Below are 71,030 nucleotides of genomic sequence, written 5' to 3'. Positions count from 1 at the left end.
TGTGAAAAAAAAAAAAAGTTAAAAGTGAATTCTGCCTGTCATAGTGCTGATCAGAATTTAATGTCTGTTGACCATATATTTTTTTAAAAAGAAAACTTTTGTGTCCAACTGGTATTCATATAAAACTAAAATTTCATTTTCTCCCTTTTAAAATAACATGGATTCATAAGTATATGGAATATTGAATAAGGCATGAGATCTTGTTGGTTTGCCCAGGTTGTGTGATGCCCAGGTATATCTCAGAGTAATTTGGGCAGTGAATAAAGAAGTATTTGCAACGTTTACTTTGTGGGCTGGGGAGAAAGGTGGAAATATTCAACTTCCCCATTTGGAGAATTCCTGAAATGCTCACTAGCAGTGGGGACAACCAAATCCATAGGCTCAGCCCTCAATCTTAGGGTTCACCCCTATGAAACTTATTCCTGCAAAGGATAGGCTAAGCCTACTTAAAATTAGGTCTAAGAGCCACCCTCAGAGACCCTCTTTTGTTTCTCAAATGTGGCCTCTGTCTCTAAGTCAACTTGGCAGGTTCCGCTGCCCTCCCTCCTATGGGAAACATGACTCCCGGGGGTGTAAGTCTCCCTGGCTATGTGGGACAGAACCACTGGGATTATCTGGGACCCAGCATCATGGGATTAAGAAAGCCCACTGGGATTGGGAAAGCCTTCTTGACCAAAAGGGGGAAGAGAAAAATGAGATGAAATAAAGTTTCAGTGGCTGAGAGATTTCAAACAGAGTTGAGGGGTTATCCTGGAGGTTATTCTTATGCATTATTAAGATATCCCTTTTTAATTTATGGTGTATTGGAGTGCCTGGAGGGAAGTACCTAAAACTGTTGAGCTATATTCCAGTAACCTTGATTCTTGAAGATGATGTTATAACAATATAGTTCTAACAATGTGACTGTGTGATTGTGAAAACCTTGTGTCTCATGCTCCATTTATCAAGGATATGGACAGAGGAGTAAAAATATATTGATAAAAATAAATAAATAATAGGGGAGATGGAGTGTGGTAGTTAGGTTCAGGTGTCAACTTGGCTAGGTGAAGGTGCCTAGTTCTATTGCTGTGAACATGAGCCAATGGCATGTGAACCTCGTCTGTTGTTGATTACATCTGCAGTAGGCTAGGAGGCATGCCTGCTGCAATGAATGATGTTTGATTTAATTGGCTGGTGCCTAAATAAGAGAGCTCAACATAGCACAGCCCAAGCAGCTCAATATACCTCATCTCAGCACTCGCAGCTCAGCCCAGGCCTTTTGAGATGCAGAAAGAAATCACCCTGGGGAAAGTTGTTGGAACCCAGAGGCCTGGAGAGAAGGCCAGCAGGGATCACCCTGTGCCTTCCCATGTAAGAAAAAACCTCAGTTGAAAGTTAGTTGCCTTTCCTCTGAAGAACTATATGTTAACTAAATAAATCCCCTACTATTGAAAGCCAACCCGTCTCTGGTGTGTTGCATTCCAGCAGCTAGCAAACTAGAACAAGGGTAAAATAAATTGGATGGATAGAAATACTAGTGATCAGTGAGAGGAAGGGGTAAAGGGTATGGGATGTATGAGTTTTTTCTTCTTTCTTTTTCTGGAGTGATGGAGCTGTTCTAAAAATGATCATGGTGATGAATCACAACTATGGGTTGTATTGTGAACTATTGACTTTACACTAGGTATGGACTGTATGTGCAGGAAGATTTGTCAATAAAAACATTTTTAAAAAAAGAAACCATCAGCAGCTGCAATATAGTAAAACACTAGAAGGACAGTTACTCAAAGCAAATAAATAAAGGAACACACTTTGAAAAAAATAACATGGATTATTAGTCTGCTTTTAATGTGAAATTTTTTTAAAGTTTTTCTTAATCATCCAAGTCTCTGTCTAGAAAACAAAGATTTCACATCCTAACTATCCTGTCAATGCTTCTATTGGTCTTACCATCTTTTGTTTCAAAGACAAGCCTTCTCCCTGTTAAAGGAAACTCTCTTACAAATAGTTTGTTCTTTTTACTTTGTAAAAGTAAGTTGCTAAAATGGTTTAACCTATTGCATAGGAGGTGTTTGGGAAGTATTACAGTGGTTTGAAGAAATTTTCTATCCTGTTGCTGGTAAAATATGTATAGGTAAAATATTATTCATATATTTAGAGATTGTATAAAATTCCTAAAAATTTAACAATGTTCTTACTGTTCATGTTATATCCTGAAACTAATCTGTAGGATGTTAGACAATGGTATGGTGTTGTTTGTCATGATTTAGTTATTCTTCAAAAGCTACAGATCATAGAAACAACCAAATTTAATTGTCGGTTGCTCTGCTTTGCTCTAATGCTTCCCTAAAAGTGCAGGCAGTTAGCTATAAGTCAGAGCTCCATCTGTAACAAGGGAAGACCTTAAAGAAAGGCAGGACAAATATACAAATGATATTTATCTGTTAATTAACATAACCCTGGTGAATGTGTACAAGTGAGACAGAACAAAACCTATGCAATGTTTTGTTAATGTAAAACAACTGTCTGTTGTTTTATATATGAAAGGAGCTTCATTTAAAAATGATTACAAAAAGTAGAGCTTAGATTACAAGCTTTAACTATTATCTTTAAATTCTGAAATGCGTTGCTTTTTGTATAACCTTGTAGCTCCCTGGAACTTCAAGTATCTTTGTGACACCTGAAACTCAGATTTAATTCTCCAGCTCTGAAAGTCAGCATAAGTCCATACAGCAACTATTTAAAAAAAATAAAAAGAAAAAAACTGAAAAAGAGCAAATTCTAATTAAAGATATGATAAAACTGATGTGGTTAAAACTAAGGTAAATCAATATACAAGGTAGAAAAAAAAGAATATGGTCTCTATTTTAAAGCTTCAACTTTTGTGTGAGACAAAAAGAAAAATGTTTATTTTGTCCAAAATTTAAATTTTCTGTAGCACACCAATTTTACTTATTTATCCAATTAATTTAAACAACTTAATTCAGCTTTATTTGATATAGAACCTATAATAAAAATAAAATTTTAATATTCCAATGCAAGCTAATGTTATACTAAGATGCATTTTAGAGTATTTTGACCAAAAAATGAGAAAGTATTTGCAAAGACCCTTTCCTATAGGAAAGATAGAACTATTAAACTTCCTTACCTGGGGAATTCCTGATGTTTTCTTAAACAAGAGGAGCTCCCAATTTAGTAAGCCAAGACCTGAATCTTGAGGTTTGGCCTTATGAAACTTATTTCAGAAACAGCAAACTGAGCCTACTTATTATTAGTGCTTAAGAAACATCTCCAGAAAATCTCATTGTTGTTCACATGTAGTCTTACTCTGAGCCAAACTCTGACCTTCCCCCATACATTGGTACCTAATTTCCAGGGGGTAAACCTGGCTCTGGCATTGCAGGACATAACTGGCCCTGGCATCATGGATTAAGTGACCAAAAAGGGGACAAGAAATAGAGTTTCAGTGGCTAAGAGGTTTCAAGTAGAGTCGAGAGGTCATTCTCGAGGTTACTCTTATGCAAGTTTCAGCCAAATATTGCAAACTGCCATAATATGACAAATCCCAACCAAAAATATTTCTGGAAACCTAAAGATATTCTGGACTCTATAAAACTTTATTTATTGAGTTTGTTTCCCAGAGATTTAAAGTCTCCAAATTGTTCCAACGCCAGAAACACTCTGAAACCCAGAAATATCAGACCTTCCAAGAACGAAAGCGTTTCATCGTACCGTCCCTCTGCCCTTTAGTGACAATGCCCCTTTTCAGCCTTGAATCAGCTGGAAGAGTCATCACCCAGATTTCCCTCAAAATTGAGAAATAATTATCAAATGAGTGGGAGAACTGTAACTGAGAAATCAGGATTTAAGAGATGAATTTTGATTACTGAATCATTACATACATATTCATTTTTGCTTTCTGGTATTTTGGAGCACTCAGAGGGAAATTCCTGAAATCTCTAAATTGTAATCCAGCTGCCTTGATCTCTGATCATGATTGTATAGCCTTTATCTTCTACCCCCAGTGATTGTAAAAACCTTGTGACTAACCTTCATTTGTACCCAGTTATCCAGTTTTTCAACTTTAGAGTCTTGTAATCACTAAAGACAGCCCCTGTGTTTATTAATGAGGGGTCTTGTTCCGAGTTATCTTTTTCTTTATTAATTAAAAAAATTAACTAACACGACATTTAGCAATCATTCCATTCTACATATACAATCAGTAATTCTTAATATCATCACATAGATGCATATTGATCATTTCTTAGTACATTTGCATTGATTTAGAAAAAGAAATAGAAAGACAACAGAAAAAGAAATAAAACGATAATAGAGAGAAAAAATTTAAAAAAAGAAAAAAAACAAAACTATAGCTCAGATGCAGCTTCATTCAGTGTTTTAACATAATTACATTACAATTAGGTAGTATTGTGCTGTCCATTTCTGAGTTTTTGTATCCAGTCTTGTTGCACAGTCTGTATCCCTTCAGCTCCAATTACCCATTATATTACCCTATTTCTATCTCCTGATGGTCTCTGTTCAGAGTTATCTTGATAACTGAAACTGGATCTAACCACAGTGGGCCTGCCTGGCATATGCAGCAGCTTGGACTTTAACCTGCAATCACCTATACCTCATTCTGCCATTTTCTTATACAGATTCTGTGACTCAGCATGTAATCAATCTATGGTGCTCACTAATCAGATCACCTCTAATTACGTCATCTGGGGCCACGGTGCTCCTTGTCCTAAATCCTGCCCATCTTTTCTTTAGTAAAACTATCACAATTACTGCAGTTCAGGGAGACAGATTTTGGGCCACAAATCCATCTGCTCTCTTACTATGTGCCTAGTAATAAACTTTTTTCTCTCTTTGACACCTCAATGACTCGGCAGTTGGTTACTGAGTCTATTGGGATGCACTGGGGGTTAGCCATACCCTAATCACCCACGATCACGGTGAACAGCATTCAAGCCCCAGGAAATGCTTCTCCACACTCTTGCCCTATTGCCTTGAAACAAAATGTCAAGGAACAAGGAAAAAAATGACCAAGACCAATGTCAAGAAAGTTTGTGGTTGTGTTGTTGCCAGCTATGGAGACCGCTATGGCTGGAGACGACGGCATGAAGCGAGCAGCAGAAACCTGGAGGTGGGAGTAATTAATGTATCAAACCCGTTCTCTCAGATAGCATGAATGCAATGGATTCTGGATCAATACCATATTATTTTTTCCACTGAGGGTCCACTTTCTTGCTCTTGTTGATGCACCAATTTATGGCTAGCAGAATGAAAAAGTATGTATTGGAAGAATTACACATGTTAACCGACTAATATTTTGCTACACAAAACAATTCATATTACTATTAAATTTGTTCTAGACATAAAATAGGTAAAGTATAATGTCAATTCTTTACCTTGGGAATTAGACAGAAGCTAAATACTAAAACTGTGAAGAGTTTTATTGAATAAGACTTAATTAAATGCATAAACAATTTTAAAAGGTCAAGTTCACTTAAATAAATTTGAATTAAAGTTTTGTCATCCACTAATTATAATTTGCATTCTACCTCTGAATTTAGTATTTCTAAGTATATTTAAAGAAAAATTAAAATTTTCAAAATTAATGAAGAATCATTTTAAAACTTAATGTTTATTTTAATTTATGTTTTTGGTTAATGTTGGGGATTGAATCATATTCCCCACGTTCAAGTTCTAATCCCTGAGGCTGAGGGTGTGAACCAATTGTGAATAGGGTCTCTGAAGATTTTATTTGTCAAGGTGTGGACTCCTTTGTGAATGGGGTCTCCAAAGGTCTGATTTAGATGAAGCCAAATTGAAACATGGCAGCCCTTAATCCATATGACTGGAATGACTTAAAGCAAAGGAAATGTGGATGCAAACAGTTAGTAGAAGCCCAAAGTTAGTAGAATCCAGAAGTGGCAACCAGACGAGGGGACAGATACCACTATGTGACAGAGGCAGGAGTCCAGCATCAAGGTACTGGCTGGGCTTGCTTTCTCCCAGAGCCTGTGGTGTCCCAGCAACCCTCCGTCACATGATGGTCTCTCTCTCTAGTTCCTGCTAAAATCCGACTTCTACTTCCATGTCCAATTTCCTTTGCTTATAAGTCATGCTGGATTAAGACATGACCTCATTCAATTTAGCCGCATCTAAATACGCTCTTTGAAGATCCTAATCACAAGTGATCCTATTCTGGTTTAACTACTACTACTACTAAAACATCTTCAAAATTCCATTTACAAATGGATTCATACCCACAGCATAGGATCACAGGCTCTGCCCCCCGCCTTTTGTTGGGGGATACGATTCATTCCCCAAGGCTGGACAAGGCTGGAATGGAAAGACCACTTAGTGGGTTGCTGCAGTAACGCAGATGACAGCTGATGGTGGTGTCAGGGGGAGAGATGGGAGAGCATCCAACTCAGGATACATTTGAAGCTGGAGCCCATGGGGTTTGTTCACCAACTTAGGGATGTGAGAAAGAGAGGAGGCAGCGACTGCAAGGGACTTGTCTGAGCAATTGGGAAGAAGGAGTTGGCTTGACCAAGATGGCAAGAGCAGGGTGCACTGTGTCTGTGGTTTAAGAGAGTCTTAGAAAATGATTATGTGTTGAGACACACACACACATATTTGCCCACAAGGAAATATTACCAATTAAAATGAATGATCTCAGTGAGGCACCACACAGCACAGTGTGTGCTCAGTCCCTCGCACTATCGAACTCTCTCCATGGACAGGTGAATGTGATGTCCAGAAGCTGAACAACCCAGGGGCCTTGGTACTCCACGTGGCTGGCTGGCCTCTCTCATTGTCTCATTCATCCACGTGGCAATCCAGGAGGAGAAACTCTACCCATGAAAAATCTGAAACAAGAAAATCAAAAGCATGGAACTCAAATGCAGGACCAGTTTGAAAGCCTGGCCTCTTACTCATGAACCTCCCCTCGGGAAACACACAATCCAGACCATGGGGCACCAGTGAGGACACGGACGTCTCCGGGTGACTCTGGTCAAGAAGCAGAGGGGCATCATGCATCTCAGCAGATGCAGAGTTGGGGAATGACACCGGAGCCCCAAGATGCTATCCAAGGCCCTCGGAACCCCAATGCCACCCTAGGGTTGAGCAAGGAGGGAATTTGCTTCCCTCCTTTTCCTAGATTTTCCCTAGATTCCTATATTTGAATTGACCCTAAATCATCAAGATGGAATGTTCTGCTAAGAGCAAGTAGGGGAGAGCTTAAGATAGAAATTGACTTCAAACATAATAAACATAAATCATATAACCATAAAAATAATGTTCCATATCTTGCCCCTCTTCCCACTCCATGATTGAGATGCTGATACTTTGAAACCTCTAGCTATATTTTGGGCATTATGCTAAGTAATTTACACTAATTATATCAGTTAATAATTACACCTGGATGGGGTGTAGAAAATTAGTATTTCATTATTTTAGATGAGAAGCTCAGAAAAGTTCACCAACTAATTTTAGGTTGTGTGAATATATCTGAATAAAATTGCATTAAATTTTTTTTTAAAAGTTAAGCAACCTGCTGAAATTACACAACTAGTAAATGTGGGAATCAGTGTGTCATGGTTTCTAAGGTTCATTTTGCTTCTATATTTTGAGCCACTAAAAAGCAAATAGTAAAGTCAGATAGACATCAACCTACTAGCCTTAACATTGGCTAATATGGTTTAGAGAACGTGTGCTTCGGGAATGAGCGTGACCTTTAATTCTCATGCTTTTTTTCTCCAAACATCTAGACGTCATCTCTCTAAGCCTTAGGCCTTGTATAGGTTAGGGTTCCCAGGAAATGGACCCTGAGATGGAGATTTGCAGGCAGCTGGTGACTGAGGGGTGGGAGATCTCTCAAGAACCACACCTGTTGGTGAGTGAGGGCTCAGGAGTGGGCAGAAGGAGGAATTAAAATGCAATCCAGATACATCGGAAGCCATGAATTAAAGTCAGGAAGCCAGGGTTTTGCATCCCAGCATCAATCAATCACTGGACTCAGGCTGCCCTTACAGAGTGGGTGTAACCTTGGGCAAGGCTAATATTTGTTCCTCCATTCCCCAGTTTTGACTCTCCTCACCCTCAGCTAGCACCTCTTGGTCTATGATTCATGATGATGGGTCATCCAGGCTCTCATCTCTGATGGGTTTTAGCCCATAGTCACCATGCTTTTGTCCATCTATGGCTACTGCGTCTGTCTATTTACTGTCAAAATTGGACAATGGAATACCAAGAGACACACCAGGCTCCCTTGCCACCACATGTCATGGTAGATTCTTCTGATGGCCAGGACCAACTACTCCTGCCACAATGGTGACACCATTCCTTGCTTGTTGGTCATATGGTGCAAGGATCCTGAAGTGTCAGGGAGGCAGGTTCAAGTTTAATGAATGTCCTCTGATGGAAGGGGACCCCAACTGTGAAGTAGGATCTCTTCCTGCCGAGTCTAGAGTTGCAAGGATGGGGAACATTATTGCAATGACCGTGAGTGATGAAAAGTAGGGTAAATGAAACTTCTACCCCTTGATTCCCATACTCATATGTTAAAACTACTGGGGATACAGAACCAGGTTTTAGTCATGGATTTGGAGGGTACCTTCTTGTAGAGCCTACGAGGACACTCACAGGATATCATCTCCAAACAGAGGCTTTGCCTGTACCTTCAAATGGCTGTGGCATAGCACTGTCAGCTCAGACACTTCAGGGTCGTCAACATGTGATGGCACCATTGAATCTCACGGTCAATTGCCCACTGCCACATTCCTGTCACTGTGAAGTAGATCCCTTGGTCCTTTGTGATATTATGTAGGGTCCTTACTGGTGGATCAAAATTCTGTAAGCTTTCAAATCTGGATGCTGTGTTGAGTTCTGTACCACAGGGTGATGCTTGCATAGCAATATATTCTCCCTTTTCTTCCTTTATGTTCCACCCTTCCTTGACCCAGCATGCTCAGGAGCATGTGCCCCATAGTCCCCAACTCCTGTAGCTGGGTCCTGCAGCTCCCTTGGGACAGTCCCCTTCTTCCCTCAGCAGACCTTTCTGGGTTATGCTGTGACTTACGGGTCTGGTGGTGAGTTTAGAGTAGGTCCTGAGGCTGGGGGTGCGGAGCACATGTTTTCTTACAAGGCAGAGGCCTTCAAGCAGTGTAGGGTTTGCGTGTGTGCATGAAGCAGGGAAGAGTGATCCATTTGTATAGGCCCAGAGGGTTTGTGAGTATCAGATGTATCTGCCCAGATGTCACACCAAGACTCAGTCTCAATCCTTCCTCATCCGCCACTCCCTTGACGTACAGTCAAAGGGGCAGAGAAGTGAGCCCTATCCCTGGAGACCTGTTACCTTTATACTCAATTCCTGGGAGAGATTGTCAGCCCATGAGCTGCAGGAATGTGAGCCTCTTTGTACCTTGCTGGGGTGCTTTGTGGCAATGCACCCCAGAAAGGCATGCTCTTAAACTTACTCCATTCCTGGGGGTGTGAGCTCTTATAAATAGGGCCTTTCCTTTAGTTACGGGTGGCCCAGTTGGATCAGGATGGTCTTAATCCTATTACTGAAGGCCTTATAGAGAAGGTCAGAGAGAAAGGGAAAGCCGGAGGGAGCAGGCAGAAGCTGGCGGCCAGTGGAACCCGGAAGAGAAGGGAGAAGCCAGGAGAGGCCGCCCTGAGCACTGCCACGTAACAGAAAAGCCAGGGACCAAGGAGCACCAGCAGCCAGCCCTGAGCTCACAGTCTTCCCGGAGAAAGCATCACCTTGATGATGCCTTGATTTGGGACTTCTGGCCTCAAAACCATGAGGCAATAAATTCCTGTTATTTAAGCCAATCCATTGCATGGTATTTGCTTTAGCAGCCAGCAAACTAAAACAGCTGCCAGGGAGGCTCTCTAACTTTCACCTTTGTCTAAAAAATATTTTTTCCCCAACACTCTCATTGAAAAATCTCCACACATGCACCGTCCACCACACCACACAATCAATGGCCCACAACACCCCCACACAGCTGTGCCCCCGCCACCACAACCATCCCCAGAGCACCTGCATCCCTCCAGAAAGAGAAACTAAACAAAGAGAGCTCGCCCATCCCACCCTCCCACCAACCACGGCACCCAATCCACCCGCCCTTCACCCCCCCACCTATGCACGTCCATCCCCCAGTCTTCCTGATTAGATTCCACCCCACCCACGCTCAGTTTGCTGCTGGTGCTAAGCCTCATTTTCTTTTCTTTTTTGATGTTTTTCTTGGGGGGTGTCCCACACCTGCAGTCCAGCTGTATTGTGCATCTGGTGGCTTGCAGTGTTGTTGCTCGGTTGTGTGTCCTTCACCATAATCATTTTTTGGGTGTTTGCATTGCTCCAGGGAAGGAAATGGAAGGAGGAGGGGGAGCTCGTGCCTTCCATGCCCCTTTCCTCCCCCTTTCATTGACCCATAGTGTTTTGGTCTACCTGGTTTTTGCCCTTTAAAAAAATATCTTTAAAAAGTGATTGGTGATGAAACCCCTCGTCCTTAATCGTGTTTCTCTAATGTATTGATGGTACCCAGCAGCAGTTCTCTGAATTCTCAGTCCTTCTGTCACTTCTGCAAACTTTCCTGCCTTCCCTTCCTTGTTATATTTATCCTCTATCCATCACCAGCACCAAGTTCTCATTGCCAGCCAGACTGGGTGACTTGATGACAAACCCCACTTTCGAGTCTGCTTTCCAGAACCCACCCTGGTACCCACCATAATGGGTTGGATGCTGAGGCAGAGACTTGTGCTCAGGGGCTTATTTGGGGTGCTAGAACTGAGAGAAGAGAGCAGGACTGGACCGAGAGAGAAACTAGGTCTCAGCCAATCCCATGGGGATCCATGACACCGGGACAGCCTTCAGCGAGGTCCTGGATTGATCTGGGGACCAGATCTTTGTATCCTCACAGCTAGTCACTGGCTATGGGCTGCCTTTAGGAGGGGAGGGAGACCTTAGGCCAGGAAGCTCCTTTGGCTGACGACCATTCAGGGGCCAAATCTAAACGTGAGCAACACTCTGGCAGCCGGCCTGAGTCCTGGCAGGGGATCTGGGTAACTCACCCCAGTACCCACCACAGACGTGCCTTAGGGAAGAGTTAAGCCAGCGAGGCAGCACTTACCCAGCCAGTCTCAGAAAGGACTCTGCTCACACATTGTCTTCCTTAAGCATCAATCACCCAAGCTCTACCCTCTGTCTATCTCCTGACAACCTGTGCTCTCAAACTTACTTTCTGTTTTGATGAAACATTTAGATATCATTTGGTTGTAAAAACTACTCTTCAGGAATCAACACCATAGAGATTTTGTGTTAACAACTGAAATTTAAAGCAGATTTTTTTTTGTCCTTTCAGTTTTCCATATACCACTCGAAAGTTATGGAGAGGTATTCCTGTAATAATGGAATGTTTTATTATTTGTCGATACTTTTTGCATTGAAAAATAGATGTGTGTGATTATCATGTGAAATTTTCTTGTTCAAATTCAAAAGGCAAATAGGACCGAATGTTTCGAAAGGTTTTTCTTTTGTTCTTCTGTTTTGCTGACTGACATGTTTTGAGATGCTATTGTTTGTGTGTGTCTTATTTATTGATGGGATTGGAGAGGACATTACTTAGCAATTCTTTCAGCGCCCTGGCCTGGAATATTTCCATTTTTGACCGGTTTGAGTGCCTTTTTCTGAACACTGGGTGTTAATAAAACCTCTTCTGCCTCTGCCTTTCTCTTGTCTGGTGGAAGTAGAAAAGCAGACATGGAGCTGGTGCCAAATGGTCCGACAGAGGCAATGCAAGGCCAACCACGATTCCCACAGCCTGCTTTGCCGTGAACAGAGGTGACGGCAGCACGTGGCTGGGAGTACAATTAACCGCTGAGTTGTGTGCGAATGTGGTTGATGGGGGAGTCTAGAGTCACATGTCACTAGAAGTCAAACCTTGGGATTGTCTAACAATAAATTTCGTGGTAGATTAATCACTATGATTAATACAAATACAAAACCATCTTCCATGCACAAGAACAAATGGATGAAACTTTTACAGACAGTTAACAGTAGAGTGATTCATGGGACAAAATGCACCTATTACAACCAGTGCACTATAATTAACAGTAATATCTTCATATTCCTTCATCAACAGTGCAAATGTACCGCGCCAAGGCTAGGGATCAGTGAAAGGGTGGATAAAGGGAATGGGATGTTTTGGGTTTCCGCTTTTTTTTTTTTTTGCCTTTTTCTTGGAGTAATGAAAATGTTCTAACATTGATTGTGGTGATGAATATGCAACTATGTGATGATATTGTGCGCTATTGATTATATACTTTGAATGGACTATATGGTGTGTGAATATATCTCAGTCAATTTGTATAAAAATGGAGCTGGTGAAAACTTTAGCCCTTTATTCTGTCTCACCTCTTTTCCCTATGAGCCTTTGATTCTCTCTTTTAAGACATGCAATCGATCATCCATTGCTGGTGCTGTAGAGACCCCCTTCTAAATGCAAATATGTGCTTTTGTTCTCAATTGCACACCATCATTTATTTTAGAAAGTTTCAGTCAAAGCTAATGGGATCTACATGCTTATCTTCTTAATAATCAGCCTTGGAATTCATCCATACATCTATCCATCCACCTGTCCATTCATTCACACATTCATTCATTCATTCAATCTTTTGAACACCTACCTATGCCACATACTATCCCACATACTGAGGATACACTATAAACAGAGAAGAAAATACATCCCTGCTGGATAGAGGACAAATAGCGTTCCGGTTAATTTTAGCTGGAACTATGAAAGTACAAATACAATTTCATTTTGTTCAAAAAGAAAATATGGCTGGAGGGTGATGATTCAAGGGTTTTATAACTGGGATGATTTATACCCTTTGGGCATGTGTGTGCGCACATGTTTTCAAACATTAGAGTAAGCATTCATCGAATTCCTGTGTCACCCAATACCACAGAATAAAATGAAATGTGGGTTTTTGGAAGATGGTAGTGGCAGTGGTAGGTGGTGGAAACCAGTGTAGACATGTTACAAAGTAACATTTTATGTACAATGCGCTCTCGTTCAGATGATTATGCTGCAGTGCCATCTGCTGGTTGATAAGAGGGAAAGCTTTTCAATGTATACTTCACTGGGGCCAGTGAACCAATAGAGGGCACCCAAACTCTTTTAAAAGAGTTTGCACATTTTGAGCCTCTCTCACTCAGTGGCAACCACTGCTTCTTTTTCCCCACTGAGGAAAGCACATGGTCCTTGCAGTGTTTCTCATCATTTGGTGGATGGTGGAATCGTGAGATGCAGGGTCCAGAGCAGGGGGCCTGCATGTCTCAGACTCACTTGTAAGCAAAGGTGATCCCCTTCTCTCCAGGTCCTACCCTCACTCCCCAAAGAGGGAATGCAGTGCTTTTGACACATGACCCCAAATCTTGGATGCGCTTCCCATTGAGAGGTGGGGTGTCCGTGGCCTCTCCTGGAGTCTGGACCCCAGGCTGAGAGGATGCATGGCTGTGACTGTCATAGGCAAGATTCCAAGATGACCCCACAGGCTCACGTCCTTGTGCGGCCCCCTTTCCTTTGGGGGTGGGTGGACCCGTGACTGTGGGGAGCTGGCTTTTGTCTGGGGGTGTCACAGTATAGGGCAAAGAGGATTCTCCAAATGGACTGAGTCGAATCACATGTGCCCTCTAAAGGCAGAGTGTTTTCTCCAGCTGGGAGCCGTGCTGGGGCTGGGGCAGGGGCAGCTCTGAACACTGCGCTGATGACCTTGACGGAAGCCACCCGTCGTCGCCCGAGGAGAGCCTGTCCCCAGGCCTCCAAACATCAGAATTGACGTGAGAAAGGAAAAGAGGAGAATCAGGGCAAAAACGCACCACACTGGCCTTAGAATTGTGTTCCTATGCACATAGATCTGGAATTATCTGAGTTTTGAATTCGGCTCGGCCATCAGTGATGAGTCTCATGAACAAGATGCTGCAATTAGAGCACACGACTCCCCAGAGGCAGGACCCCTGCCGTCTGGCTCACCATTTTCCCCACCAGCCAGGCCCGGGCGTAAAGGAAAGGAAATGGTCACTACCACTCGGCAGGGGCAGAAACAGACGTGTCCTAGCAGAGAAGAAAGGGCCCCTGAGCCAGCACAGGAAGGGGCTGCTCGGGGCTCGACGAGGCCGGGTGCTGGGCACTCCCAGGAGCCAGGAGGTGACTTCAATGGCAGCCAGGACCAGCCTGGGGCACCTGCCAGCATCTGAGGCCGAGGGGCCTGGCACCTCGGAGGGGACAGGGAGAGCCCAGGGGAGCCAGGCCATCGGATGGGGGTCCCTCGGGCGGGGCCAGAGCAGGCCTGAGCAGGACGGTGGGGATGGGGTGGCTGAGGGCAGAGAGGGAAGCACCGGGCAGGAAGGGGCAGGGGCCAGGCCAGGCAGCCCCGGGAGGTCCCAGGGCAGCTTCAGAGGAGAGCAGTGCAGCCGGAACCCCTGGCAGCCCCCGGGTCCACAGTGGCCCGAGGCTGGAAGGCAGGAGGCATGTGAAGGGCCCGGCAGGGCACCGGGCAGCAGCGGGGCCACCAGCGCTCATCTGTCCTGGGGGCATGGGCGGAGGTCGGGGCTCCCCAGGGCAGGGGCGCAGAGCCCGGACCAACCCCTGCGGGCCTCTCACAGCCTCCCACCCGCGCTGCCCTCCAAGCCAGTTCCCTCCTCTGCTGCCTCGTCTCAGAGGAGCCACAGCTGAGGGGAGTCCCAAATGCTCTGCTTCTCAACCAGAGCCACACGCCCAGCTCTGAGGTCCCCAGCAGGGTGGCACAAGGAGCCGCGAGCACAGAGCAAGTTCGAGAAGTAGCAGGCATTATGGAGAGGGCAGAGGCCGGACAGCCCATTCACCTCCTCCCCTAGCCATCTCAGGAAAGGCCCTTTAGGGACAGAGAAGAGGAGAACCCCCATGGGTGCCACGGGGCTCTGGGGCTCTGTGCACATCCCCTCCTTCCTTCTCAGTGCCATCGAGAAAGCAGACAGGGTCTCCCTCCTTTGCACTCCCGGGGCCAGCCAGCCGGGATCCCAGCTCACACTCGCCCCTCCCGGGTCAGCCTCGATGGCGCCTGTCCTGCAGGTAAACCCAGCCCCGTGGGCCACCTGCAGCAAACTCCCTGCCTGCCATGACCACGGGCTGCAGGCCCTCACCTCCCTGCCCCTCTGGAGTCCAGCCTGTCCCCTTCTCACTTCCTTCCAGCCAGCATCTCCTGACAGCATTTGGAAGGAGTTGGAGGGATAAGTTTGTCCAACGTCACCTCAAGAAGGCAGCCTTTGATAAATCCTCCTCTGCAGGAGGAAAAACAGTGTGTGTGTGTGTGTGTGGTGCATGCGTGTGCACATGCATGCAGGAAAACATTCAGCAGAGGGCCTTTTCCTTCCGTGCTGGGGGCAGGGAGGCTGGTAAGTTCCGTGCAGCCCCAGATGCCAGGTCCAGGAAGTCAGCGGCGTGAGCCTTGCCCGGTGTCTGCTCTTCCCATCCTGCCCAGTGCTGAGGACAGAGGGACGGGGTGGCCACTGACCTTGAACTGCTCCCGGCCCCACGTGACCTGATTCTACCCCCGCTGGCTCGAGAGGGGAAGGGGCGCCGGCACTTTCCATTTCCCACATCAGGCTCAGGGATGGGGTTTGGGTGGTTCATTGGCTTAAACCCATGTGCTGGGGGACGCTGTGTGGCGGCCCAAACCAGGCTGGCCCCTGTCCCCAGACAGGCCGGGGCACCTGTCCACAGGCCTTAGCCGGTCCCTCCTCAGGTGGCCATGTGAGAAGCGGCTGCTTGGACTTCCCTGAAATATCCAACCAGGTCTGGGGTCAATTTCCCACTTACACTGGTTCCAGACCCACAGGAAGGGATTCGATCTGAATCCATGGTTTGCTGTCAACCCAACAGCCTCCACCCCCACCTGCTCTCACCTCCGGGTCTCAGTGGTGTTCACAAGACCCATCCCTGCCGCGCTGACCCACCCAGCCCTGCACAGACTGCCCACCCTCCTGGCCACCCCCTGGAAGGTTAGGAAGTCTGTTTCCCAGCCCCCCTGCTCTGTGGGTGGGGAGAGCACAGCCTGGTGGTCTCTGGTTCATGGCTCTACAGGGCATCATGTCATCCCTTTCAAAAGAGATGAAGCCCGTGAACATATTTAAGACTCCATATGATAAAAGTCAATCAGAATGAAAGAAGTTAGGGACACTAACACACAGAAGTCTGAGATGAGGCTTTAAGCATGAAAGCAGAAATTGAACTAGGAGCTTGCTTTTAGTCAGGGCAAAGAGGGAAACATCTCAGGGCAAACTTTTTATCTGATCAAACAAGGAACACGCATTCACTTGGTGAGAAAAAATCTTTCCTGATGCTGAATTTTAGGAGGAAGATGCCTCAAACCTTCACAGAGGGTAAGGTGTAAATACAAGTAAAATAGCTAACTCCATGATCTGCCACAGCTTTCCCTTTCCCCACATGAGGATCCCAATTTCCTTGTCAATCCTGAGAAATTCACCAGAAACTTCCATGCCCTGCCCCCAACCTCCTTCCAAGGTCACCTGCAGGACTGGAATGCGCTGTGAACACCTGGCCAAACAGGGCAGTGTCTGTTCTCTTCTTTAGTACAGCTGAGACCTCCAACCCCCTTTGTCCCATCCTCCCAGATGCCCAGCTACCATGCATGGTGGAGGAGTTCCTGTGGATAATTTCCATGAGGCCGCAGGCACACCTTTCCCACCTGCTCTACACGATCCACTTTCTGCCTGTACCCGGGGTCCCTTGTGGACTGACCCAGCCACACCTGGATTAGGCAGGGGGAGCAGCCCTGGGCAAGAGCTGAAAAAGGAGGGTCCCACCCACAAAGGCATGAATCAGATGACAAAGCCTGGCCCCAGATTTGAGTTCCAGTCTCTGACCCCCAAATTTCCAGATGAAATCAGTTGGGCAAGACCTTAACCTCCTTGAGCCAGGCCATCCCATCTGTCAAGTGAGGATAGAGGTTCCCTCCCTCATCCCATCTCTGGCCCAGGAATAAAGGATCTAAGCAGTGAGCACCACTCCCGGGAACAAGGACACATGACAAAGAAGCAGATCAGTGGATACTAGGGTCAGAAAAAGGCAAGAGAAGAGTGACTGCACTGTGGGGTGGGTTCCCAGATCAGATGCAAAGTAGGAGAGGAATGCAATGTATCTAAGGAACTGACGGACACGGGTCAAAAGCATAAAATAAATATTTAAATTTTATTTAAACAAGAAAATGGAAAAAACAAGGAAAAAAATTATGAATAAAAAAACATAAACTCTTTGCTGGTTTCCCAGCAATGTGCTTGGAGAGGACAAATTAACGGACTCCAGGCACTGCCCAGGTTGTCCACCACCTGGCGCTGGATTGGGTCTGACCTGGTTTGGACTGCAGGTCCTGTGGAGGGTCCTCTTCACACTGCGTGGGAGAAGAGAAGGACAAGCCATGAGTGACTCTGCCATGGCTGCAAGAACGGTCAGGACGCCATAAATGGAAGGTCATGACCAAGTGCTGACTTATCTCTGCCTACCCTTGAGCATCGCATTCTTCACACTGTCCCTCTGGCAACAGAGGAACAGCCTATCTCCCATGCTCAATTTAAGAAGCTCCACTTGAGGGACCTCATCCCCTGCTCATTACCTTTTGTCCTACCAAAGCCAGCATCTTGTGTACTCTCAATCCCACCCCTTGGTCATGGCCCCTGAGGATCAGAGACAGCAAGTGACATCCCATGTCTCATGTCAGGAGTTGCTGAATTGAGAGGGATGGTGGGCAGGGCACTCCACCTTGAGACCAGCTGATGCATGTTGTGCTCTGGTGGGAAACTTGTTCCCATATTCCCCTGACCAATGGTCTTTAATAATAATAATACAAAGATTGATGTTGTGGTCATGAGGCACAGCTCAGGTTCTAAACCAACAGGCCCTGTGGATGGCCTGAACCAGGTTTGACTCCTCCAGATGGTCAACAGAGTCATCTTCACACTATGAGGGAAGAGATAAGGACATGCCATGAATGGCACCTCCATGGGTGCCAAAAGGGTCAGGGAAGCACAACAGAAGTTTATGAGAATGTGTTGATTTCTCTCTGCCTGCCCGTGAGGGTCTCCTCCTGCACACTGCCTTTGTGGCAAGAGAGGAACAGGCTGTCCCCCATGCCCAACTTGAGAGGCTTCATTTGGCCCCGCCGATCCCGTGGCTCATCCCCTTGTGTTCTCACTAGCCCTGTGTCCTGTGTGCTTTCACTCCCACCACTCAGATGTATCCCCTGAGGCCTGGGGAGTTGATAAGACGTCCCAGATCCCATGGCAAGTGCTAACTGAGTCAGCGGCTATGATAGCAAGGGCACTGACCTGGTGGCCTTCTGGTCCAGGACCTGTTGGTGGCGGGTGATGTGTCCGCCATTCCCCAGGATGTTGGCCAACACACAGGGTTCCCTGTGCATCTGAAGAGGCACCTGGAGATCCCCAGTCCTCTTTTCCCAGCTGGCCCTCTGAACGATGTTAACTGGCCCTGTATTGAGTCTGGCCTGGTTTGGATTCCAGGTCCCATGGAGGGTCCTCTTCACACTGCGTGGGAGAAGAGAAGGACATGCCGTGAGTGGCTCCTCCATGGCTGGAAGAAGGGTCAGGACACCATAAATGGAGGTTCAGGAGCACGTGTTGACTTCTCTCTGCCTACCGTGAGGGTCTTATGCCTTATACTGTCCCTCGGGCAACAGAGGAACAGCCTATCTCCCATGCTCAATTTAAGAAGCTCCACTTGAGGGCGCTCATCCCCTGATCATTACCTTTGTGCTACCATAGCCTGTGTCTTGGGTTCTCTCAATCCCACCCCTTGGTCATGGCCCCTGAGGATCAGAGACAGCAAGTGAAATCCCATGTCTCATGGCAGGGGTTGCTGAATCAAGAGGGATGGTGAACAAGGCACTGACCTTGAGACCAGCTGCCACACTTGCTGTTCTGGTGGGAACCTCGTTCTCATGTTCCCCGGGCAAGTGGTCTTGCAAATAAATTCAAAGATTGTAGTTGTGGCAACCAGGCACAGCTCAGGTTCTAAACCAACAGGCCCTGTGGATGGCCTGAACCAGGTTTGACTCCTCCAGGTGGTCAACAGAGTCATCTTCACACTATGAGGGAAGAGATGAGGACATGCCATGAATGGCTCCTCCATGGGTGCCAAAAGGGTCAGGGCAACACAACAGAAGTTTATTGAGAATGTGTTGATTTCTCTCTGCCTGCCCGTCAGCGTCTCCTCCTGCACACTGCCCTTGTGGCAAGAGAGGAACAGCCTGTCACCCATGCCGAACTTGAAAGGCTTCATTTGGCTCCGCCCATCCCATGGCTCATCCCCTTGTGTTCTCAATATCCCTGTGTCCTGTGTGCTTTCACTCCCACCACTCAGATGTATCCCCTAAGGCCCGGGGAATTGATAAGACATCGCAGATCCCATGGCAAGTGCTAACTGACTCTGCAGTGATGTTGGCAAGGGCACTGACCTGGTGGCCATCTGGTCCAGGACCTGTTGGTGGCGGGTGATGTATCCACCATTCCCCAGGATGTTGGCCAACACACAGGGTTCCCTGTGCATCTGAAGAGGGACCTGGAGATCCCCAGTCCTCTTTCCCCAGCTGGCCCTCTGAAAGATGTTAACTGGCCCTGTATTGAGTCTGGCCTGGTTTGGATTCCAGGTCCCATGGAGGGTCCTCTTCACACTGCGTGGGAGAAGAGAAGGACATGCCGTGAGTGGCTCCTCCATGGCTGGAAGAAGGGTCAGGACACCATAAATGGAGGTTCAGGAGCACGTGTTGACTTCTCTCTGCCTACCGTGAGGGTCTTATGCCTAATACTGTCCCTCGGGCAACAGAGGAACAGCCTATCTCCCATGCTCAATTTAAGAAGCTCCACTTGAGGGTGCTCATCCCCTGATCATTACCTTTGTGCTACCATAGCCTGCGTCTTGGGTTCTCTCAATCCCACCCCTTGGTCATGGCCCCTGAGGATCAGAGACAGCAAGTGACATCCCATGTCTCATGGCAGGGGTTGCTGAATCAAGAGGGATGGTGAACAAGGCACTGACCTTGAGACCAGCTGCCACACTTGCTGTTCTGGTGGGAACCTCGTTCTCATGTTCCCCGGGCAAGTGATCTTGCAAACAAATTCAAAGACTGTAGTTGTGGCCACCAGGCACAGCTCAGGTTCTAAACCAACAGGCCCTGTGGATGGCCTGAACCAGGTTTGACTCCTCCAGGTGGTCAAAAGAGTCATCGTCACACTATGAGGGAAGAGATAAGGACATGCCATGAATGGCTCCTCCATGGGTGCCAAAAGGGTCAGGGCAGCACAACAGAAGGTTATGAGTATGTGTTGATTTCTCTCTGCCTGCCCGTGAGGGTCTCCTCCTGCACACTGCCCTTGTGGCAAGAGAGGAACAGCCTGTCACCCATGCCCAACTTGAGAGGCTTCATTTGGCTCCGCCCATCCCATGGCTCATCCCCTTGTGTTCTCAATAGCCCTGCGTCCTGTGTGCTTTCACTCCCACCACTCAGATGTATCCCCTGAGGCCTGGGGAGTTGATAAGACATCGCAGATCCCATGGCAAGTGCTAACTGACTCTGCAGTGATGTTGGCAAGGGCACTGACCTGGTGGCCATCTGGTCCAGGACCTGTTGGTGGCGGGTGATGTATCCGCCATTCCCCAGGATGTTGGCCAACACACAGGGTTCCCTGTGCATCTGAAGAGGCACCTGGTGATCCTCGGTCCTCTTTCTGCAGCTGGCCCTCTGGAGGTTCTTTACTGGTCTCCTCTCCTCCGCATCCGTTCCAATGTTTTCATCACCCTGTTTAGCAGTAGGAAACACATGTGCTCTTTGGGTTCACCCTAGGTTTCTCAATAACAGATCTGTCTGGGAGTCAGGATGAAGACCTACACTCTGGAATTCCTGAGTGATCGTAGGGGTTGTCAAGCTGGTTTTGATTCCCGGACGCCCCATCGATGTCTTGGCACCTAAGAGTGAAGCTCTATGCCCCCATCTCACCTGCAGTCTCCTCTGGGCACTGCTGTTGCTGTGGTCCACAGGTCTTGTGGTCACAGGGATGGTGTAGAAGTCGTAATCATCCAGTTCTGGGCCCCTCTTCCGGGTGGAGGTCTGTAAAGAGAAGACCATCATATAGGCTGGGAGGACAGGAGACATCAACTTCATGATTCTGGGTGAAGCCATGAGGTGGGTGCCCCTCCTGCTCTCCGGACCCCACGCAGCCATGACCTGGAAGGGGGCATGACAGGTCCACCAGGTGTCCATCCCCAACCACCTGACCTTGCCAAGTGCCTGTCCCTGCGCATGTCACCCCCCACCCCCCACTCTGGGACTGGGAGGTCTCAGGCTGTCTGGGCAGGACCACCAGGGAGACTTGGCCTGAGCTCCTGGACAGGACCCTGGGTTACCCGGTGGGTCCTCCTGGTACAAGGCCAGAGGTTTCGAGGGCAGGAGCTGAGCCAGCGCCTGCAGCGTCGGAGGAGGCTGTCCCCATGGGGTCTCCTGAGGCCACGGCCTCTGCCCACAGGTAGACAACAGGAGAACATCTTGTTCTCTCAAGCACCTCTTTCCGACTGAGCCGTTAGGGGCTGTGTCTAGAATGTAGGTGCCTGGATACCGGGGTTCCAAGTTCTGTTAGGCTCCTTCTCCAAGGAAGTGAGGTCACACCCTGGTCCCTTTCCTTGGTCCCCTCCATGAATGCAATCTCCCCCCGTGCTCCTCTGTGGGGTGACCACCCTCCTCTGCTCCCTGTCATCTCCCTCCCTGCACTGTGTCACCCTCACAACCCTCCACACTGCTCCCTACGGCATGGGGACATCAGGAGGAAACTGAGGGCTCAGAGTCTGGTTCAGACCCGACTCTCCTCCTCCCAGTTCTGTGCTCCTGCAAGTGCTGGTGCCTCTCAGCACCTCCCCCTCCCCCTCCTGCTCAAGGGACATTCCAGCTTCTCCTGCCCAGGGCCACCAATGGGTGATGTGTGATAATTCCTCTTACAGTTGAGGCTGGGCTCACCTGTGCTATTGCAGGGGCTGAGAAGGGGAAGGACGGCCTGTGGGGTGGAGGCAGCAGGGACCCACCTCTACTCAGGGCTGAGCTCACAGGTGTGGTCTTGGGAAAGTCACAAACCCCTTGACTTCATTTCTCAGTCCACATCCAGGGTGGCTCGAAAGTCAGAGAAAAGCAGCCTTGTTCCCCTTGGGTGTAAACCTCCAAAGGCATCCCATTCTCGTTAGCATTTCCTCCATGCTTCCACAAGGTGTGTCCTCTCCCTGGGCCCCCGAAGGTGGTGTGGTGCTCTGCCATGCTCTGTGCCACCCCAAGCGCTCAGTTCCCCAAACCACCAAACCTGTTTCTGCTGACCAGGTCCCCAAGCGAGTGGAACATATCGTTCAGGGCCTAGGCACCGCGGGGCACTGGTGGAGAACCGAGGGTGACACACTTCTCCTAGCCCAATCAGAGAAGGGGAAACTGAGGCCTTCTCTCCAGGAGCCTCTTCCCCTCTGGGCTTCGCCCACCTTTCAGTGCCCAGCATGGGGACAGGCCTCCAGCTCCCTCTTCTCCTGGATGCCCTCGCATGCCCTGGGGAGGCAGACCCCTGTGGGTTCTGTGACCCGACATCCTGCCATTTCCCCACCTCCAGCTGAATCATCCCCACAGCAGTGTTTGTGAGGTGGTTCCTCATTGCATTTCCCTAACGCCTGTTGATGTTAAATATGCTCTCATATGCTTGTGGTCCCTTTGCATCTCTTCTTTGCAGAAATGCCTGTTTATGTTTGCACCCGTTTTACATGTGGTTGTAGGTGCTTTTGTTGTTTACTGGTGGCAGGCTTCTATATATTCTGGATGAATTAAACACGGATCAGACATAGGAATTTCTCCCTTTCTGTAGGTTGTCTTTTGACTTTCTTGATTATGTCCTTTGATGCACAGTTTTTTGTTATTGCCAAACTTCTAATAAACACTTCTTTATTATAAGTATTATTTGTTTTTCATATCATACCTCCCACTCCTCCCCCTTACTGATCACCAGCATTATAATCTAAATTTATTTTGACATTTCCCCCCCATTATTCATCTTTATTCCATATGTTTTACTCATCTGCTGACAAGGTAGATAAAAGGAGCATCAGACCCAAGGTTTTCACAATCACACAGTCACACTGTGAAAGCTATATCATTATACAGTCATCTTCAAGAAGCATGGCTACTGGAACACAGCTGTACATTTTCAGGCCATTCCCTCCCTCCAGCCTCTCCACTAATCGTGACTAACAGGTGATATCTATTTAATGCCTAAGTATAACCTCCCGGATGACCTCTCGACTCTGTTTGGAATCTCTCAGCCATTGACACTTTATTTTGTCTCATTTCACTCTTCCCCCTTTTGTTCGAGAAGGTTTTCTCAATCCCTTGATGTTCAGCTCATTCTAGGATTTCTGTCCCACGTTGCTAGGTAGGTCCACACCCCTGGGAGTCATGTCCCACGCCAAGAGGGGGAGGGTGGTGAGTTTCCTTGTTGTGTTGGCTGGAGAGAGAGGCCACTTCGAGCAACAAAGAGGTTCTCTTGGGGTGACTCTTAGGCCTAATTTTAAATAGGCATGACCTATCTTCTGTGGGGTTAAGTTTCATGTGAACAAACCCCAAGACTGGGGGCTCAGCCTATAGCTTTGGTTGTCCACGCTGCTTGTGAGAATATCAAGAATTCAACTTGGGGAAGTTGAACTTTCCCCCTTCCTCACCATTCCCCGAAGCGGACTTTGCAAATACTTTTTTCTTCACTGTCCAATCACTCTGGAATTTATCGGGGCATCACTCTGGACAAACCAACAAAATCTCATGCTCTACTCAAGGTTCCATGTCCTTACGGTGTTCAATTAAGCTGTCGACATAAGTCATATTAGGAAATGCACTAGTCAAAGTACAAGTTTTGTACCAAATAAGCATTTTTTGCTTTAGTCTCACACAGAAGTTGAAATTTTAAATATTAACTACCATCTGTTTTCAGCACCCTGCAGTAATGACATTCCTCTGTTCCTCCTCGTGCCAAAACAGTTTTTAAACTTGTACATTTCGTCACTGTCATTATACACTCTAGGCATTCCTAGATTACACCATCTCAGCCTTTATCGTCTATCTTTCTTCCTGATTTCATTTATGTCCCCAGCCCTCCTCCCTCTATCATTCTCACATTCAGCTTCATTCAGTGTTTTAACATAATTGTATTACAGTTAGGTAGTATTGTGCTATCCATTTCTGTGTTTTTACATTCAGTCCTGTTGCACAATCGGTATCCCTTCAGCTCCAATTACCCAAGATCTTACCCTATTTCTATCTCCCGATGGTCTCTGTTACCAACGAAATTCTGCAAGTTTATTCACTAAAGTCAGTTCATATCAGTGACACCATACAGTATTTGTTCTTTGGTTTCTGGCTAATCTCATGCAGCATAATGTCCTCAAGGTCCATCCATGTTGTTACATACTTCATAACTTTATTCTGTCTTACAGCTGCATAATATTCCATCGTATGTATATACCACAGTTTGTTTAGCCACTCGTCTGTTGATGGATGTTTTGGCTGTGTCCATCTCTTCGCAATTGTAAATAAGGCTGCTATAAACATTGGTGTGCAAATGTCTGTGTCCTTGCCCTCGTGTCCTCTGAGTAGATACCTCAGAGCAATGGTATTGCCGGGTCATATTGCAATTCTGTCTTGAGCTTTTTGAGGAACCACCAAACTGCCTTCCACAGAGGTTTTACCTTTAGACATTCCCACCAACAATGGATGAGTGTGCCGCTTTCTCCACATCCTCTCCAGCACTTGTCATTTTCTGTTTTATCGATAATGTCCGTGCTGGTGGGTGTGAGATGGTATCTCAATTTGGTTTTGATTTTCATTTCTCTAATAGCCAGGAAAGTTGAGCATGTCTTTGTTGCTTCCTATGAAACAGAGCTCGAAGGATATTAAGGAATGATGAGAAAGAGAGAGAGAGAGTGAAAGAAAGAAAGAGACAAACAGATGGGATCAGGGGGTCTGAAGCTTAAGTTTAGCAAACAACAGACAACTTTATCCTGAACCAGATCCTGGTTATATACTGCAGGGTAACAAAAGGCCTGCCTGCTTTTCCTAAGGAAACAAAATACTTAACTTTCTTCATACTTAACTAACCGTTTGGGGGTAAACGAACATTCTGTTCCTCCCAGACTGTTCCAAACAAAGCAAGTAACAATCTCCTCAGTTTCTTGCCCACCCAGGGAAATCCAGCTGCTCTCAACAAATTCTGCAGGTCCTATTTTAACGCTTTGGCTCCTACATCTCTTCATGTCCCTTTGGCCATTTGTATTTCCTCTTCTAAGAAGTGTCTGTTCAAGTCCTTTGCCCATTTTGTTCAAGTCCTTTGCCCATACTAGGCCTTTATCTGATCTATCATTTCCAAATATTGTTTCCCATTGTGTAGGCTGTCTTTCTACTTTCTTGACAAAGTTCTTTGATGTGCACAAGTGTTTTATTTTGAGGAGTTCCTCTCTCTCTCTCTCTCTCTCTCTCTCTCTCTTTCTTCAATGCTCTTGCTTTGGGTGTAAGTTCTAGGAAACCGCCACTTATTATAAGATTTATAAGATATTTCTCTACATTTTCTTCTAACAGTTTTATAGTCTTACATCTAATATTTAGGTCTTTGATCCATTTTGGGTTAATTTCTGTATAGGCTGTGAGATATGGGTCCTCTTTCATTCTTTTGCATGTGGATATTCAGTTCTCTAGGCACCATTTATTGAAGAGACTGTTCTGTCCCAGGTCAGTTGGCTTTACTGGATGCACAGAAGTTTTTAATTTTCATATAACCCGTTTTATTTTGTTCCTCATGCTGTTGGTGTCATATTTAAAAATTACTGGCAAGTCCATGTCCATGAAATGCTTCTGCTCCATTTTAATTGAAGAGATTTTCAAGGTTCAGCAATTACATTTAGCTTCTTTTTTCACCTTGAGTTGTAGTTTGCATATGGCTGTGGTGGGGCCAACTCCATCTTGTCCCATGTACACTCCACGTCTCCCTCCACCTTTTCTTGACGAGACTGTTTTTTGGCCACTCAAGTAGCAATGGATATTCTGAGTTGCCCTACATCAACTAAAGAAGTTGAATCAGCAATCAAGATTCTTTTACCACAGAAAGCTTCTGATCTCAAACCTTCTTCTGGATACGGGAGACGTACACACCCACCCCAGGACCCACGTGAGATGTGGGTGCATTCACAGGTGGGACCCAGCGTGGAGTGAGGAGAGGAACCCCAGCAGCTCTGATGGGGCAGGCCTGGGGGCAGCCTGCTTTCAGGGCTTTCCTCAAGGGAGCTCAGGGGCTGGGGGGACGCGGGTGTCAGGCCACTGACTCAGTGTCCAGCAGCTCGGCCCCAGAAGGAAGAGAGAGAAGGAGAAAGCAGGTTCTGCTCTCAGGGAGCTCATGGTTGGGTGGAAACACATACACAGTCCACCCAGGAAGTGACCTTAGCATCTCCCCCGAGGGAAGCCCCCACCTGGTGGCAAACAGGGCCCGGAAGTAGATGTTCTTCTCCACTTGCAGATGAGAAAATTGAGGCTCAATTCACAGCCAGGCACCTGCAGCCAGATCCCAAACCTCCATGAGCCTCATCTTCCATCCCTGACGCTTCTCCAGTGGGAACAGTGACTGACGTGGTGTGCACTGAGGATCAATGGGGAGCACCCCCGGAGTGAGGGGCCGCAGGCACTTCCTCAAGTAGAGGAAGTGCAGTGCCTGCGGCCCTCCCAGGCCATGTTCTCAATCACCCCAGGGAGAGTGGACTGCCTGGTCCTCCACATCGGGGTCGCCCAAGGCAAGAGCAAGGTCACGCGTCACTCCCCCGTCCCTTCCAGCAACTGCTCCCTGCAGGAACCCCAGCAGCAGCCAGCAGCCCACGCCCTGCTCATGGATGATAATTAGAGGCTCCAAACCTGAAATTCCCTGGAGTCAGCAGAGGTCAGTGAGGGGGTGTGGGAGGGACGTTCTCACGGTGTTCCCCAGGCCTGTTGCAGGCCAGACTTTGGAGCACCTCCCTCGGGCCTTATGTGCATACCCTCTGCCTGGTGGGCTGGGAGGCTGGTACCAGGAGCTCTGAATCCCCAAGAGGGCACTCCCAGATACCCTCTTCCCACAGCCACTCCAGACACTCCTATAAAATATACACCTAGTCAAATGCAGGACAGCTCATCCACATGCACAGATTCTGTTCCCAGAGCCAGAAAGTTGAGGTGAATAGTAAGATACCCCAGGCCCTGGAGAGTTGTAGTGAAATAGAAGAGAATGCTGGAACAACCGGCACACTAGGCCCATAAGGAAGTATGGCTAAAGGTGCTTCTAAAGCTGCTTCAGAATCAGGAGCTGAGGCTGCAGATGTTTGTAGCTCTGGATTTGGGGCGATAGAAGATGTCTCTGTGGACCCGGCACCGGAACTGGCTCTGACCCTCAGGTTGCTGCTGGAGCTGCCACTGACCACCCTGGTGGAAGTGCCACAGGAGTTGGTTTCTGACCCGGGTTTATCACTGATGTTGCTTTAGCTCGGGAACTGACCTGAAGGAGGGTCTACCTCTGGGGCAGGTGCTGACTATGTGCCAGCAACGGCTTTCACTCGGGAGCTGGGTCTCAGCTGAACTTGGTTCTACCTTGTAGCTGATGTTGTCACAATCCTGAGATTTGCTGCCTCCAGCCCAGAAATTGGTGCTGTATGTTGTCCTTGTGTGCGAGAGGTGCTGCTGGAGTTGCAGGAAGTCTCTTTTTCTTGAGCTGACCCTAGCTGAAGCTCAGGAGTTAGAGCTAAAGCTCCTGCCTGAGCTGGCTTTGGCTCTTGAGTTGGCTCTATCTGAGATCTTTGTGCTAAGGTTGAGCTGGAATTTTCTGCAGGACTGGGGCTGGTGCTTGGCTGCTGCTGGTTCTAGGTTTACAGGTGGTACTACAGCTGGTCAAGGAGTCAGTTAAAGCTCTGAACATCACACTGGCTCCAGCTTTGGAGTTGCCATTGCCACAGGAGAAACGTTCACCCACATGACAACCTCCTAGGACAAAAGTGTCCCACTAGATTTGAGTAGTGCAAGCCAAAACTCCACCCCAAGATGCCTTGTTATACAGATGTCTACCCTATGATGTGTCTGAGCTTCCCCTTAGCTCTTGGTCCAACAGTGGTTCGCTGCATCTCCACCCCATTATCCTCCTTTTGGTTCACTGTTATCCACCCCATCCTCCTGACCCTCTGGCTTGCCTTCCACTCAATCTTGAGGCTTGGAAAATGAGGAGATTTGGAGAGAGCAGAGCAGAATGACATAGTCACAAGAAGCAGAGTCCAGAAGCCAGTGACCTTTGAAGATGCAGAAGGGAAATGCCTCCTGGGGAGCTTCATGAAACAGGGAGCCAGGAGAAGAAGCTAGCAGATGATGCCATGTTTGCCATGTGCCCTTCCAGATGAGAGAGGAACTCTGACTGTGTTCACCATGTGCCCTTCCACTTGAGACAGAAACCCTGAACTTCATCAGCCTTCTTGAACCAAGGTATCTTTCCCTGGGTTCCTTAGATTGGACATTTCTATACACTTGGTTTAATTGGGACATTTCCAGACCTGACACAGGGCAGAGTGAGGACAGCCGAGTGACCACTCAGCCCAGCTCTGCCGTGGTAGCCACCTCCCCAAAACACAAATAGCCCTTGGCTACAGAGCAAGCCTGGAATTACAAGGCAAAGGCCCCTGCCTAAATTCTTTCTGAGAGTGTGGCTGGAGTGGACGTGTGTGCATTGGCCGGGCAGGTGACGGGTAAGGGTCTGGGCACAGGTGGCAGAAGATTGGTGAAGTAACAGCCAACTTCCAGTGGAACAACAGCAAATCGGGGTAGGGTTTAGGGAGAGTTCGAGGTTCACTGCCCTCTCAGAGCCCCAGTTCCCAGGCAGGCTCACCGGCCCTTCCCACAGCCAGCTCAGATCCGGCCTCCCTGATCCTTGCCCCCTCCCGGCCCGATCCCCTGCACCAGGCGGAGGCTGCTGGCAGCCACAGATGGTTCACATGAGAACATCTCCAGCTCTCCTGCCCTCTCACAGCTGATTTTAAACAAAGCTCAGTGTTCCCATCTCATGGAAAACGTGCTTCTGCCTTTAACAAACACGTAGATAAGCTATTACTGTCACTGCACCGGCATAAACTATTCCAACCCGCCCAGCCATGCTCTGCCTTCTCCTATTTGCAAATTGTTTCATTTGTGGGGCATGTCTGTCCTGCACCAGGCCTGGGGCTGGGGACATGATGACAAAAAAGACAACCCTTCCTCCCACAGGATGGGGTGGGGATGGGAGTCCAGGGGACAGACGCCAGGAGATGGGAGTCCAGGAGACGGAGGCCAGGGGATGGGAGTCCAGGGGACGGAGGCCAGGGGACGGGAGTCCAGGGGACGGAGTCAGGGGACGGGACAGCAGGGCACGGGAGTCCAGGGGACAGAGGCCAGGGGATGGGAGTCCAGGGGACAGAGGCCAGGGGATGGGAGTCCAGGGGACAGAGGCCAGGGGACAGGAGAGGAGGGGATGGGCGTCCAGGGGACGGAGGCCAGGGAATGGGAGAACAGGGCATGGAGGCCAGGGGATGGGAGAACAGGGCATGGAGGCCAGGGGACGGGAGTCCAGGGATCGGAGTCCACGGGATGGGAGTCCAGGGGACAGAGGCCAGGGGACAGGAGAACAGGAGACAGGAGGCCAAGGGATGGAGAGCAGGGGATGAGAGAGCACGGGATGGGAGTCCAGGAGATGGGGGCCATCCCGTAGACATGCAGTGCAGCCCTGTCAGATGAATGCCCAGTGACGTGTGACAACTTAAGACGCAGAAGAGGAGGGCGAGTTGCGTGGAGGCAACGGGTGCCCAGAAGGTGCCACAGTGATAGTTAAAAAGCGGCCACGAAAGCTGTCTCTCTATGAGGGAACTTGGGGGCAGGGGAGGCCAGAAGTTATGATAATTATCTGTAGCAGCTCATAAGACAGGGAGATGACCCACGTCTAACATTTAAAACCAGGCTTAGCTAAGGCAGATGAGGAGGCCCCCGCTGTGCCCAGGACCGGTCCCCACGTCTGTTTCTCCGTGGAGCCCCAGGTCTGGGGTGGCCTGCTCGGGCCGCACATCCAGAGCCTGGCAGTGCCCATCAGACCGCGGCCTCACTACATGCCTGTGGGAGGAGGAAGGAGGGAGGAGGGAAGATGCTTTCGGGGACAGGTAGGCTGGGGTCCTGCAGCCACTGTGTGCTCCATGGGGCAGCCCCAGCCCGTGGACATGGCCTCGCCCATGAGCAGTGCCAGGAGTGTGCCCTGGACCTCAGTGCCAGCCTCAGCAGCCCTTGGGAAGGGCACGGCCTGCCCAGGACCCTCAGAGACAGAGACGCCGAGTGATCAGGGACCTCCCGCCAGCCCCTCCTGATGGGCACGAAGAACTGTGCCCGCACAGGACACCGTCTCCCCTGTTAGACGCAGACCGTGACACTGCCCGCTCCCCGCAGTGGGCGGCTGGGATGTAGCATCCCCGGCTCCCAGCTAAGCTACCACACCAGGCAGGAGCGGTTTTATTTCCCCAGGGGAAGCCTATGTTTCCTTCTCACTTCAGGCAGGGCTGCAGTGAGGACTCCTGCCCAAGCCCGGCACTCTGAGAGGCCATCCGGATACTGAGGGATGGACACCCACGGGCAGCTGCCGGCAAAGTGGCCAAGCTTCCAGCTGCCCTGTGGAGCTGACGTCCAGCGCCTGCATCCCGCCACCCGGCCCGGCCCTCCGTCGGCCTTAGAGAGATGGACGTGAAGGGACCCCGAGTGGCGGAGCGCAGGAAGACCCACCCAAGCCCGCCTGGGCCATAGTTCACAGACCTGCACCCTCCTGTAGGGGGGCGGCCACTGCTTGCCACATCAGCTCCCTGCTCCAGCCAGGGCCAAGGCAGCATCACCCTGAGAGCGGAGCAACCCATATGCCCTCTCCTCTCCGTCCCCGAAACCGGGGTCCCCCTGCCCCTGTGGCCCTGGGAGAGCAAAGAACGGGGTCGTCAGAGGGTAGGGCACGGGGACTGAGCCAGCATAGGCTCTCCGGTCGCTTTTTAAGGCCGTACCCCACAGGAAAGGTGAACACGCATCTGCCACCAGCTCTGAAAAGCAAAGTGAAACAACCGCCCTGCAGAGATGTCCCTTCCAGGGAGGCAGGTTGGAATTCTGCACCCCAAAACCTAACCCAGCAGTTCCACACGAAGGAATCTAAAGAACCCCCGAGAAGTCAGGAAGGCAAGGGCGCACAGGACGCGCAGGCAGGCAGGGTCACGGACGGTGCTGGGAAACCCGGGCTTCCCCAAGGCCCCGGGAGTCGACCGACTGCGTGAACAGTGCAGTCCCACTGCGGAGGTGGCCCGAAAAGGCGCCGTGGGAAGCCGAGCTTTACGAGTCCCTGTGATGAGGAAGGCAGAGGATGTATTGCTAGGTGAAAAAACATGACTGCAAAAAGTATGTAAATACTCTGTAATCACACACACACCCGCCCTCGCCCCCAGGCACATGCACACTCACCCACACACACTGGGAAAAAGCCAAAACATGCACGGGAGTAAACTCCAGGCAGTGAAATAATGTGTTCTTTTTTTCTGGTTTTCCTCTAATTTAATGCAATGTGGAATAACAACCACTGTTAAAATTGTGAAGAAATGTTACTAAGAACTTCAAAAAGCTGCCCCTGCAGTGAGGCAAGGCGTCTGCGTCATGGACAGCAGGTGGGGATGAGGGGCACTCACCCATCTTCGGCCACTCGTGGTGTCCAGGCCGCTGGTCCCATGTAGACCTGGACCCCTGGCAGTGCCTCCTCCCCCTGGGTGAGCAGCTACCCCAGCACACCACCCTCTTCTTCCCAGAAAAGAGCTTCCTGGAGGTGTGGTGGGGGTGGGGAGTGTGCCCAGGGGCCCAGGCCTGCAGGCAGGGTGGGGAGTGTGCCCGGGGCCCAGGCCTGCAGGCAGGGTGGGGAGTGTGCCCGGGGCCCAGGCCTGTAGATGGGGGGGGAGTGTGCCCAGGGCCCAGGCCTGCAGGCAGGGTGGGGAGTGTGCTCGGGGCCCAGGCCTGCAGGCAGGGTGGGGAGTGTGCCCGGGGCCCAGGCCTGTAGGTGGGGGGGGAGTGTGCCCGGGGCCCAGGCCTGTAGGTGGGGGGGGAGTGTGCCCAGGGGCCCAGGCCTGCAGGCAGGGTCGGGGGGGGGGGGGGAGTGTGCCCGGAGCCCAGGCCTGCAGGCGGTGGGTGGGGGGGAGTGTGCCCAGAGCCCAGGCCTGCAGGCAGGGTGGGGAGTGTGCCCGGGGCCCAGGCCTGTAGGTGGGGGGGGAGTGTGCCCAGGGCCCAGGCCTGCAGGCAGGGTGGGGAGTGTGCCCGGGGCCCAGGCCTGTAGGTGGGGGGGGAGTGTGCCCGGGGGCCCAGGCCTGCAGGCGGTGGGTGGGGGGGAGTGTGCCCGGAGCCCAGGCCTGCAGGCAGGGGCTGCAGAGGCTCTGCCCAGCCAGGACAGAGTGTGGAGTCGCTGCAATTCTCGTTTTAGGGATTTTTTTCTTAGACCAAATGAAACTGAAAAGTGAGATCAGAGCTGCTTGGCTCTGTGTGGGGATTCAATTAAAAGGCCAATAAAAGACACTTCCTGATTCCATTTATGGAATTTATGATTGGGGAAACCTGCCCACAGCATTTACCACACACATCAATCTTTCAAAAATGGAAAAGAAGCTTTTTTATCTTTTGGCCAATTACTTAGCAGTAAATTTGAAACATTTAAGACATATTTAACTGCTTTTCATTTTTAATGACTTCTAATTGGCATATAAACCCCAAGCCCTCCCTCTCACGTTTGTCGCAGCTGTTGGAAGCTGCAGTGGGATGGAAGGCTTGTGCCCACAGCATCTGCAGAGCTGTGCCCTCGTCCCGGTACCTCTGGGAAATGCACACCAGAATTCCTGCCACCAGAAGCCCATGGTGTGACGGTCTCTCTCCCCAGCTGCTCCTTCTGTTTCCTGTCTTCACGCCCGTATTCCTGTTACACTGATTTTCCAAAATTCCAACCTACACACAAAAACCATGCCCGATGACAATGCGAACCAAGACAATAATGTAACTATTTCAGAAAAGACATTTCTAATGCAAATCCTTTTTTTGAATTATAAGTGTACGGAGTGGGCACTTCTCCCCTAAGCACTATCCGTTTCACGAGCACTTTTTATGGCTTTGTGACAAGCAGGTTGAAACACGTGGAGCCATGGCCGTGAAACACAACAGGGCACTGGGAGCTGATGCTCGAGCAGACAAAGACTGGGGCATAATCCAAGCTTTGTTCACTTGACCGTGTCAGAGACTCTGAGCCACACGCCTCCCACTTCTCCCCGCGCCCTTTGCTTCCCCACTGCAGCTCTGCTGAAATGAACCCTGTCGGTGGCAGGAGCTCCTGGACCCATGCTTGTCGCCGTCCTGCCTTCCCTAACCCCTGCCCACCCCTGGGCCGCCCCTCGGCCCCTCCTCCCTCCCTGGTCTGGCTCCCATGTGCTTCCCACCAGGACGCTGAGGGACCCCGGGGACAGCGTGCAGCTGCCTCAGGACGCACAATCCGGGAACCTGGACTTCCATTTGTCCTGTACGGAAGGACCCATCGAGGACGTGGCCCAGCAAAGCAAGAGGGACACCATCGAGGAGGAAGACATGGATTTATGATGACGAAAACTGGCCCAGGGTGTGGCGAAAAGAAGCCCCAGGGTGCCGCCTGAAGGAAGGGGGTGGGGGCTGGTCTACACGACACTGGGAGGGCAGGGGACTGACCCCAAGGACAAAGTGGAATGTGTTCAACGGAGGAGCTGTCGGTTCTGAAGAAGGAATATGTCCCGTCTGTCAAAAATAAGATGAAGGAAAAGTTTTCAAGCAATAAAAATGCGAAGCAAGGAAACTGTGCTCTAAATGTAAATAAACGAATGCAAGGCGCGGTTTTCTGCCATTTGTCCTTTGAGCAGCACAGATTTGGTGACTGGGGTCACAGTTCCTTTTCTGTGGCTTCTGCAGCAACTAATTTTTTAAAATGTTACCCTGAACGCAAATTCTTGATTTTTATTTTATTGTGAACACAAAAGAAGCACAGAGGACTCAATTACAATGACAGAACAGAGTACAGGTGCTATAAGCCCAAATTATTTTGCATAGTTGGAAGCTGATATTTTTGCCTAAAAGTGATGAAACAAAAAATAAAATTTTAAATACCTTAAAGTTTTAAGGGAACCAGTACAATAACTAAAAATAATATAACTTAAGAACCTCAGTGGCAGCTTTGGGGGATGGGAGAGAGGTAGAAAAACTGAGTGAACCCCTCATCAACTGGGAAGTTTTGTCCAGTTACTCACTGAGGACCCCGAAATCCTGACTCATGCCTGGTGTATGGCAGGCACTCAGGGAAGTGAACGGAACCGAACCTCATCACCGAGTCAGGGACAGGGACGCCCATCGTTCCTGGGCTGAGGGCGGGCTCCGAGGGGCCGCCCAGGGGTGGGGGACCGTGGGATACCTTTGCCTTCCACTCCACATCGCGCTGCCTGATTCTCTTAAACCAGTGCATGTTACCATTTCTAAAATAATAAGGTGAAACCATTCTAACACGCGGACTCACACTGATGAGGGAAGAGCGTCATCTTTAACGCTGGAAGGTGACGCTTTCCTAATGCCCTGCAGAGTGTGCAGTCCGGCCGGTGGGCTGCATCTCCCGCCCAGGAGGGTTCCTCCAGGCTGCGGCGGCCTGTCCCTGGGCAGGGGGGCCTGTGCTGCCGGCAGGGCAGGCGGGGTCTAGAACATGCCTCCCGGACCCACTTCTGCTTCCACACTAGTTTGGGAAGTTCTACATATCCCCCACTCCCCACGACAGGCTAGAAGACACTGGAAATGCCGTCGAAGGACTGAGAAGCTCCACAGGAGAGAAGGCGATTTTAGCTGCTTCCTTCTCCGCCCACTCTATTCACAAGTGTCACTAATTCAGACTCCCTTTCCTTTGCACACTCCGTGTTAGCAAGGTTTAGACTGCCCCCCCGCACATGCGTATGTGCATGCGTGCACACACACACACACACACACACACACACTCCTGCTTCCTTGTGATGGGCAGGGCTGAGATCCAAATCCCAGACGTGGCTATAAGTCACTGACATTCAATCAGCTACTGCTATAATTTCAAGTAAGGTTTTTCCCATCCCAGTTTGTTTTTCTCCAGGAAACAGAGGGCTAACCACATGTTCACTAGGATGGAGGAGGAACTTACCTGCAAGGGTCACTGGAAGGGTGGAAGGCATCCCACTGGCCGGCACTGCTCCTGGGTCTGCAGGGAGGCAGGAAATGGCCAGGGGAGGACTGCGGCTTCTGCGACCAGCTGACCTCAGATACCACAGACTGGCTGCCAAGATGTCTTTCTCCCCCTGAGATCTTTCTTAGTGGCAGGAATTTCCTTACACGTCAGGGGAAATGCCTGAGGCCACCCATGGGGTAACTTCAGTAGGAGGATACCATTTACAACTGCTTAGGATACGAGGCGAGAGAAGGACGGCTCTCCCTGGCTTCAGCCACAACTGGCTTCCTGTCCCTGTGTGCCCAGCAGAGGGGTGCAGCGGTGGCCTGGGGCCCAAAGGACATGCACGGTGGCTCTGCGGCCCGCGGGGAGGGGCCGGGGCTGCGGGACCAGAGTCTCTCCCTGCCTCAACTGCTTCGGTGACGCAATGGGGCAACCAGGCTGAACGAGGATGGATAAAACATCCCCCACCCCCGCAGCCAAGGACCGCCTGCACCCCCGCCCCTTTTCCTCTCCAAACTCTCCTGCACTTTCTGCTCAATGGAGAAGTCATTCTGTCGGGGGGCGGGGGGGGGGGCCTTGGGGCCTCGGCAGGGCTGCCCCGCTTCAGCCTCACACGCTGCCTGGAACTCCAAGGGACAAGGCGGCTCCCTCCCTCGGCAGCCAGCCCTCCCTGGCCCTGCACACCACACACCAGCCTCAGCGCTGCAAATCTCTGTAAATGGGATCAGCCACCTGACGTAAACAAAGTGTCCAGGAGGCGACCTCAGGGCCATCTTCCCCGGGGTGGGGCTCCGGCCCCTGCCCAGGCTGAGCCACTGCCCCCCCCTCACCAATGCCAATGATCGAGCCAAGGGAAAGTTCCAGATAGGAGAAAGAGGTCCTGCCCGTACATGTGCATGCTGAGGAGGGTGTGTGGGTGTGCCGGGTAGAAGCTCAGGGCATGGTGGGCAGGGAGGGGCCTGCGCCCCACCCCGGACAGCAGAGCCACACCCAGGCGGAGGCTCGGGGCTTCCCCAGGCCTGGCGTGGGTCTCTCACCCATGCCCGCAGGGGCTGCCAGCGGCTGCTGTACCACGTGACCCCTGCAGGGACAGACAGATGGCGCCGAGGGGCAGACCCGGGACGACTGGGCATCGCGGACGCTTGTGGGGTCTGGACTTTCCCAGTAAGAGCTGGCGGGGACTCAGACTGTACACCACCCACTCCCCTCCATCCGTGGAAACAACCTGCTTCCTGCTCCTTCCACAGACCACCGTGAAATCAGCCCCCCACCTCGCTGCACCCCTGGAGACGCGAGAAGCACGAGTAAGAAGACAGACTGGAAGCCGCCCTCTCGGGGCGCCCTCACCGCCTCTGCACGCCTTCCCCTCCATCCTTTTCAGACACTCATCGAGCACCTACTGTATGCCATGTGACGCAGGGTGAGACCCCCACCCTTCTTCAGAAAGTTCCAGGTGAAGGGCATTTGCCAATCCCCCAGGGCGTTGGTGAAGTGGGGACCCCACGACAGACCTGCTTCCCCGCCCAGGAGCACCTCACCTGAGTGGGGCAGAAAGTTCACCAAGACGCAGGAACGGAAGGGGCCAGGGGAGGAGGGAGGGAGCCGCGAGGACAGCCACCCCACCCCAACGCAGAACCGCCCACAGCCCGCTCACCAGTAGAAGTAATAGGCCAAGGCCACGGCCACCAGCACGGCACACACCCCCGAGAACAGGCAGGCCGAGTAGCTGGCCAGCATGTTTGGGTCCAGTCCCGGAGCTTTTAGTGGTCAGTGAGGAGGGGACGGTGGGAGGGCCGTGTGCACTCCAGCCAGGAGGATGAGGCTGAGAATGCAAACGCAGCAGATTGGCAGCCTGCTCAGCGGGGTGGGCGCCCTCCAGCCAGGAGGTCAGCTCCAGCAGGCTAGGGGAAGCTGCAGGTGCCCCTGCCCGCCCCGCTGAGCGCCCAGCCCCTAATCCAATAAGCAGCTCAGGGCCGAGGAGCTGCCCGGCACAGGCAGTCAGGGGTGTGGGCCGGGGGCGTAGCAGGCACGTCACCGGGGCGCTGAGCCTGGGCTGAAGGCTGAGAGCTGCACTCCCCTTTCCTCCCTGAGGCGGCCCTGACCCTGGGGGTCTCGGCACTGGGTGGGGCGAGGTAGGCACTGTGCTCAGGGCTTGGCAGGGACGCTCTGTAAAGCCCCGGGGTGATGAGAGGCCCCTGCACTCAGTGGTGGGGTCCCAGGACCCCTGTTCAGCAGCCCGGGGGCGGTTCCGCGCTCAGACCGCTTCCATGAGCGCGTGCTCAGGCCCGGCCGTGCAGGGGCGCCCCGTGTGCAGAGCTGGGGGTAACGGCTCTGTTCCCCTGCTCTCCAGGCCGCCTCAAGGTGTGCTCAACTTGACACGGTCCGCCTCGCAGTCTCCCAGGCCAGAAACTTCGGAACCTGCAAGGGTTGCGGTTCCTGGGGCTGAGCAAGGGACAGGCCACACTGGTTAGAAGAGGTGGCAGGGGGCCCAGGGCCAGGAGCTCACTGCGGAGGGGCCACCACAGGCCAGCAGGCATGGGGAGGTGACTGCATCTCCAGGCCGGCTGGAGGCCACTCCAGCCAGGGCATTTCCTCAAAGTGACCAAGTTGCGTAGGGACAAGATGAAGGACAAGATTCGGGCATTCTCCCTGGCACTGGACGCAAAACACCCCGTTCCCCAGCACTTCAGCCCAGCCGCTGCCCAGCCCGGGCGGCCTGGCACAGCCAAGAACCTTCTGCTGCCTCAAACGCAGCCGGACCCGCCCCTGGGCATGGAAGGAGGGTATCTGAGACCCCAAACATGATATCGCCTCCCGAAGATGCCCCGCTGCTTCCTCTCAGAGCCCGTGAAGATGCAGACACAGCAGAGACCCCACAGCCTCCCCTCGGCCCCGGGATGACCCCTCCCCATCACACCACAGCCTGGTGACCGACTCAACCACCGCTGGGCAGCACCTGGGTTGGGGGGTCAGGTGCAGGCTCGGGGGACGCGGGGTGGGGGGTCAGGTGCTGGGGTCATTTACAGAGCTGAGCTCTGCAGGAAGAATATCTGTGAACTCAAGAGTCTCCACCTCTCCTCTTCTGGCAGGGTCTTCTATCCCAAAGAGCAGCAGGAACTAAACCTCTTTCCCTAGTTAGGATATGAGATATTAAAAGTGAACAAATTTGTGGAAATGAGGCAAACTTCCATTTAATCATGTTAGAAGTTTACATGCCCCAAGAAACCCAAGAAGGAGAGAGACAGACAGAAGGTATGTGTGGGGGGAGGGGAGAGCGGAGGCTTCAGCTCTCCTACCAGACAACAATGAGCACGTGACCCCTCCCCCTTCCTCTCCATGGGGGCCCACGCCCCATGCATGGCCACGGGCCCTGCTTACACAACCAGGCCTGTGTCTCCGTTTTAGCAAATGACCAGAGGCCAGGACACACCTACTCTGTGCTGCTTTCCTCCTGACGCTGACTGAAGTAAGCACGGCAGTGCCTAGGGGAAGGTATGGCCGGTGCAATGCCTGGGCCCTGACTGTCTAAACTGGCTGCTAGTGATTGCCTTAGGGTGGCCGATAAATGTAAGGGAGGTCTCCCAGAGACTTCTGGAAAAGTTTTTGCCCCTGTTCAAAGGCTGCAAAAAGAAACTCTACTTTTCTGTTGGATTTATCTGTGTAACAATGTGATAGCTGCAGCGATGGCAGCCATTGTGCAATCATGAGGAGACTGAAGCCAACAGCCAAAAACAGAGGGTGACCGGGGAAGATGGAAAGAATCTGTAAGCGTGATGACATCATAAGGGCTGAGGAGTGCCGCCACGGAAGGGTTTACCTTTGGGATTGCTATTTCGTGATACTAGCAGGCCTTCTGACCTACGTTCTGGCCAGGATTTGGGTACTTTCAGCTGCAAGCTGCAAGCTTTGATTGGACTATTTTGGATTTATGTCCATCAGGGAGACTACCTTCTCATCTAAACTTTTCTGGCATTTCCCAAAATACAGACAGTACCTGCATGTGCTGGTTTGAAAGGATGTATGTACCCTAGAAAAGCCATGTTTTAATCCTAATCCCATTTTGTAAAGGCAGTCGCTTCTTCTAATCCCTATTCAGCACTGTATGTGTGAAACTGTAATTAGATCATCTCCCTGGAAATGTGACTTAATCAAGAGTGGTTGTTAAACTGGATTAGGTAGATGCATGTCTCCACCCATTTGGGTGGGTCTTGTTTAGTTTCTGGAGTCCTATAAAAGAGGAAACATTTTGAAGAATGAGAGATTCAGAGAGAGCAGAGCAGAACAACATAGCCACGAGAAGCAGAGTCCACCAGCCAGCGACCTTTGGAGATAAAGAAGGAAAACTCCTCCTGGGAGCTTCATGAAACAGGAAGCCAGGAGAGAAAGCTAGCAGGTGATGCCGTGTTCGCCATGTGCCCTTCCAGCTGAGAGAGAAACTGTGACTGTGTTCACCATGTGCCTTCTCATTTGAGAGAGAAACCCTGAACTTCACTGGCCTTCTTGAACCAAGGTATCTTTCCCTGGATGCCTTTGATTGGACATTTCTATAGACTTGTTTTAATTGGACATTTTCTCGGCCTCAGAACTGTAAACTAGCACTCATTAAATCCCCCTTTTAAAAGCCACTCCGTTTCTGGTGTATTGCAGCTAGCAAACTAGAACACTGAGGGTGATACCCTTTGATGACAAGAAGCCAGGACTCTCTCTTATCATCACTCCTCCAACTAATCTCCTGGCCTGGGTTTCCCTCACGGGCTCGATGGAGTGTCGGGGCATGAGACCGCAGGGTCATCATGGCCCCACCCCCGGGACCTGGGGGCAGCAGTATTCATTCATCTTAAAGTAAATGTGGCTACAACATGGAACCGTTGGTAAAAAGCACATTGATTAAAAAATAAAACCAGAGATTTCTCTGCAGAAAGATACTTGGGTTCGAGCACCCCAAAGACTCAATGTACTTTGCATTTGTCTTTTTTTTTCTGCTTACGGGGATGGAACAACCTTGTCATGTCAAGATTTTGGCAACCAGTATGAGCCTGTCCAAGGGAAGGAAGCCGGTGGAGACGTGCAGACGAGGGGAAGCCCCGCGTGCAGGGGCGGGGGTCCCGCTGCAGGAGCCCCGAGGGGCACAGCTGGGCTCCAGGAAGAGTGAGACAAAGCTGCGCCCTGGGGCCTGGCAGGAGACCACACAGCACCCCCCAGAAGCCCATACGGGCTCATCTGCCCAAGGCCCAACATCTCCACAAGGTCCCTGTGTGGTGGGTATCACGGGGCCTTTGGGGAGGGACCAAGCCTGGACAGTGGGCAGACAGAGGCCCTATGTGGGCATCTCTGAGTGGAGGCACTCTGAGTGTTGCCTGGGTTTTAGGAGGACTCTTCTCGGGGCTGCAGCCACCAGAATGACTGCCACTCCCCCACAGGCTGGCGGACCGCTGGGCGAGGGAGGCCAAGGCGGTAACGGTGCCTGCCGCAGCCCATTTCCCCCACATGGACCCCCGGGAGCACGCTGGTCCCAGGACCAGCCCTGGGGGCTGCACGTGCCATCTTAAGGCTCCTAGACAGGCCACCCCACATCCTATCCCTGGCCGCCTGCCACTCAGCGAGAGGGGCTGGAGGGACAGACCCCCACGTCCCGCTGGCTCTGGCCCACAACCCTGTGACAGTGAGGCACGGGGGTCAGCCTGGCCAGGCGGCGGCACCTGCTGTTCTGCCCTGTGGACTCGGGTCACCAGCACGCCGCATCTGCGGTAGGCGAAGGGGAGAGGCCTGCACAGGGAGTGACTTCAATTCAATGAGCTGGGGGTTTAATAGGAGGTCAGAAGAGAGCTCAGCAGCTCAGGCCCAGACGTTGGGGGAGACAGAGTGGATTCACCCAGGGAAAGCCCTGGAACCCAGAAGCCGGGAGGGGAGCCCAGCAGACGCTGCTGTCATGCGCCTGCCCACGTGGCACGGAAAGCCAGAAGACAGCCAGCTGCCTTCCTCCAAGGAACTGCAAATTCGTAACTAAATAAATCCCCTTATTAAGAGCCTGCCCATGCCTGGTTGTCGCATTCCAGCAGCTTCAGCAGACCGAAACAGTCCTAAACCCAGAGCAGCCGGGGAAGTGCTGAGCAAGGGATTCGGGGTCTAAGGGCCGCGGCGGCCCCCCAGCCAATGGTGTCCCCCCCCCCGGCCGTGCTCCCTGCCCTGCACGCAGCCCACCTCTCCCTGTGGGGTGGCAGGACATGGCAGGTGCTGGTGGGATGTGCACCCACCCTGACCGCTGCCCGTGGCCACTGCTCGCTCCGAGCCTCTGCCAGGACAGGCTCAGGCAGGGATTCGTTCTGCTTTGCGAGCCCCACACGTCCTGGCTCTTCCATTCCCCGGATTCCTCAGGCCGGCTGGGGTGGCTGGCCGTCAGCAGGCGGCACTGCAGACCCCCACTGTGGATCCTCACCGCGGACCCCCTCCCACCCCCCTCAGCCCCCGCCCGCGGTTTAGGGTTTGACAGCAGTACCCACATTCAGTCCCCACTTGGGCTCCCGCTGTGCTGCTGTGGAGCAAACCAGCCACACCCCAGGAGAGCGGGCAGGGACAGTGCTGGCTTTCGTCCTGTCCTGCAGGCTCGGCGGGCCATCCACATTGGCCCAGGCCTCCCCTCTAGGTGGGGTCCCCTGCACGGCCTGCCCAGAGGGGTCGACCTTCGGGGCCCAGGAAATGGGGCTGGGCCTTCAGGCAGCTTCCAAGAAGCTCGAGTTGGGCCCACCCTGCTGGGTCTCCATGGCTGGAAGGGGCAGCCTTGCTTCCCTGTCTCTCCTGCCCAGAGTCTGTGTCCTGCAGGGGAGGGACACTGTCCCTCCTTGAGCCTGGGGAGCTGCTGCCAGGCTCTAGTCCCGCAGCCCGGGATCAGGGGTCAGGGGTCAGGTGGCTGCGGCAGAAGCTACCAGGCCAAGGTGGCTGCCGGAGTCTGTGAATTCACAAGCAGGAGCTGTGGGGGTGGGGGCTCCCAGGGTGGAGGGGCCTCAGGCCTGGGGGCATGGCACAGGCGCCAACCTCGGGGGCAGCAAGGGAGCTCGGGTGGGGCCGGCTCGGAAGAGCTGCTGGGCCAGGTGCCGAGACCAGAGGCGGCCAGAGCAGGGTGACGCCCTAGAGCCCCTGCAGCACGGGAGGTGGGGGGGGCACAAGCCCAGCGGTGAGGCCAGAACAGACTTGCCCTCCCATGGGCTGCGGGGGGTCCTGTGTCCTGGGGGCTTCGCCACGTCTACCACGGCTCCTGGATTCATGGGGGCAAGGGCGTGGCAACCCAGCAGGATGGCCACAGGGCAGAATCAGCGGCCGGGAAGTTGGGCAGCGGCTGCTTCTGCTGGCTGCCCCGTCCCATGAGCGCCCGTATGGGGCTTGCCTCGAGCACGGCCTCCCACCAGGCCCAGTGCCCATCCACCGCGTGCCAGGACACGGCCCAACCTCCAACCGCCCATCGCCACAGGCTGCCGCGTCTCATCCCGGTCCTGGCGCTCACTTCCCACGTGTCCTCTGCTGGCAGTTGAGAGCTGCTGCCGACGGCGAGGCCCGGCTCCACCTCACCAACAAGCAGACACTGCCACGCGGGTGTGTGCGGGTGCCAGGCCCGTGCGGGCAGGGGACACCAGCCGAGAGGCTCCTGCCCTCCTCGGGAGACAGCGGGTGAGCTGTGCAGTGGACGCCCGCTGGGCCCTGCCCTCCAGAGTCTCAGGTCGTAGATGGAGATGGGCCCAGACCGGTGACACAAGCACTCAAGCCCCGGCCACCCCTCCTGCGAGCTGGTGCGGTACTTACTCCCAGACACAGCGTGCCAGGCAGACCCCGCCCTCCTGGGCACGGAGGCCCAAGATGCTGTGACGCAGACTCATGCCCCTCCCCACCAGAGCGCGCCCTCACTGGCCCCCACCCCTGGGTGTCTGGGTGCCACTGCCCACTCACCAGCCCTGGCAGCCCCTCCTCAGGCTCCTTTGCATGTGAATCACCCCCTTTCCCTTGACACCCGCTGCCTGGGGTCCCAGTGGCCCAGGGCTGCGGGCTCCACTGCGTGCAGAGACCAGGCCCTCCCAAGGTCCCAGCGCCACCGGGCTCTGTAGGGCCCCTGCCTCCCACTTCCCAGTTGCTCTCAGGGTCTCTCCTCCCCCTTCCCTGCTTCCCCGCCCTCCACGCCGTTCCTGGGAATCGCTGCCAGGTTCCTGCAGCCTGTGCCCCGCACACCTCCACGCGGCCGCACAGGGACAGGTTTGCTCAAGCTGAGGAATACAACATACCAGCAGACGGGCTGGCTTTATAAAGGGGATTTATTAAGTTACAGGTTTACAGTTCTAAGGCCACAAAAATGTCCAAACTGAGGCATGCAGAGAAAGATACCCTGATTCAACAAAGGCTGATGGGTCCAAACACCCCCCCAAGAGGGAAGGCTTGTGGCTTTGGGTCTGAAACAGCTTCTCTGGGGCGTTTTCCTTCTGCATTCCACTCGTCTCTCTGTCAGCACTGAGCTGCTTCCAAAACGGTTCCCTCTTAAAGAACTCCACTAAGTGACCCCCCAGGAATGGGTGGGGGTTCCCACACATCTCCACAGAAACATCTAATCCAAAGGTCCCCCCACACCTGGGTGGGTCACATCCCCATGGAAACTAAATCAAAAGCCCTCCCCCAGCAACACCGAGTCAGAGTTAGGGAGCACGGCTTTCCTGGGGCCGCACAGACTCACACCAGCACAAGGGCACCTCCAAAATTCAGGTGGGGCACAGCTGCTCCAGCAGCTGGCCTCTCGGTCGAGGCTCGCGGGGACCCAAGTGTACCTCCAGGCCGCCCGTGCTGCCCTCCCTCAGCGCTGCCCCAGGGGCCACTGCCTTGGCCAGCCTCTCAGGGTCTCTCAGCAGCCGGGCCCCCTTTCTCACCTTTGCCCCCAAACCCTGCCCTCCTGACTCCGGCCCGAGAGGGGCGGGGTGTGTGTGTATGTGAATCGACAGGCATCGGGACCACCACGCGGCCCATCCACTCCGGGAGGGCCCACCCGACACACTTTGTTTCCAAATCCCCTTCGGCGCGGGGCGTGCAGCCCCTGCCTTGGGTGGCTGGTTTTCCCGCTCCTCGGAGAAAGCCCCACCCCTCGTCTCACTTCGGGGTCGCCCTGCGCCCTCCAAGCCAGCCCTGCCGCGGCCACGGCGGCTGTGGTGTGAGAATGCGGCAAGGACTGCGTGGGTTCCCGCAGCCCGGGCGGCCGCGAGGATTCCTGCGGGACACCACGCCACGGCCACCGCGGGGAGCTCCGGTGGGCTCCATCCCGCCACCGTCCCTCCTCCTCTCCTGGGGCAGGAGGGACAAGCGGCAGGCGAGCCCCGAGCCCGCAGGGGCAGGGCCGAGGGGAAACTGCAGGTGCTTCAGACCCACTAGTTTCAGAGGACAGGAGGGCAGCGCCCTGCGCTCCTCACGCCGCACCCAAGCAAAGCCCGCAGAGCGCACAGGCTCGGGGTCTCGCTGGGTCCATGCTGAAACCATGATTCTCACAGGAGCCTTGTCAACCCTTCCCCGGAGCAGTCCCGCCGAACCGCACGTGCCGGCATCCGAGCCTGAGCTGGCTGCAGTCGGAACACGCTCGCGGCAGGGAGAACGGGCGGCTCCCGCCTGGGGGTCCCACGGCCGGCCCCGCCGGCCCTCACCCCTCCTCGGGCTTCACACTCCCTGGCTCCTTCAAGGTCAGGGGAATGATGCCAATCTCTACGTATTACACAAGGAAATGTCACAAGAACACAGCATTTATGGATTTTTTTCCTTGGATCTGGAAACTTGAAGTTGTTCGCAAAATCATTAAAAGAGAAGGACAGGAAATATGATAAAAATGCCCCGAAACATTCTCAGAGCAGCAACATAAAATAGAATGCTTTTAGAGGAGAACGCAGGAGAATATCCGTATTTCTTATTTTTACGTTACATAAAGTGATAAGTGGAATAAAACGCAGAAATCAGACTTCAACAGAATTAAAAGCTTCTGCCCCATAAAAGACACCCTTAGGAAAGTAAACAGACAAGCCATGGAATGGAAGAAAACACTAGCAAAACACATATCTGACAAAGGTATAGATGAGCTTCTACAATTTGTTACGAAAAAGTTAAACAACCCAATAAAAATGGGCAAAAGGTTTCAACAGACACTTAGCAAAGCCCACGTGGGGAGGGCGGACAGGCAGGCAGCAAAGTCTGTGCAGGGTCAGCGCGGGGAAGGGGCCGAGGCCGGGGGGGCCGCCACGCTCCCGCCAGCAGGGCATCGGCCCCGGGGAGTGGGGCTGGCAGGACATCTCCCACGGGAACACGTGGCTGAAACCTCAAGAAAACCGTCTGCAAACCAGAGACATCTCCCATGGGAGCTCCACAGCCCTTTTCTCACGCAATCGAGAGGAAACTCAGGCTGATTATTTTATCCAACAGCGAGTAATTTTAGAACATCAGATACTGGAAAATGTGTGATCATAAATCTGCAGTTGTTACTATTGCATCATTTCTTAAAAAGCAGATCCCCTTCTCATGACCCACAGGGACGCGCCCCTGTGTCCAGGGAAACTGCCATGTGGCTGGCCATGAAGAGTGGCCCCGAGGACGAAGAGACCATGCTGGGTTCAGGGCCAGCCTGAGAGAAGACGATGGAGAATCAGCTCAAGGATCCTTCACCAAACATCAGAGACGCGCTCCGCCCACTTCCCGCACCCCTGGAGCTCCTGCCCTTGGGACACTTACACGAGAGGGGAGTGACCAACCATAGACAAACAGGAGATGAGCAAGTGAAAACCGCAGGAGGGGCCAACACTCAGAGAACAGAGCAGCAGGGAGCACCCAGAGGCACAGCCACGCTGACTGCAATGGACACGCCAAGCACGAGGCCACGGGGGACATAGCAAGACATTACAAACAGAAGCCACGCTCTGTGCTAGGTCCTTCCCACAAAGTACTCATTTAATGATCACAATAGCTCTAACATGCTGCAATACTGCCACTTCCAAATAATTCCCCCCCCCCCAAGACCACAAAATAACTGGAGGGCACAGGATTCAAATGCAGGTTGGGCTGACATCTGCCTGCGAGCACATCAGCAAAGCAGGGTCAGGCGAACCTTCGGCCAAGTACCTCCGCGTGCTCCCGGCTCCCCCACGCCCAACGCTTGTCACTAACCACAGCTCAAGGACGTGTCCCCACAGTGTCCCCAAAGGCCTGTGCGGCATTGCGCCCTGTAGCAGGGGACGTGCTCTGTGCCTGCTGCAAATCCAGAGCTGTGATGACAAGGCCCTGAGTTTCCCGAGTGAAAGGAGCTGTGGAACTTCTCTCCTTCCGCTGCTTCTGAATTTCAGTTCTCACAAAAGTGAGGGCAGTCAAGAACACTACTGTATAAAGTACTCCTGCATTGGTTAAGTTAATGAGACATCCCTGGGCCACTGGGAATGCACCCTCAGCAGCCTGTTTATCCAGATTTGGCTCAGAACTGCCGCCAGGGAGGGGCAGTGGGGGAGGGGCGCAGCAACAGCAGTGACCGGACAGTCCGCAGGGGACGGCAATGTCCACTCAGCCCCCCTGCTCAGAGCCCAGCTGCACGTCCCTCAGTTCCCAGCCGCACTTACCCTGAGGGCTGTAAGAGTTTTATGTGTTCTTTCATTCCCAGAACAGGCAGCGCCTGCAGACCGAGCTTCACCTGGTGCTGTCCCTGCCCGCTGCCCTATCGCGGGGGAAAGGGCACCGGCTGCATTTCCAGCACTGCTGGTCAGTGCCCTGGCCGCCTGCAGGCACCTGCTCTCTCAGGGGTTGGAGGCTTGCATCCTGCTCCTCACAAACAGCTAGCCCCTCTACTCCCTTAAGGGGAAGAGTGTGCAAGGAGGTGATAGGCGTGACAACCTACACAGGCAGCCCCACGCCCGGTGTGCCGGGAAGCAGGGTGGCTTCATAGGCAGGCTCCCGCAATGAGCCCGAGGGCGGGCTGGGAAAAGAGCCTGAGCTCCACCACAGGACAATGGCAGAGTGGGTTACTATGCAAACCAAACAGAGAGTAAACAGGCCTAGGAGAAGCCAGGGGCCAAGTCTCAAGTGTTTCGAAGCCGATTTGGGAGCTTCCTAGGTCCACTGCTGTGTATAGTGCTGGCAGCTGCGTCACCGGGTGGCATCACGACCGAGCAGTGTGGACGAACCTGTGTGCACGGTGCCTGGAGGGCGAGAAGCGTGGGGAGGGCTGGGCCTCCTGCCTGCTCAGCCATGCAGGGCTGCACAGCAAAGGGTTCCACCCACTCCACGAGGCAGAGGTTCCACAGATGCGCAGGGAGCCTGCCAGCCTCTGCCACCCAGGGCACTGTGCGCTCGGAAGAGGGCGATGCTCTCCCCTGGGCAAGATGCTCGCGTCTGGACCTAGTGGCAGGTTTTGTTCCCCTAACAGTGGGCTTCTCAAAGGCAGCTACCGCCAAGGAGCAGACGGTGATGAGGGAGACAGGCACATGCACACGCAGAACACACGCATGTACACGCAAAGCACATGCATGCACATACACACTCAAAACACACACACGCAGACCCAATGCACACATATATGCACATGCTCACACATACACAACACACACATGCTCACATGCACACGTACACACACACTTGTGCACATGAATACACACGCATAAGCACACGCACTAAAGTACCTAAAGTATGGGCAAAAACACAGCACAGTAAAAAAACAAACAAAAAACACGACATTGGTACGCTGACAAATTTCAGTTCGTTATGAAAACACAGCTCCACTGCACCACAGCCTGCACGTGGCTGACAAACACACACCCTTCTTAGTAAGTCTGACAGTGTGTCCGACTTACACTGTCAGACTTACAGTGTCTGTTAGCACCACCAGCTTGAAATTCATCCCAGAAAGAAACCTGCTACGTGGAAAGCAATTTTAAAATATGGTGTAGTTTTAGACATGGAATTTGGCTGGACAATTATGCTTCTTAAAATTCACCTGCATCATCTTGCTTTATCCCTATCCATTTCAACAAAAACTGTGAAAAATTATGTAAAAAATGAAAGTCAAGTAATCAGCCCCTGGCACGCAGCAGCCAGGGCTCAGCAGGACAGGTTTCGGTTGCCAGGGGCAGTGTACCTGGACGCTACTGAGGGCCGCCCATCATGGGTGTCTAAACGCGTCCTAGGAAATGCAGGAGGCAGAACGCCCCGAGAGAGTGACCCCCCTGCGAGTCTGCGGAGTTAAAGGCAGAAAGCACTGAAGGCTGCCCAGGGGAATGGCCACACCACGCGGCCACACTGCCCCAGGCCCAGGTAGCAGCAGCGCCGTTTGGGAGGCAGCAAGTGGGTACCGCGCCACAAGACCCACACCGTGAGGAGCTGCACTGCGAGGGGCCAGTGTGCGGCCCGGCTGGGAGCACAGGAGTGGAAGCCCTGGATGGCGGCCTGGCCAGGGGAGGGCGAGGGGTGGGGCTCAGCGGTCTCTGGAGCCAGCGAGGGTGTCCGGGGCCTGTGGAGGCGTTTGGTGAGCCGGTCCACCCCAGCTCCCCACAGGGACAGCGCCCACCCCTGCCCAAGAGCACACTGTAGCAATGAGGCTTCCATCCCAAAGCCCGCTTTCTGAACGGTGCCAACATGCACTGCGCCGATCCCTTCCCCAGATTGACAGCTGCGCAGGGTGGCGGCGCCTGGAGCCGGCCGTGGCTGGGCTGTCTCCACCCCAGGCTTCCTGGGCCCTGTCCCGGCCGCCTGCAGCCTACACTCTGCGTGGAGAACCCCAGGAGAGACCAGCACAAGCCCATGCTGCAGGAGGGCAGAGCCGCTGGGCCTGGGGCAGTCTGACCTCCAGAACCGGTGCAGGGCCTGGTGGACAAGCTGCGACGTGCCTCCGCTTCGGCCTGGGACACACCCGCAGGGCGGGGCCGGCCTCTCACGACACTGCAGAAAAAAGCCCCATTCGAACATCTTTTAAAATAAAAAGGAGACTTGGTAAGTCAGTGCACGGCAGTACGTGCTTGCTGTGAGAGTTCAGGCCACGCGGGGGCATAGGGAGTAAAGGGGTGCCACCATCAGGCTGGGGGCTCTCGTCCCAAGTGTGGACACCCGACAGGCCTGTGGCTGTTTCCCCCGCGGACTCACTGCGGTCACCCCCGACAGTCCTCCCGTAGGCGATGCTCTGTTGGACATCCTGGCGCGTGTGTCCCGAGCCCCTTGGAACAGTTTTGAGCAGGGTCTAAGGGAAAATGGCGAGTGAAGGCACGGCTTGTGTTGGGAAGCCCTTCCATCCGGCTCCGCCCGTAACACGCGTGCACTTCCCAGCACGTGCCCCAGCCCCAGTAGCAAGCGGGCAGCAGGAAAGGTGCCCACTGGGCTCTGCACGCAGCGGGATCTGCTGTCGTGATGGGCCACTGGCGGTCGGAGAAGCCGGGATGCCCGCAGGCTTAGCCTGCCCTGTGTGAGCGCTGCCTGCAGTCCGCCGAGGCCGTGCCCGCACGGCTGCCAACGCATGACCGGTGGCAGCAGGTACAGCCGCCCCCACCCACACAGCCTGCCATGAGCGGGCCGGCCCTGCTTCCACATCAGGCATTGCTGGCCGGGACGGGCCTCTGCACATCCGGGTCTCACAGGGCCTCTGCGGGTGACTGCGACATGAGGCGCCATCACCTCCAAAGTGTGGATGTGCCGTGACAACAGACAGCGTCTGCAGCACAGCGGGCCATGGGCACTCCAGCGTGCATTCCTGTGGGCCTGAACCCACGGCCTGGAGCCTTGACCCCTCCAGCACCGAGGACCTGGCGGGGAGGGGAGGTCCCTACAGCGGCCTGCTTCTCGGGACCCCGCCCGTCCCCTGCAGCGAGGTGCAGAGGGCAGTGGGAGACCAGGTGCAAACTCGCTGGCCTGGGGTCTCCAAGGTGACCCTTTGCCCTTTTCTGGAAAGAAACAAATCTTTTATTTATTTATTTTTCAATCTGACAGAGAAAAAGGTCGGGACAGAAAAAGTAAAGAGAACAGAGACTATGCCATAAACGGCTGAAACCTCCTCTGCAGAGCTGGGTGCCCAGCCTGGCCTTCCCCAAGAGGCCCCGCTCAGCCCCTTTGACGAGTCATGATGTCAACCTGTGCACAGAGAAACGGGCCCTGGGGCCTTGTGGGGGGATGGGGCCGCAGGCTGCACACCCAGCCCAGTGCGGTCCTGGGTGGGCCTGACCTGCAAGGGCACAGGAGCGTGAGAGCAGGTAATGTGCGCACGGTCACTTCTAAAACAAAGGTTTACGGAACCGCCATTCCCAAAGAGGCTGAGCTCGGCGCACGCCCGCGCCCGGGGAGGGGCCACCAGCCCCACCTCTGCACGCCGAGCCCTGTCACCCTCACACCTGCAGCTCACTCCACTGTCCACATTTCCTTAGCTTTCATAATAAAAAACGAGGAGGTAATGTAAGTTCATTTTTTTTTCATGAAGAAGTTTCCTTCTGGGTGAGAAAACGGATCTAGAAAGAAAGCGATGAGCCAGAGGTCGACCCGACGTGGGACATAATGTCTGTTTGTCCTTAACGAGGCAGGACACAGCAGGCCGACGCCCCCGACTCCTCGAGGTCGTTTCAGGGCACGAGCCAGCAGGGGTGCGGTGTCAACCCGGGCGGCCAAGGGCTGTGCCAGACACCCCAACTGGGGTGCCCCAGACTCAGGCACGATGAGAAACCTGTCCCTAAACCTCAGAGGAAGCAAACTGTTCTTCAAGCTGAACACAGGCCTCCTGGGGGACACAGCATTCAGTTCTCCAGGCTGGGTTCAGGCAGCCTGGGAGGAGGTGGCAGAATCGGCAGCACAGCAGCAGGGAGGAGCTAGCGCTGCCCCCCACCCCTCCCACTCAGAGCAGCAGGGCCCACGGGTGGAGCAGGGCTGGGTGACCCCTCACCATGGCTGACCTCATGGCCCCAGCCAGAGCCATTAGGGTCTAGCTCTGAAAGGAGGGGGCAGCTGCCTGCTGGGGGTCCAAGGGAAGGCTGAGGCTGCCAAGGTCCAAGACCCAGAGCAAGGAAAGAGACGGGGCATGTGGTGGAGGGGGCACAGCCCTGTGCTCTCGGGGTCTATGGCCCTGTGCTCTCGGGGTCTATGGCCCTGTGCTCCAGGGGTCCACAGCCCTGGGCTCCCGGGGTCCACGGCCCTGTGCTCCCGGGGTCCACGGCCCTGGGCTCCCGGGTTCCACGGCCCTGGGCTCCTGGGGTCCACGGCCCTGTGCTCCCGGGGTCCACGGCCCTGTGCTCCCGGGGTCCACGGCCCTGTGCTCCCAGGGTCTATGGCCCTGTGCTCTCGGGGTCCACAGTCCTGTGCTCCCGGGGTCCACGGCCCTGTGCTCTCGGGGTCCACAGTCCTGGGCTCCCGGGGTCCACGGCCCTGTGCTCCAGGGGTCCACAGCCCTGGGCTCCCGGGGTCCACGGCCCTGTGCTCTCGGGGTCCACAGTCCTGTGCTCCCGGGGTCCACGGCCCTGTGCTCTCGGGGTCCACAGTCCTGGGCTCCCGGGGTCCACGGCCCTGTGCTCCCGGGGTCCACGGCCCTGTGCTCCCAGGGTCTATGGCCCTGTGCTCCAGGGGTCCACGGCCCTGGACTCCTGGGGTCCATGGGACCCGTGGCTCCGACTGTGCCCCGCAGAGGCAGATCCGGCCGGGAGGAATGGCCTATGCCGACAGCACCCACTCAGCACTGGGACATGACCACGGGGGAGAGAACAAAGCCCAGGCGTCCCGTTGTGTCCGGAACCCCTGGCCTCCACCAGCATACGGCTCTGAAAGGGGACTGAGAACAGCCAGAGGGAACAAGGACTTTCTCATGGCTCGTTTCCTACTTGGACAAAGGGACGAGACGTGGGGCGTTTTAAGAAGAATCAGCTAGATGGAGCTCAGAGCACCTGTTCCAGCTGCAGGCTACTTCCACAGACCACCTGTGACCTCCTAGGAGGGGCCCTGGCCTGCGTCCAAGCCTCTGGCCAAAGCTGGGTCTGGCCCAGCCCTTGGATTGGTTCAGCCACCAAAGGCTGTTCCTTACACCACAGCCCTGTAATCCGCCAGGTGAGGCCAGGTCTGACCCGGGGCTGTGTGTCACAGGTAACAGACATCCAGGAGTCCCTGCCCGGCCCGGGTATGCTCAAGCAGCCCAGCCAGTCCACCCCTTTATCCGCTCACCTCATCCCATCACTGGGACCTCAGGAACTTGCCCTGATGGGGCCAGGGTGAGTCCCCATCTTCCTAGGATGCGACGTGGCCCTTTCCCCCAGGCCCTCTCGGCCACTGGACCTTTCTCTCCACTGGCCTGTCCCAGACCTCACAGTAGTAGCTACTCTCCCCACTCCTGATGCAGGCCTCAAGTCTAAGCCCCCGGCCCCACTCGGGGGGTGACCCGGACCTCGTCTGTGGTTTGTTAGTCTAAGGGGTTGGGAAGCAGCACCTGTTTTGGTCGTGCCCTCCCATTTCCCTGTGCGCGGGCCGACTGCATGCAGGGCCCCGGGCTGGCATTGGCCCATGCCATCCCTCTCCGCCCTCCCCTCCATGGCCTGGTGGGCTCAGCTGCCTGCCGGTAGCGGCCGCACACTTTGGCCCAATGGGCCCAGCAGCCACCACTAACCAGATTCACACTCAGATGCCGCTGCCTGGCTGAGAGGTGCCGGCTGAGGGGAGTGTTTGTCACAGAGTCCTGTCTGGAGGAGCTGCCCGGCCCCGCCCCAGCTGGCAAGCCCTGCTGAGTTCTGGGGTGCACCAGGGGCCCCACTCAGTCATGGTCACATGACACCGCCCCTCCCCCACCAGCGGCAGGCAGCCAAGGGCGGGTCCCACACTGTGCTGTCCTCTGCACCCAGCTCCAGCCCCACTCCCTGACGGGCACCAAAGTCACACATCTGACTGTTGAATGGACAGTTCAAGGAAGTCTGCGAGAAACCACCGTCTAGCCACATTTCTAAGAACCAGGAGGGTGCATCCTTGGCAGAAAAGCCTTTTCCCCTTGCCCAACACCGCCATCCCAGCCATCCCAGCATGGAGCAGTAGGCAGGGCGGGTGCTCCCACTCGCCAGCCGGGCTTGCAGGGTGGGGAGCAGCACGTTCGGAAACCTCTTCACCTCTGCCCTCCAGTCCTCAAGACAAGACTGGGCTTAAAGAAGGTGCAAGAGCAGAAAACAAGTTGGGCCTGTGTTGCCAAGGTTGGGCAGGCTGCTGGGCAGGGGCAGGGGCAGGGGCTGGGCAGGGGCAGGCAGTGCCCCTCTCGGACGGCACAGCCAGGAGAGGAGGCAGGGCCAGCTCTTGCTGCTCCACCACCCAAGGATGCCAGCAGGAGCTGGCAGAGGCTGCATTCGAAAGGAAAAGGAAAAGGTGATGTTCGTTTAATAATGCATTTTATTTGACCCAAGATATCCCAAACGTCATCTCAACACGTAGTCAAAAAGTCATCAGTGAGCTATTTTACAACAGTTTTCCTTGAAATTCAGCCTGTGCCTAACTTCCAAGGCCCCTCAATTCGGCCTCCACGTCTCAGGGGCTCGCCTGCGGCCCACTGCCCACAGCTAAGAGTCACCCCGCTGGGCAGCCGGCGCCCCAGCTTACTGCCCCATGTGACATTCTGACCTTGGCACAGAAGACTCTGCAGACTCAGGAAAATCGTTCTGCTACGACAACCTGACAGACTTCAGTCTGGGGTCTTTGCACCAGACGTGGGCATGAGATCAGAGTAAAGTGTTATTTAACCCGCCCTCACCTTTGCCCTGGAGCGCAGGGTCCGGACAGACAAACCCAAGCTGCAGGTTCTACCCTGGGAGGGGCACTAGTCAGTGGGGGTCTCCTCAGTGCGAGCACACTGCAATCAGACCCGAGGAGGTGCCCCGAGCCCCTCAGACTCCCTGGTTCTCGGCCCCTGCGCCCCACCCAGCCCCACACGAAGGCGAGCCAGCCCGGCCCTCACCTGGAGCTTGCACACCTGCAAAGCAGGGCCTCAGGGGATTGGGGAGGGCCACCACGAGTCCCACCCCAGGAGGCAGAGAAGCTGTCCACCGAGTTGGGCTGGGCTTTTATCCTGCCCTCAGCAACCCCCACCCTGGGAGGCGGGGGAAGGGCAGGGAAGGGCCGGAGAGAGCGGGAGAGGGTGGGGGTTTTCTTCTATTCTCAGAAAGAGCCAGAACCAGGACCTGGCCCCCCCCGCCCCGCCGCACGAAAAGAAAGAAACTGCGGCAGGTGCTGACCACCACGGTGTGTGGGCCCCGGCCAAAGGGCAGCACAGGATGTGGAGATGGGCAGAACTGCCCCTTCCTGTCCAGCTGGTAGGAGGGGTCAGAGGCACACAGGGGCCCTGGAACCCCAGCAAGGAAGGGGCTGGTCGGATCCAAACCTGCCCTCCCTGGCTTCCGTGCTCAGAGCATGGTGTGCTTGGCCAGGGGGCAGGACCTACCCCGGTGGGAGGGGCAGCTGTCTCCCCGCACCTGGCCAGTGACACGCACTCATGAGGTCACACATGTACACACATGCACCTGCACACATACATACATGCACTCACACTCATGCACACAGATGCACATACTCACACTGCACTCACATGTACCCACACACATGTGCCCTGCACATGCATACTCAGATGCCACACACACACACTCACACATGCACAAGATGCATGTACTTTCACATTCACTAACACATGCTCCCACTCGCTTGAACGTGTACAGTCACACGCAATACTCACGCACTCACATGCAGGCAAACACGAGACTCCATGCACTCACAATACACATTTCACTCATATCTGTACACACATGCACTCATGAGTGAACTCACTCACTTACATGTGCTTGCACAATACCCACTTACACGCACACACATACACATGTATGCACAATGTATTCACACCCACGCATGCGCACACACATGCACACATGCATGCAGTCCGACTGGCAGCCTGGTAGCCCTCCGTCACTGCTGACTGGGTCCATCCCTGTTCTGCAAGGCCACAGCCCTCTTGACCTTCTCCCTCCTTGTGGTTCTGTCTCCCTAATTCAACCCCTGAGCAGTCCGGGCTGTGGGTCCACGGAGCCAAGTCAGCTCTGGCCTGAGCATCTCAGTGTCCTGCTGCCCCAGCAGCCTCAGGGACGTCCTTGATCCTTCAGTCGGGCAGCTCGCTGCACAGGGTCACCCTTAGGGAGGAAGGCTGGATGGCCAGGCCACTGCCTCGTGTCACCAGAGGCCCTCGCCTGCACCTGTGCTCACAGCATCTGCTCGTTCGTCACTTCGTGCTGCCCGGGGAACGCAGCTTCGCAGGCCGGGCACACACGCCGTGGCCACCTTGCACTGCCCCCCATCCCCACCCCAAAGGTGGGCTCAGCCTGCGCCCAGTGCCAGGGGGCCCCCTGGGATGGCCGGTGTCAGCTGCTCCTCCAAGGCTGCTTCAACTTTCAGGGCACGGAGTGAGCGGTTGTGCAGAAGCAGCTCGGGTTTGTGAAGACAACATGGGCTGCTGTTTTCCAAGGTGTTTTCTAGCGTGTGCATCGTCAAGAAGCTACGCTGGAGGGAAAGTCCAAGACCTGAAGCCAGCGTCCGTCCACTCATGTCTTCCTGCTGCCCACCGGGAAAGCCTGCCCACCTCACCCCAAGCTCCACCTCCTGCTGCCCAGGTCCTGCTGGGAAGGGCTTTAACTTCGAAAGGGGAAATCTTCCTCATTAAAAATAATTCCCCTCAAATAAAGAAGTCCACATTTTTCCAAAAATCAATAAGTACTTGCTAAGCCTTCACAAAAATGGCATTAAAATACAGAGAAATCAGCAAAAGAACACCCCACAACTCCTATATCCTGCCTGTCCCCTCTCTTCAGCTCGCGTCGGGGTGTCTGCCTCACGGGACAGCGGCAGGAATCGCCCCAGCCAAGCAGCACGGCCCCCCTATGCCTGGTTCCCGGGACTTCGGCCTTCCCAGTGCCGCTCGCAGGAGGGACCACACAGGAGGTGGCCAGAGCCCTGCGGCCACTCGGTGACCCCTGAGATGGGAGTCCGCCCCCCAGGGACTCAGCTGGCCCTGTCCCGAGCCCCTGCTGGTGCTGAGGCTCCTCCTGGGCACAGTGTAGGGGGCGCTAGAGCCCAAGGGCGAGCGCTCCGCCTCGCCCCGCGGCCCGCTCCGGGCAAGGGGGAAGCACGCAGACATCCCCTGGTGCTGACCTGGCCCCTGCCCTTCCCCCTAGAGGGCCAGCCCCATCCCCGCTGTGAGCTGCTCCAGGAAGACCCGCCAGCTCCTCCCGGGACCGGCCTGGTGAGTCCCCCCACCCGGGTCAGGCAGGCCCCCCATGGAGAGGGCCAGCTTGCCGTGACCGAGGTCAGCAGCTCCCAGACAACGATTAACACGAAACCTCTAGAAAAAACCAGCTCAGAGTCGCCAAGTGGGGCTAACTGTGGCTTCATGAAAGCACACGGCAGCCCTCACTTCCTGCAACCAACGGAGAAGGAGCTGCCGAAGGCGCCAGGTAAGCCAACTGCTTCAAAGCTGCTTGCGGCCTGGACGACGCACCTCTCCCGAGCTCCCTGCCTCACCTGAGCTGGGACAGCTCAGCGGCTTGCTCTCCTCTGACCTGGGGCCCCTCATGCACAAGTCAGGTGTGAAAGGCTCACCCATGTACACACGTGGGGTACAAGCGCGCTGGCCCATCGCCCACCATTCAGATGGGCAGCATGCTGGGGGTAGGGGGCCACCCACCCCCGACTTCCCAAGCTCAGCTTCCGGGACCAGCTGCAGTCAGAACGGTGCCAAGCATTTCGAGGAGAGGCACAGAGAAGGGTTTGGGGTGCGCTCGGGATGGCAGAGGTGGAAACAACCAGCAGGCATTTAGGGCAGGACCAGCGCAGTTCGTGACCTCTCTGGGACTTGCTGACGTTAGTTCTCTGGACAGCAGCCTGTCTAGAGGAGCCCCGTGAGGGCCTCGTGCCGGCCGAGGTCCAGTGCCTAGGACGCTGGGGGAACACGGCCCCAGCTCCACAGCCTCTTCATCCCTGGGAGCACAGGAGAGACCCCAAGTCAGCCAGGCGCCCTAACCCCAAGAGCAGAGAGACTGTAACAGAATGTATAACTTCTAAAGAGGTAGGAAGAAAAAGTTTCAGAAATCCACCGAATCCAAGAGGAGGCAGGAAAGCGAAGGAGAGGATGTTAGGTGACGCTGGCGACGCTGAAGGAGAGATGCTGACACGTTAGGCTCCTGGTAAGTGGACAGTGGTTTTGAGCAGCTTTCTGCTAGATTTGCAAGTCCCCACAGAGGGGGGGGCTAAAGAGGATGAAAAAGACCAACCAGCCCAACTCCAACAAAAACAAGGTCACGCAAGCAGGTAATCATGAAGGCACAGCAAAGCCGAGTCGCAGAAGCAGACGTGATGGCCAGAGCGCTGGTGGGGGTGAGAGACTGTGGCACGGTGGCAAGGGGCCGGGTTGGACTTGGTGGCAGCAACACCAACCGCACCTGGGTACAAGCTGGTGCTGGGGGCCGAGGGCCGCCCCGGGCAGGGCCGGGGTCCAGGACCCCCGGGGAGCAGCCCAGCAGAGAAGACCTAAAGGCACGGCTGACAAAGCGGGCAAGGTGCAGAGAGTGGGGGACGCCACATGCTCTGAGGACACAGGGATGACAACAAGCAATCAGGGAGGGGGAGGAGGCGGGGTACACCAGCGGTCAGCGCAGGGAAGGAGAGCGGCACAGCACACCCATGCAGCAGCCGGGGGACAGCAGGTGGTCACGAGCACGGGCGCCAGGGCAGGCGACGGCTACTTAGACGCGGAGGGCGAGGCCCAGGGAGGAGAGGCGTTATGGGGTCATCCACAGGAGGAGGGTTGTGGCCTGACATGAGGTCATTCGTATTAGGGAACCTCTAAAGCAAACTTTCCCAAATGTCACGCACACACACATGCACACATGCGCATGCACACACACACACACACACACACACACACGCACTGGCTGGGCAGAGGCCGCACATGGGAAGGTGTGTGTGGCCGGGACTGTGAGTGTGAGCGTCTGTGTGAGCGTGTTCTACCTGTAACTCCCCCAGTGCACACACAATGCCAGAACAAAGCCACACGTCACACCAGTCAACACAACAGGCTCAGATCACATAACAGAAGGAAATATTTTCATACTGGCTCACAGAACAAAACCCAGATCTGCTAGATAAAAGAGAAATACCTAAAACTAAATGGTTCAGCAAGACTGAAAATGATAAATACATAATAGGGAAAACGCAAAGAAAAAAATGGTTCCCAATCTTAATATCAAACAAACAAAAAAATATCAGGCCAATTGGGATTAAACGAGACAAAGCAACAATATTTATGACACTAGAAAACAAAATATTTGAAAAGGATACAACAGTTTAACACCTAAACACCAAATAATCCAGCAGCAATTTTCACGAAGCAGAAATTACTGGGGTGAGAGAATAAACTGAATAAACTGAAGCACACTAATAATAGAGGACTTTAAAACATCTCTTAACCCAAGAAAGAGCAAGTGGTCAAGAAATACGGAGGGCGAGTGAAGAGGCAAAGAGCAAAATGAATGAGGTTGGTTTTAAGAACTTCCGGCCAATTCTGTACTTAACAGGAAAGCACCTTCCTCTCAGTTCAGCCTGTGAACAGTCATGAATAGTGCCCGTATATTAAGCAACAAAGGAAATTTCAACAAATTCCAAAGAAATTAATAACCAAATAAGAAAAGAGGAAGGGTCTTCTAGCTCGAAATTTAAACACTCTTCCCTCAGATATTCCCTCTGATAAGGGAACTAGAAGCCAAAATGGCAGACATTTTAGAAAAACAGTAACAAAAACTAGAGCAGTGACGTGGCACTCCGTGAGGAGAGACTGAAAGCTTTCCCACAAGGTCAGGAACAAGGCTGGACCCACCGTCACCACCGTGCTCAACGCTGCACTGAGCGCTCTGGCTAGGGCAGGCAGACAAGAAGAAACTAAAGGCATTCAAATCGGAAAGGAAGAAATAAAACTACCCCTATCTGCAGATGACATGATCCTATAAAGAGAAAATCCCAAAGAATCTATGAGAAACTACTAGGAGTGTTAATACATGAATTTGGCAGGGCTACGAGAACAACATGCAAAAACCAGCGGTGCTTTAATATACTGGCAATGAACAATCTGAAAAGAAAATGATTTCACTTATGACAGCAGCTAAAAGAATGAAATATCTTTCAATAAATTTAACCAAGGATGTAAAGGACGTGTACATGGAAAACTATAAATCACTGCTGAGAGAAATTAAAGAAGACCTAAATAAATGGAAAAATACCCCATGTTCATGGACTGGAAGACTTAATATTATTCGGATGTCAATTCCATCCCAAGTGATTTACAGATTCAATGCTATTTGATCAAAATTCCAACAGCCTTCTTTGAAGAAATGGAAAAGCCAGTCATCAAATTCATATAGAACGGCAAAGTATCCTGAACAGCCAAAACCATTTTGAAAAAAGGACAGAGTGCGAGGACTCACACACTGATTTTGAAACATATTACAGAGCTACAGTAATCAAAACAGTGTGGCAATGGCAATGGACAGACACACAGGCCAATGGGATAGAACTGAGAATTCAGAAATCAAGTCTCACATCTATGGCCAACTGAATCTGATGGAGGCGCCAAGTCTACTGAATGGGCAAAGAAGAGTCTCTTCAACAAATGTTGCTGAGAAAACTAGATATCATATGCAAAAGAATGAAGGGGAACCTCCATCTAATGCCATATAGAAAAATTAACTCAAAATGTATCAAAGGTCTAAATATAAGAACTAAAACCATAAAACTCTCAGAATAAAATGTAAGGAAGCTTCTGCAGGACTATTTTGGCCCTGGATGCTTAGACTTCACACGAAAAGCACAAGTGAAACAGATAAACCAAACTTCATCAAAATTAAAACTTCTGTGCATCAAAGGACACTCGTATGAAAGTGAAAAGACAACCTACAGAATGGGAGAAAAACATTTGGAAACCATATATCTGATAAGGGTTTTATACCCAGAATAAATACAGAACTCCTACAACTCAACAAAGTAAGGCAACTCAACTTTAAAAGCTGGGCGAAGGACTTGTATAGACATTTCCCCAAAGAAAACATTCAAATGGCCAATAAGCACAAGAAGAGGTGCTCAACCTCACCAGCCCTGGGGAAACGCAGCTCAAACCACGACCATGCCGTGTCCCCTGGAGAGCAGTGCGGGGGCAGCTGTGCCAGGCCTGAGATGCGTGTGAAAGCGCACGCCCTTTCCTAGTTCCAGGGGAGGCGGACGCTTTCCAGCAGCAGGGGTCCTCAGTGAAGGGGTGCCTGCGCCTGCGCCCTGCCCTCTGAAGGTCTCCCCGTCAGCCTGTGCACCCTGGAGTAACATCAAGCTGGAGGGCCAGGAGTGGGGTGGCTCCTTCCCGGGCTGGCGGGGGCGCGGTGGGGCGGCAGCCTCCTCACCACCCTTCCTGCCCCTCCAGCGCCCCCCCAGTCATCTTCTAGAAGGCTAAACATAGCTCAGCCCACAGGGACCCCCACGCTCCCTCAGACACGCAGCCGGGACCCTGGACTCTGTGTCGCAAACCAGTAAACTCAGGAGCCGCTTCCTGGAACGCACAGTGCAGCAGCAGCTTCTCTAAACCACGCAGCGGGAAGGAGCACCGGGGGTTTCCAGGGTGGCTGGTCCATGTGCGCAAAAGGCTCCCAAGATACTCAGGTTAAGACCAAGTTCCACAGATAGGTCACAATACAACTAAGACTAATTTTTAGAAACTGTGAATGTACAAATATTCTTACACTTGTTCTAGTTTGCTAGCTGTTGGAATGCAATATACCAGAAACAGAATGACTTTTAAACAGGGGAACTGAATAAGTTGCTAGTTTACAGTTCTAAGGCCAAGAAAATGTCCCAATTAAAACAAGTCTATAGAAATGTCCAATCTAAGGCATCCAGGGATAGATACCCTGGTTCAAGAAGGCCGATGTAGTTCAGGTTTTCTCTCTCATCTGGAAGGGCACATGGTGAACACGGTGTCATCTGCTAGCTTCCTCTCCTGGCTTCTTGTGTCATGAAGCTCCCCGGGAGGCATTTTCCTTCTTCATCTCCAAAGGTCGCTGGCTGGTGGACTCTGCTTCTCATGGCTATGTCATACTGCTTTGCTCTATGAATCTCTAGCTTTTTCCAAAATGTTTCCTCTTCTATAGGATTCCAGTAAACTAATCAAGACCCACCCAAATGGGTGAAGACACACCTTCACTTAATCCAGCTTAATAACCACCCTTGATTAAATCACACCTCCAGGGGTGATTTAATTACAGTTTCAAAACATAGTACTGAATAGGGATTAGAAGAAACAGCTGTCTTTACAAAATGGGATTAGGTTTAAAACATGGCTTTTCTAGGGGACACACATCATTTCAAACCAGCATACGTGTATTCTTAGAAATTCTGGAAGGATGAACCACAAATTCCTTAGATAGTTTCCTCCATGAAAGATTCAGGATGTGGTAAAGATGTTGTAACTACTTTGATACTTAACATGTAAATACTAAGAAAAAAATCCTGCTGGCATACGAAGTCCCAATCTCATGTTCTCCGGTGCCAGCAATAGTCTAACCTACTATCCTGGGCACTGATAAGAAATTATCTTAAGGTACCTGCTTCCTTTGCTGAACACGCACTTGGCAGGTCAGAGCCTGAGCACTCTGCCAGCCTCATGCTCAGCCTCAGCGGCACAGACAGCCCGAGTCCCCAAGGTGGGCCGCTGGACTTCAGCACCCCGGGCTCCACGCGCTCTACAGCTCATGACTCAGTGGGACTTGGCAGCACAGTGAGCTGCCTGTTTTGACCACCAAAGACCCAGCCGCCACCTTCTTTGGACAGGGCTGTCTGAGCTACCTCCAGGCCATGCAGCATTGCTCACAGCTTCCTTCACGTCACCTGACGGAGCAGAGTTCCAGCACCCAGATGATTTACTACGGCCTCCTGTCTGGAGCACTGGCTGATAACTGCTAAATATCACAGCTTTTCCAGAGAAAACATGCTGATGTCTTGGTATCTGACCAGAAACTGGATTGAGCCGGTGTGGGGAGCTACAGATTTTGTGAAAGGGCATATATATATAACATATTTCGCAGACGGTCCTTGGAAATACTTTGTACTTAATGTACACAGGTCTCTTTCCACGTCAGCATGAGCTTTGTCAGCTCTACTGTGGAATGCAAGTCCTAAAACCACAATTCATTTAGCCAGGCTACTGGCATCACAGTGGACAGTTTAGGGCAGGCTCCAGACCATGTCCCTGACGTGGCCCACTTCAGGGGACACGGTGAGAGGACTCCAGCCCACATGTCCGGAAACGGGCGTCGAGGGTTCAACTCGCCTGGAGCCTGTTGGAGGCACGACATTAGACAACCTCTCCAAGTCTCCTGAGGGCTTCCAGAGCTCATGATTAAAATTTATGAGAAGCCCTTCTTAAAATATTCACCTTATCTAAATGTTGTGTTAATTTCTTTTTTTTTTTTCTTTCCGTTAATAAAAAAATAAAAAATAAAAATAAAAAATATTCACCTTAAAACTCGTAAGAAAAATTAGTGAAAAAGAAGTGCAGGCCAACACGGCAAGAGAAGTTATGCAGGAGAAGCCCCTCTGCATGGCCGCGTGTCAGCGAAAGGGCCTCCTTTGCCAGCGGGCACGCGGGTCGGGGCGTCCCACGAGAACGACTCCTCCGGGTGTGCGACACGACCAGCTGGCCACACTCTTGCAAGCCCTGGAGAGAGCCGGCACCAACCTCCCACACCCAGATTCCCCGCATCCTCACCAGGGCACCTCCTGTACTGGAAAACAACTCTGGACTACGATTTAGGGTCTGGAAACACTGGGTATCCCACACTGCACCCTATGAAGCAGGTGGGGGTCTCCGAGGGTCCCTGAGTGCGTCCCCCCTCCCCAGCACCTCCGCCCCTCTGCTGGGGCAGCACTGACCTCCACACTGTGTCCCCAGCACTGAGTGGACACTCACGGGGCTGGTGAGGGAATAAACACCCGCGGCTTTAGCACGCATCGGTTTGCTGCTCTACGAAAGCTCAGTCACGCAGAGGAGAACAATGAACTGGAAATGCCGTCGCCCGCGTGGCTCCTGCAAGCTGGTTGCAGAGGTGCAGGCTCCCATGGGCCGTTCTACAGCACACGTCTCGCCACAGCGCGACAGAAACCCAAGGGCCACCGCCAGGCGGCGAGGGGCTCTCAGGGAGATGACTCACTCTGCGGCCAGCTCCCAGGTCAAGCCCTCCGGGCTCTCGGGCACCCCTCCCGAGGGGACGGCAGCCTCACTCCCACCCCAGGCTGGTCCCGCCTGCTCAGAGCCGTGGTAAGGGTCTCGCCCACTGCGTCCTCACGCCTGGACTCTGCTGTAAGGTGTGTCCAGGTGGCTGTGGGTCACACACCTCACCACTGTGGGCGTCCACATACCAACGTACCACCGCTCACTGCCCACTGCTCCTCTGCTTCTGTTCAGAGCCTGGAGCGGGGCCGTTCTGTCCAGCTATGTCTGGGCTGACAGCGGGAGGCAGGGCTGCTGGTCACACTGTGTCATTGGCAGCTTCAGGGGACATGGCCAAAACGTTTCCAAAGTGACCGCTGCCGGGTCAGCCCTCCCAGGGGCACAAATGGTGCCCCCCCGCCCCGCTCCACGGCCTCGTCACCTCTTGTATTTCACTGAGCCGTCCTGGGGTGTGGAGGGATGCTGCACTTTTAAGTCATCACTTACCTGAGAGCTGGTTAAGTTGTACACCTGTCCAGGTGTTTACTGGCCATTTGGAAACCTTCCTTTAGGAGGTGCTAGCTCAAGTCAGAGATGAATCCTCTGCTGGACGCTTCAGGCCAGCTGGTGGCACCGCCAGGGGCAAGGAGCCCATGCGGGCACCTGGACACCGTTCTTTGGTGAGAGTCTGTCAAGGCCTGGGTACCCGTCATTCGGCAGCTATTTCTGGTTCTAAGGGCACCGGGTTCCTGGCCTGGCACTCTCCTCTCCACCCTTCCTCCGGCCTCGACGTCAGGGCACCTGAAGCCCTTCCCCCCCAGGAAGGAGCAGCTGTCTTCCATCGCCATCCTCCAAAAGGTCCAGCTGTGCAAGGGCCTGGTCACTGCCTGCCCGGGAAGGAGTCCTCATTGACGCCACCTCCCTGCTCTGTGCAGATGCCACGCCGGGGACGAGGGCAGTGCCCAGTGGTGGCGCCCGCCGCACGGCCAGACCTCACCCCAGCCAGGGGCCAGACGCATGGGAGCAGGCGGGAGGTGCTGCAAGGCTGACGTCATGGTGCAGCACCCCCTACTTCTTTCCATAAGGAACCGGGCTGCGACTGTTTCAATGGTGACACCGTAAGCAGAGTATCGACTCGAGAATGAGCAGAAATCGCAGCCGATTGGGAATGGACGGTGGTGCAGCGCTCATGGCACCGGTTAGCTGAGAGCTGTGTGGGTGTCACGTTTACATTACCAACCATCGTATAAGCAGACATAAAAACCCTTCCTCCTAAGAGTGTACTAAAGTAGGGCACTTTCATGAGAGCGAGGGAGGCATTCCAACACTCAGTTCTGCATATTTAAGCGACATTGTTTTGAACAAGTCCTGACGATGGACGGAAGAGGCCTGAGCGCTGGCAGCAGGCCATGGGAATCCACCAGTCACCCCTGGGCAGCTGCTATTACCCAACAGCCGCTACCTGCTGCCACACGGCCTACTCTCCAGGTCACACTGCAGTGCCAGGGAACGGGGCGCAGGCAGCTAGTTCCGTGAAGCCAGCCCTGATGGGCAAGATCTGCCCTCTGCAGATGCATGCCACATGGCAGGTGTCCGCAGGCCCAGGGAAAGGCGGGCAGAGGCGTGTTACACGGCAGGTGTCTGTCCGCAGGCCCAGGGAAGGACGGGCAGAGGGCGTCCGGCCAAGGCTTGGGGCACAAACGGGGCTTCCTCAGCAGCATCAGCAGGTGCTGGACTGAGGGGGAGCCGAAGGCGTCCTGGATCCTAAATCAGAGGGTCAGCTCCTGGGAGTCGTCCTGGACTGCTCGGGTTGGGGGGCCTGAGGACAGGAGGAGACGCCCCTGTTGCCAGAATGCCCACTGGAAGTGGGTCTTCCCTCGGGCCCCTCCCACTCCAAGAGCTCCGGGCACCTGGTCGTCACTGGGCTTCCAGGGCAGATCCCCACGGGGCCGGCAGACTAATGAGCAAGAAGGGGTGCCTGAGGGTGTGATGACCCCGGGGAGTCCGGGGTGCCCATGGCGGAGAGACCCCCAGGCTGGGCCCTGCAGCCCTCGCCCACCGCGGCCCCTTCTGTGAGGCCCTGCAGCCCCGGAAGGGAGCAGAACGGGACGCCACGCCATCTGAGAGTCAGCCCTTGGGTTCTGGACAAATAAGAAACCGACCCTAATAAATATCCTTCGACTTAACTGACCCTAGTAAATATCCTTTGACTGAAAGAGAACTTCAAAATATGTACCTCCTTTAAAAATATTAATCAGCAACTTGTTAGGGCCGACGGCTCCCAGGGAGGCTGGAGAGAACAGGTGGCTGTCCTGCGGCCAGGGGAGACCAGCCACACACTGCACCCAGGGTGCACCGGTCAGCAAGCCAAGTCGCCCTGCACCAGCCCCACGCGGCCTGCCCCCGACGTGCCACGGTCAGCAGGGCTGGGGGCGAGGGGCTGACCACATCTGGCTCAGAAGCTTGAAAGCAAAAAGCACTGCCATGGACGGACCTACGCAGTGTGACAAAAATTAGAGAGCCCGTGCCTCTGACTGTGACTCAACTTACCTTCCTCATTTACTGAGCACCCCCCTGCCCTCAGCACACAGGACACAGCCTGCCCACTGGGGCCTTTTTGAGGCCGCTCCTTCTCCGGGGCAGAGAAGGAGGCGCGAAGGTGGCGGATAAAGGAAGAAAGGGGGAGCACGCAGAGGTTGCAGGTGGGAGAGGGGCTGGGAGCCCAGTTCTTTCTCCCCGTGCCTCTCGGGCTGGGGGTCAGGAGACGGGCCGCGAGGCCTCCCCACCCTGGGGACCACCGAGGAGCCGCAGGTCCCAGGGCACAGCTGCCCCACCCTGAAAGCCCCTCCCGGCCCAGCCCACCGGCCCTTACCGCGGCCAAGCCTGCGGGGTGCCCAGGTGCTGGTGTGGTCGTCCTGCTGGGGAACGCAGCCCTGGTGGCCAGGAGACCCCTGAAAGACCCAGAAGTGTTTGGGAGACTCTGGGCGGGCGGCAGCACTAACAAATCCACCTTCACCTCTGCGACCTGTGACCCCAGCCATGCGGACTGGTCACCTGCGTCAGCTCAGCCCTTCTGCTGACCCCGCCTGAGCGCCAGGAAGCTCCGGACAGAGTTAAAACAGGCCGTCCGCACGTGGCACCTTCCTGCCGACACCATCTGCCCAGGACCCAAGACCTGCCCTAAGTCCTGTGGGAGCACGGCAGGAGGAGGGGGCCAGGGAGCCTCCACGCCCCTAGACTCACAGGACCCATGGTGGGGGGGACCTACAGGGGGCAGAGGACAAACAGGCGGGCGGGGGACCTAGGGCAGGCTGGGAAGAGCCAGGTGGGGGGAGAAGGGCCCACAGAGGGGGCAGGGGAACCGACAGCGAGGGGGGAGGACCCATAGGGGGTGAGAGGACCCACAGCAGGGGGGCAGGAGGATTCACAGTGGAGGGGAGGGCCCACAGCAGGGGGGCAGGAGGATCCACAGTGGAGGGGAGGACCCACAGCAGGGGGGCGGGAGGATCCACAGTGGAGGGAAGGACCCACAGTAGGGGGGAGGATCCAGGGTGGGGTGGAAGGACCCAGGGCAGGGGTGGAGGATGCAGGGTGGGGTGGGAAGACCCCCATGGGATGGGGGGACAGAGCCCTGTCCGCCAGGACAGCCGCCTGGGCACAGAGACAGAGTACAGGGGTGGCTCAGGGTTATGTCATTATGGGAGAGGACGTGGCAACCTACAAAATACAAACACGGTGCTGCTAATAAGAACACGTTCCTGGGGAAAGGGCCAACCGCGCAGTGGCGTGACTCGTGCACACTTTCTCTGCCTCCCAGCCGGCTTCCAGTGATTGCCCCTTCCCTCCGGACCCTTCTCGGCTCTCCATCTCCAGGGGCAGACCCAGGCCTAAAAAGAGAGGCTCCTGCTTCGGGAACACACTTTCCACCAAGAACAAGCCTCTCCTCTCCTCCGCAGCCCCCCAGGGGCACGAGAGGAGGTGGCCGTCCACCAAGGCAGGGTCTGCACAGGCTGCAGCCCACAGCTCCACGAACAGGACACGCCTCACGGCGCCATCGGACTGGGCATTCCCACGCCAGCTGGACCACCGCCGACCACTTCACGACCGCAGACGCTGCTGAGTCACACACGGAGCTGCTCGGCGTGCGGTTTCTCCACGGGCTCCATGGCCCACGACGTCACGACACCGCCTGGTGCCACATGCACAGATCCGGCCCCTCGATGGCCGGGCAGCAGACCTTCTAAGCGGCCGCATGGCCCCTGAGTAGAGCGGGCCTTCACCCGGATTACAAAGGCCTACGAGGAGGGTGACATGCGAAGCCGGGTCCGAGAGAGCCCCGGGAACCGACCAGCAAGGAGAGGGCGCGGCCCTGCAGTTGGAGGCAGCGGCCGGCCAAGGGGGCCAGCCCTGAGTGCTGCCCGCCTGGGAGGGAGCTGGCCTTCAAGGCATCGAGACCTGAGACGATCCCAAAAGTGCGCCCGGCCACTGCCACTGGTCACCGTAGGCACTGGGCCGTGGGCAGTGTGCTGTTCCCATGCGGCTCTCCGACAGCGCGCCCCCCAGCAGACGGCGGGCCGCGGAGCTCGTGGGAGTGGACTGGCAGCCCGGCCCGCTGCTGCCCGCACCTCACTGGCGCCCAAGGTGGCTCACGCCTTTCCACGTGTTCCCAGCCTCGGCAGATGCCCTGTAGTGTCTGCTCGAGTCTTCAGCCCATTTTCTATCACGCTGTTTTCTTTTTGAAAGAAAAAGTTTTCTATCACCAGAGACCTTTAGATGTTCTGGATAGAAGCCCCTTCTCCGACGCACGCTTTACAAATGTTTCCCCCGTCTGTGGCTTGCCGGCGAAGCTGGAGGGTCCCGGGCGATTTGCCTTTCCCCGGGCCGCTCGAGGGTGCTCTCAGCCTGGTGAGGGGCCTTCCCCGAAGAGGGAGTAGAAGAGAGGCCGGGGGCGAGACTGTATAGGTAGTGCGGTTGCAGAGGAACACACAGGCACCATGCAGCAAAGGTTTGGCAGCAACTACGCAGTTTTATTAACCTATGGCGTCCTCTGCAGGAGCCCCTCTCGGTAGGCAAATCCTGAGGAGACTCCCCGAGGGGGAAGTGAACAGCACTTATATAGTTTTAGAACAATAGGGGGCCGGACCAGGGTGGGGATACAAGGTGGTGTTATACTACTACACAGCTGATTGGTTACAGGCAGTGGTACTATATGACGCAGCACTACATATTCATGAACTACTTTAAATGATTATATAACTACGCGCATGCGCACTACTAAAACGTGGTGACAACCAATAAGAACGAACTATACCCTGTTGCTGAGGCAAGAGACTAGAAACGGGTTAGTAAGAGGACGAGAAGAGAAGTGGGGGGGAGGAGAGGAGGAGATTCAGGGTTGAAGAGGAGATAGGGCGCCAGTGGCTAGTGTTTCCATTCTCTTACCGGTGTTTTTTAAAGAGTCACACTGGTTTTTTGGAGTGCACGGGCCGGGAATGGGAGCGGGTCTCCCGCACGCAGGCGAGGGTTCCCTCAGCCACCAGCACACCCAGCCAAAGTTTTCAACTTTGAAGTCCAACTCATCAGCTGTTTTCTTTCATAATTTATGTTTTTGTGTTGTCTTTAAGAAAATTCTTTGCTTAACAGAAAGCCACTTACATTTTTGTGAATACCTTCTTCTAGAATTGCCCTTTCAGCTCTCCTATTCCAGCCTAGGATGCATTCTGAGTGAACGAATCTGGCGTGAAGCAGGGCCCAGGCTCCCTGTTTGTGCTTTTGGGTGTCCAACACTCCGGTACCATCTGTGAAAATCAACTGGCCACAAACGTGGGTTTATCTCTGGAATCTGTTCTGTCCCATTGACCTGCATGGACACCTCCCCACCAGTCCACAATTCCAGGCGGCCGTAGCGATAGGCAGGGTTTTGACAGTAATTCTCTTTTGTCTTTTTCAAAATTATTCCAGTTAGTAAGTCCTTTGATTTTCCATGTAAATTTTTTATTAAGCTAGTAAATTTCCACATAAAAGACTAGGATTTTGATGATTGTGCTGAATCTATAAATCAGTTTTTGGAGAAATGACATCTTAATAATAATGAGTCCTCTGATCCATTAACACAATATATATCTGCCCGTTTATTCAGGTGTTTAATTTCTCTTGGCACTTTTTTGGGTTACATTTATCTCTAATAATTTCATATTTTTCATGCAATTGCAAAAGGTATGTTATTGGAGTTAATTGTTCATTGCTACCACAGAAAAATAAAATTCATTTTCCTTTATTTACCTTGTGTGCTGTTAATCCCCTAAATGACCTATTCTAATCATTTTGTTCATAAATTCTGTAGGATTTTCTACACAGACCATCATGGCATCTGTGAATAAAGACACTTCACTTCTTCCTTCCTAATCTGTAGTCTTTCAATTCTTTTTTTTTTTTTTTTGTCCTACTGCTCTGGCTAGAACCTCTACTACAATGTTGACTAAAAGTGGGTACGAGCACATATCCTTGCTTTGTTCTCAATCTTAGAAAGATTTCAGTCTTTCATCATTAAATGTGATGTGAGCCATATACAGGCTTTCCACAGATGCCCTGTATTAGATTGAGAAAAGTACTTCAATTCAAGTTTGCTGAAAATTTTTATTATGAATGACTACTAAATTTTGTCAAATGCTTTTTTTTTTCATTTATTGGGACGATCATGTGATTTTTTTTCTGCCTGTCAATATAATGAATTGTACTGACTGACTGTTCTAGTTTGCTAGCTGCCGGAATGCAACACACCAGCGATGGATTGGCTTTTAATAAAAGGGGATTTATTTTGTTGGTTCTTCAGAGGAAAGGCAGCTAACTTTCCACTGAGGTTCTTTCTTACATGGAAGGCACAGGATGGTCTCTGCTGGTCTTCTCTCCAGGCCCCTGGGTTACAACAACTTTCCCCGGGGTTACTTCTTTCTGCATCTCCAAAGGCCTGGGCTGAGCTGCTAGTGCTGAGATGAGGAATGCCGAGGTGCTAGACTGTGCTACATTTTGTTCTCTCATTTAAGCACCAGCCAATTAAGTCAAAGTCACTCATTGCAGTAGACACGCCTCCTCGCCGACTGCAGATGTAATTAGCAACAGATGAAATTCAGGTACCATTGGTTTGTGTCCGCAGCAACAGAACTAGGTATGTTCACCTGGCCAAGTTGACAACTGAATCTAACTAACACACTGACTTTCAAAGTTAAACCAGCCTTGCATTCCTGAGATAAACTGTACTTGATTATGATGCATTATCTTTTTATATACAGCTGAATTTATTACAATGTTGTAATTTTTATGTCCATGTTCATAAGGGATATTGATCTGAGGTTTTAACTGATTTTGGTATCA

At 53.3% G+C, this 71,030-nt stretch overlaps 1 protein-coding gene across 1 annotated transcript; it reads right to left on the bottom strand.

Annotated features, from left to right (window-relative positions):
- Positions 1-17,236: 17,236 nt before the first annotated feature.
- LOC143647756 (uncharacterized) lies at positions 17,237-42,672 on the bottom strand. The gene is made up of 12 exons (XM_077117515.1): positions 42,433-42,672; positions 41,911-42,090; positions 41,665-41,819; positions 41,040-41,152; positions 37,065-37,576; positions 21,073-21,183; positions 20,678-20,874; positions 20,115-20,309; positions 19,534-19,749; positions 18,970-19,164; positions 18,389-18,604; positions 17,237-17,454 (listed from the first exon to the last, which is right to left on the bottom strand). The coding sequence occupies exons 1-12, from the start codon at positions 42,670-42,672 to the stop codon at positions 17,256-17,258; spliced, it is 2,529 nt and encodes an 842-aa protein (XP_076973630.1). The 3' UTR covers positions 17,237-17,255.
- Between the last annotated feature and the right edge of the window lie 28,358 nt (positions 42,673-71,030).

This window comes from Tamandua tetradactyla, chromosome 10 (assembly GCF_023851605.1).
Source record: "Tamandua tetradactyla isolate mTamTet1 chromosome 10, mTamTet1.pri, whole genome shotgun sequence".
Taxonomy (NCBI): Eukaryota; Metazoa; Chordata; class Mammalia; order Pilosa; family Myrmecophagidae; genus Tamandua; species Tamandua tetradactyla.
The sequence above is the reverse complement of the archived record's forward strand: the minus strand, read 5'-3'. Positions and strand labels throughout refer to the sequence as shown.

Excerpts from the sequence above, each read along its gene's own strand:
- LOC143647756 (XM_077117515.1), bottom strand. The coding sequence starts at position 42,672 with ATGAATCCAGGAGCCGTGGTAGACGTGGCGAAGCCCCCAGGACACAGG. Across the intron at positions 19,165-19,533 it reads CTGGACCAGATGGCCACCAG|TGTGAAGATGACTCTGTTGA; the intron begins GTCAGTGCCCTT and ends CTTCCCTCATAG. Across the intron at positions 18,605-18,969 it reads GTGTGGCAGCTGGTCTCAAG|TGTGAAGAGGACCCTCCATG; the intron begins GTCAGTGCCTTG and ends TCTCCCACGCAG.